This window comes from Carica papaya, chromosome 7, assembly GCF_054855325.1.
Source record: "Carica papaya isolate Zhongbai chromosome 7, ASM5485532v1, whole genome shotgun sequence".
Classification (NCBI taxonomy): domain Eukaryota; kingdom Viridiplantae; phylum Streptophyta; class Magnoliopsida; order Brassicales; family Caricaceae; genus Carica; species Carica papaya.
The window spans coordinates 26,053,396-26,110,023 of NC_142315.1; the positions used below are offsets into that span (position 1 = coordinate 26,053,396).

The 56,628-nt window shown below is 36.2% G+C and overlaps 3 protein-coding genes across 5 annotated transcripts; 1 reads left to right on the forward strand and 2 right to left on the reverse strand.

The window, feature by feature from the left end:
• Nucleotides 1-25,988: 25,988 nt before the first annotated feature.
• On the reverse strand, nucleotides 25,989-29,704 carry LOC110811116 (Pentatricopeptide repeat (PPR-like) superfamily protein). 2 transcript variants are annotated; one of them, XR_002539082.2, is made up of 3 exons: nucleotides 28,759-29,704; nucleotides 26,177-27,945; nucleotides 25,989-26,100 (listed from the first exon to the last, which is right to left on the reverse strand). XR_002539082.2 is itself a non-coding variant. In XM_022037499.2 (2 exons), exons 1-2 carry the CDS (start codon nucleotides 29,655-29,657, stop codon nucleotides 26,994-26,996), a joined length of 1,851 nt encoding a protein of 616 aa, XP_021893191.2. In that variant the 5' UTR covers nucleotides 29,658-29,704; the 3' UTR covers nucleotides 25,989-26,993. The 2 variants fall into 2 exon arrangements, 1 of the variants encoding a protein (XP_021893191.2); XM_022037499.2 differs by having other exon boundaries at nucleotides 25,989-27,945.
• A 1,526-nt stretch (nucleotides 29,705-31,230) lies between these two features.
• Nucleotides 31,231-37,109, forward strand: LOC110811111 (nitrate regulatory gene2 protein-like). Its single transcript, XM_022037494.2, has 5 exons — nucleotides 31,231-31,384; nucleotides 32,747-34,044; nucleotides 34,502-34,713; nucleotides 35,490-35,713; nucleotides 35,936-37,109. The coding sequence occupies exons 2-5, from the start codon at nucleotides 32,862-32,864 to the stop codon at nucleotides 36,651-36,653; spliced, it is 2,337 nt and encodes a 778-aa protein (XP_021893186.1). The 5' UTR covers nucleotides 31,231-31,384; nucleotides 32,747-32,861; the 3' UTR covers nucleotides 36,654-37,109.
• Nucleotides 37,110-38,202: 1,093 nt separating this feature from the next.
• On the reverse strand, nucleotides 38,203-42,631 carry LOC110811110 (metaxin-like protein). Of its 2 annotated transcripts, none has more exons than XM_022037493.2 (6): nucleotides 42,335-42,631; nucleotides 41,035-41,369; nucleotides 40,591-40,667; nucleotides 40,386-40,446; nucleotides 39,270-39,417; nucleotides 38,203-38,526 (listed from the first exon to the last, which is right to left on the reverse strand). In XM_022037493.2, the coding sequence occupies exons 1-6, from the start codon at nucleotides 42,489-42,491 to the stop codon at nucleotides 38,342-38,344; spliced, it is 963 nt and encodes a 320-aa protein (XP_021893185.1). In that variant the 5' UTR covers nucleotides 42,492-42,631; the 3' UTR covers nucleotides 38,203-38,341. The 2 variants fall into 2 exon arrangements, with proteins under 2 accessions (XP_021893185.1, XP_021893184.1); XM_022037492.2 differs by having other exon boundaries at nucleotides 39,255-39,417.
• Between the last annotated feature and the right edge of the window lie 13,997 nt (nucleotides 42,632-56,628).

The window sequence follows — 56,628 nt, forward strand, 5'->3', positions numbered from 1 at the left end:
AGATTGTTTGAACTTACGACCTAACAAACACTTTCATGGACTAAGAGAGACCACATAGCTGTCCAACATGTCTCATGAGGAGGCCTTCGACAGAAGCTAATAGATAATAAGCATATTTAGTTGATAATTTAACATCATTAGAGCAATTCTATTAATAATGTTATAAATTTAATAACGTACAAAAATTTTGTAATACCCGAGTCTGAATTTTCGCCCGGAATAAATTTCAGTATTTTAAAAATAAATAAAAAATTAATTATAAATTAATTATTTTTCAATTTTATTAAATTACTGGAAAAAAAATAGGTATTGATGTAATTGAAAGCAATTTTAGAGAAAAATGAGTGAAAATTTGAATTCGGATGGTGTCTTTGAAAGAAAAATTAAAAATATGAAGGTCAAAGTGCATATAAAAAAAGTTTGGTCACGTAGGACTGCCCAGTCAGCAGCCCCGATGAACCGGAGCATGTCGCGTGGCAAGGCACGTTGACGTTGGTGCCACGCGAGTGATCTGCGTGCCCCGCAATCAGACAACCCAAGATCGATCCCATGCACGTAAACGACTCAAATTCGTTCCCTCCTTAGGCATGATCGGACGGACGAGATCAATCACGATGAACGGTCCAGATCGACGCGGGATGGATATAAATACTTTGTGTCGCATGGGAGCTCAAATCCTAGTCATCAGCCCCCGCTGGAGAAGAAAAATCAGACACCGGAGAAGGAGGCCGACCGTTTATCGTCACTGCACCGGAACCATCGCCGACCGTCAAAAAAGGTGAAAAAAATTTTTACCCGCTCAGAATTTGATTCCGAGCATCCCTATGGCCAAATCAGAGAAAGAGAGATGGTGGGTGAGCTAAAAACTGCGGGTAAAGCCTGATGGAGCCGCCGCAGCCAAAACCCAAAAATCTCTCTTATGAGTCCCTTCCTGTTTTCCGTTTCACACAATTTTTTGATTATTGTGTTTACCGTTATTTTCTATACAGGTTAGCTGAAAAGAGAACCCCAACCGCGAAGAAGGACCGGCGGAGCCGCCGCGCTCAATGACCCCCTGCCGGTAGGTTCAGTGTTTTTGGTGATTTTTGACCAATTGAGATCCCCTAACATATTTTTCTGTATGATTACATGTAAAACTGATCAAAATTGGCCAAAACCGGCCAAAACATGTAAGGCCAAGGCGAACTGCTGCTGTGGACAACGGAGCCCGGCGCCGCCGTCATGCCGGAACCCCAAAATCGGCCGGAAAGAGTTTTGGGCACTTATTTTGGATTCTTGGGTATTTTTAGGTATGTAACGAGTGTTTTGGATTTTGTATAAAAAATTCAGAAAACTCGGTACCCATTAGGAGCTGTAGTAGACAACACGACGTCTCGAAGCACTAATCTGAGTAAGGATCTCTCACGTTATTTTTCGTTTTAATAAATTGAAGCATAACGATGTATAATTTTGTGAAAAGTTAGAAAATCCTAAAAATAATTACATGTCACTAGTAGAGTCGAAACTGGTTAGTTCATAATTGCTATGATTTCCTGTTTGTTTTCTGTACTGTCCTACTTACTTATTATCCTATTGTGCATGTTCTTAACTTAAAATTTCAATGGTTTTATCGATTTATCTAGTTTATTTTGTTATCTGGTTACTCGATCCCTTGTTATGATAAGTTACATCGTCTGCATAAATGTAGTTTAATTAATCTGTAAATATAATATGGGATATTGGTATGCGTTGTTAGTTGTTTTGTTTGATGAGAATTTTTATGTGAAAGACTTACTGGGTACCTAGGGAGAGGATGGATGGGTTCGGTACATAGGGAACTCTACTATAAATATCACCTCAGTCAGACAGGATTGGGAAGTCCTATACCAGAACATTTTGAGAGATATAGTTCACCCTCATACCAGACGGGATATTGAGGCGATGGAATGTTTGACACTCATTACTAGACGGGGTATGAGGACGACCAATTAATTGTTAAAATTGAATATCGAGTTCACGAGTAGGAGGACATCCCTATGAACCCTCAAGGGTACCAGTAAACAAGTAAAAAAGAAAAATTTTCATCACTTGTTCTCCTATGTGTGAAAATGAAAAGTGGTATGGATATGAGTTTTCATAGATTGCTTTTAGAAAACTCATAACGGTATGTATCAAATAAACGTCTTTTTATTAAATGTATTTAATTAAAGCAAAGATTTCATTAGTTATTTTTTTGATTTTTACCAATATTCAGTTTTTTATATTTGTAATTAGTGTGATATTTTTACTGGGGTTGTGCATCTCACCCTTTCATTAAACATTCCAGATTAAAAAAATCAAGATCTAGATCCCGATCAATAAGAGGGTTGTGAGTAGTTCATCACCCGAACTCTCTTCAAGTATTAGTGAATGTTATCATATGATGCTTATTTATTCGTTTTTTTTCTTTAATTACTGTTATCTTTTAGAATGGACATTCTCATAAATTTATTGAACGTTATATATTATTGTGTGAATAATATAAACTTTAATTCTATTATTCGTTTCCGTATTTAAATTATAAATTTATTTCATTTAAGATTTCGGGTCTTTACAAATTTATCATTATATATCAATTTAAATTAAGAAATATCTTTACATATAAAATTAGGATACCATATATAGTGAAATGAGGAAAAACAAAAAATTTGGTAAAACAAAACTCATTTAAATTTGTTCTAAATTCTAGTGGCATCTATCAAATGACTTAATTTAAACCAAATCATTAGGAACAAACTAATTTGTATATCCTCGTTATTTTTGCTAAATGTGGTGTATATATATATATATATGTGATCACATATATGTATTTTCAAAGTTTTAAAGGCTGTGAAACAAAGATGAATACCTCTTCCTCTTTCTCTTTTGAGCTTAGCATATGTAACTCATTTCTAGCTAGGCCAAGTTGGAAGGCAATTTCTTATGACTGCTGATGCATGACTCATTAGTGTTCTTTAAAGAGCAGACCATTCTTCCAATTATCATTACCCTGAAGATCATCATCAATCATAATATATACATACATGTATGTAATCTATACATACATGTGTGTGTATATATAATTAATAATGCGGATTTCAAATCAATGCAGAAGTTTGTAGTGCTTCTTCCACTTTCCTTATTAAAGTTCTACCGCACCCGCCATATCTTAATTTATCTCTTTACATTAAGATCCGCACATTGCATGGATTCGATGACCATTTTGAAAATTATTTTTATTTTCTAAAATAATCTTATTTTTTACAAAAAAATAAATAAAAATTATTGGTCCATGTGCAACCCTCTTTATTATTTTAATTACTTGGATTATATATAATTAATTATATTTAAAATTAACCATTATAATAGTGGGTATATTTAAAATTAACCTAATCCGTTCTTACTTAATTGCATCTAATTAAAGATAGTGGGTATAAGATATATATTTATTACGTATTGTTTTCACGGCGGCGGTACCTTGAAGTTCTTTCCAATTGATAAAAAGATAATATACTTTATAGTTGAATATTAGAAGATAAATTTAATTTATTAAATTAAGAAATTAATTGAGAGAACTTTGATCATGCTTATTATACATTACCTATGAGGTACGTACATAGGTAGACATTATGTATTAAAAGAGGAGAGATTGAATGGTGTGTGTGTGTGTGTGTGTGTGTGTGTGTGTGTGTGTGTGTGTGTGTGTGTGTGTGTGTGTGTGTGTGTGTGTGTACGTGTAAACTTGCTTGTATAATTAAATACCAAATAAGATATTGGGGAACTTCATATAGACACCATTAAAATATACATTCATGGAAGTTGTATTTGTTCCACCACCTCGTGCATGCACGCGAAAGCGACAAAGATTCGCTTTAGTTCCCATAAGTTTGGAACTATACTTAATTTTACTTATTATATACATAAATTATTTAATTAACTTACATGTTCAAGAGGAGTGAGTATAAATTTTTAAATTAAATTAATCTTATTTAATCTTTAAGACAACATTCAGAAAGGGTTTTTTTTTTTCTCAATTTTATTTTTAATTTTGACATAAATAATTTATACTCAATCAAATAAAAAAAATATATAATTTTAATAGACGGTAATTTATTTAGATATATTCTGATAATTAAAAAATATATATAATAAGTAACAGAGGATTTATATTTTTATCCAAAAAAAATGAAGTTTAAGAAGATAAAATTGAGTAGTGAGTGTTATCATGGTCGGATTAGATTAACTTTATTCCTCATTCTGCTAATTATTTTAGATATGAAAATTTTGAGCATTTTAAAACTATCAAAATTAAACTTTCTTGAGGAATCAAAACCTAACTTTAATATCAACGTAATTAATTAATTAATTAATTAATTAAGCAATTAAAGGAACTCCTTTTGGCTGTATATTATATTTTATTATATTGTATATATATATCTATACATATATATATTTTTTTATTATGGATGCTGATCATGTTGTTGACGATATACTTATATATATCTAATTTTTTAGTGGTAAAAAAGTTATATCAGAATTTTTAATTTATTATAAGTATTTTAATTAAAAGAATCTAATTATTGTAAAATATTACTTTTGTTTAGAGACATCATTAAACCTTTTGCATTAATATATAATGATTTATTATAATAATATAATATTTAAACCCGAAATTTGGTTCGAAATTAATTTTAAAATTTTTTTAAAAAAATTGTATAAAAATATAATTTTTAAATTTTTATTTAATATAAAATAAAAAAAAAATAGGGTGACTATAAAATTGAAAATAATTTTGAGAAAAATATGTGAAAATTTAGGTTCAGATGGTGTTTTTGAAAGAAAAATCAAAAATTGAGAGTCAAAACAGAATTAAAAAAAAATTACGCCACGTAAGACTGCTCAGTTAAAAGTCTCGACGAACCGAAATGCACTGCGTGGCAAGGTACGCTGACTCGGTGCCATACGGAAGGCCATGCTGGCAATCTATATGTGTAACACCCCGTTTTTTTTTATTTTTCTTAACGGTATACGATAAAGCACTCATACAACACAATACCGAAATCCATATTATTCCAACCATGCACAAGAGAAACTTGTCCACCTTCCTTGTTCCAAATCAATTGTACATACATCTCCACCTCTACAACACATAGTAATACAATATCAAACATTCCTAGATATTCAATATCCAGACTAAACCATCCTTTCAAACTACTTTAAATCACAAACAAAACTTGTGCCCTATGGCACTACCGACGGGGCTCCGTTACCAGCCACTCGGATCTCAATTCCGTTCTTACTCCACCTGTGAATGATGAGAAGTGAGTTCACATAACTCAATACGATAAAAATCAAGTTGTAAGTGCAATATGCAGTGACAAGAATTTCCAGAAATGTCTATATGCATTTATCCTACCCAACCCCAAACAACTCATAACCCCCTCCCTACACTAATCATCAAGGTCCTATTCCAAGGAAATAGCACGGCCAAACAACCACACCCACCCAACAATCATCCATTAACTCCCGTCACCAACATCGGCGACTCATACACTCTTCTCCCATCTCCCGACCTCACGAGGCCACACACACACACACACAACCACCTTCATTCCACGTCACCAATATCGGCGACTCATAACCATATCTCCACCTCTCGACCTAATAGGCCACGCACACACACAAACACCATTATTCCGCGTCACCAACATCGGCGACTCATACCCACTCCTCCACCTCTCGACCTAAAGAGGCCACACACACACACGAATACCATCATCTCGCGTCACCAACATCGGCGACTTATACTCACTCCTCCAACTCTCGACTTAAAGAGGCCACACACACACACAAATACCATCATCTCGCGTCACCAACATCGGCGACTTATACTCACTCCTCCAACTCTCGACCTCGTTGGGCCACGCACACACACAAACATTTCCACCTCCCGTCACCACCATCTGTGACTCATACACCTCCTACCCCTCTCAACCTTGCTAGGCCACACCCACACACATATCCCCTCCCTGCTCCACCAACATCGGCGACTCAAACCGCCCCCACCAACGGCCTCCAAATCTCCCATCCCAAACCGCATGCTCCCATCTCCCCTTATACCATGCTAGTCCCAAGCGCTCTAACTTGCTAACTCCTACTGACCACATTACTCCTCTTCTCTCATCCAATCCCCCTCAAATCCTGTTTCCTAGTCCCCTCTGCCGTACCTTCCAGCCCCCTTCCCTCTCCTACTGCCCCCTACCCGCTACCTCCCCCATCCTCCTGCCTCCTCCCGTTTCCTATACACTTTTGCCTACCTAGGGCGATTAACCTCTCAGCTTGCACCGTCTCACGCCACACACACGCCCTCACCACTGTGCATTTCGGGGAAATACATCGCCGCCTATTAGCGGCTCCCTCCACATCCCCACCCACGCACACACCACGCACACACCTCTTCTGTCCTCTCGAGTTTTTATCCCACCCGCGCCCCCTAGATTGTCCTCTCACATCCTCCTCACTCTGTTCTACCCGCACCACCCCCATCCTTCCCCACGGCTCCCCACACGCCTCCAACACCGCCACACCTTCAATTCCTCCCCCGGTCACCTCCGTGAGCGCGCGGGACAACCCCACGCTTACGGCCTACCTTCACTGCTCCACTCCGTCGCGCCATTGCCGACGCCGCAACCTGCAACAAAATTCTCTACACACACACACCACACCAAACAGCTCAAATTTTCACCGTACCTCCCGTTTCCATCTTTCTTCTTCCTGCTGGTCGCGTCGTCCGTCCACGGCCTCCTTCCCTCTCCCTTCTCGCTCCCCTCCGCCCCGACTCTCTCCTCTCTCCTTCTGGAACTTTCCTCTTCTTCTTCGTCTCCGCTGCCCTCCTTCCCTCCTTTTCTCTTTTTTCTCTTTTTCCTTTTCTTTCCTTTCTTCTTTTCTCTTTTTTCTTCTCCCTTTCCCGACCTCCCTTTATACTCTGCCAGCCTACCCCAAAACGACGTCGTTTTCCTTCATCCCAAAACGACATCGTTTTTTTTTTCTTTCAAAACGACGTCGTTTTTCCCCTCTCTAAAACGACGTCGTTTCCTACCTGATAGAAATTTATTTAATTATTATATTTTTATTTTTATTATTATTATTATTTTTATTTTTTTTTCTTTCTAGTCTTTCTACTTTCTAGTCCTTACAATATGCCTGGGATCAGACGGCTCAGATGCATTCCCACGCGCGTGGACAATTCGGATCCATTCTCTCCTTATGCATGATCGGACGGTCGTGATTAAATACAATGAACGGTCCAGATTCGTTCTCTCTTTAGACGTAATCGTATGGTTGAGATCAAATTGCGATTAACGGTTCAGATTTATTTCTTCTTTAAATGCGATCGGATGGTCGAAATCAAACGCGATGAACAGTTCAGATTTAAGGAGAGCATGTATAAATATCTCGCATTACATCGAACCCAAACCATAGTTGTCAGCCTCCCGTCGAAGAAGAACAACCAGTCGCCGGAGAAGGGAGCCAACCGCCGTCTGCCACTGCACACCTTCGATAGCCAAAAAAGGTAAAAATTCTTCTATCCGCTCGAAATTTGATTTCTGACACCCCCATGACAGGATCAGAGCTAAATGAATGGCGGATGAGTAACAAACTGCGGGCAAAGCCCGGCGGTGCCGCCACGAAAAAAATTTAAAACTACCTCCGATGAGCCCCTTCCCGTTTTCTATTTTGTGTGATTTTTCCACCATTGTGTTCACCGTTTTGTTTTTTACAGATTGACCGAAGAAAAACATTCAGCTGCGAAGGTGAGCCGGCAGAGCCGCCGCACTAAAAAATGCTGCCTTTTATTTTTTGATTTTTTCGGCCAACTGAGACCCCTAACATGTTTTCTCGCAATGATGGATATAAAACCGGTCGAAACTTGCCAAAACTGGCCAAAAAGGTCAGACCGAGGCAAACCGCCGCCACGGACGGTGGTGTCATCGCCGAAGCACGATGGTGCCGCTGTGCTGGAATTTTGAAATTGACTAGAAAGGTTTTTGACACCGATTTTAGATTTTAGATTTTTTAGAGTATTTTTATGTACGTAAAGCGTGTTTTAATCTCTATAGAAAAATTCACGAAATCTAGGGACTACCAATAGGTGCAGCTGAAAGTTTGGTGTTTCGAACACCGATTTGGGTAAGAATCTTTCACCTTATTCCCTATTATGGAATTGAAGTTTAATTATGAATAATACTGTATTTTGTGTAATTCAAAAAATTTTGAAAATTAATTACAGGTTACTAATGGAAGCAGAACCGGTTATTTATTATTGTTGTCCTATTTAACTGATTGTTTAATTTTACAGCTTTAAATGCATGATAATATACTGGAATTAGTAAAATAATTCAGTTGTATTTTCTTGATGCATGTATTGTTTGTCTTGCATTAGTAGCCTTACTGGATATCTTGAGAGATGGTGGACGGACTGAGTACATAGAAAATCCTACCGTGAACGTCGCCTCATACCAGACGAGATATCGAGGATTGGTATTTTTTGTGCTCATAACGGACGGGATATATGGATGACCCATTTCACCCTCATACTAGAAGGGGTATTGAGATAGGGTATTTTTGGTGCTTATACCGGACGGGGTATGAGATGACCGGTTAGTCGTCAAGGTTAGATGTTGGTTCACGCATAGTGAAACATCCCTATGAACCCCCATGGATACCAGTAGGCAAACAAAAAGGAAAAGTTATTATTTTTACTTACTTGAATATGAGATTATGATAATATTGAATTATTGTCTCTATAGCCCGGTTTTGGAAATTTCACAACGGTAAGTATGCAATAAATGGTTTTACTTATGATAAATAAATTTACTTAAATTAAGAATTTCACTTGTTGTTTTTATGATTTTTACCAACATTCATTTCTGTATCGGTGAGTAATGTGATATTCTTACTGAACTAGTGTAGCTCACCCTTTCATTAAATATTTTAGATCAAGAGTACTAAGATCCAGATCTCGATCAACAAGGGGGTTCTGAATAGTTTACTATTTGGACTCCTTCAAAAGCTAGAGAAAGTTGTCATAGGATACTCAGTTGTTTACTTTTCATTTATTTATTTAATTTTCGTTTAATTTTTTAGAAGGAATATTCTCGTAGCCCTATTGGGTATTTTAAACTATTGTCTAAGAAATCTAAACCTTAACTCTATTATTCCACTTACATATTCAATTTATGATTTTATTTCATTTTAAGTTCTGAGCCTTTACAATTGGTATTAGAGTTGCGTTCCTCGGAATCATTCCTTACAAAAAAACCTTATGAAACACCAAAAATAATGAATTATCACTCAACAATTCCTTGTGAAATGCAGTTACAAATAGATGAGAAGAGGAAAATTCCTACTAAACTGAGCTGCTCAGAAGGGTTCACTTCGAAAGGATGTTGACCGACTATTTTAAATGTTGGAGAGACTCATCGCTGCCTAACAGACCAGGGAGGAAAGGAGGGAGGTACCTTAGCCTCCCCCACTGCAACAGTTTAAGCCACCCCTGCAGCAGGAGGATTTTGAGCCACCCCAGTACGACCATGCTCCTCCACAGTACCATCCGACACCAACACAATATGGTTTGGTGCCCTAACCACGTCACTCAGCACCATCACAATATAGCTTGGTGCACCAACTACATCACTTGATACCACCACAATACAATTTGGTGCCTCCACCGTATCATCTAATACCACCACAAGGCCCTTCGGTCCATCCCCAAGATAATCCAATTCCTCTTCTACAGGACCTAGTTCCTCCTATGATGGACCCAGGCTACATTGAGAGATATAAAAAACTAAATCCATTTACTTTTTCATGGGCATCCTCATTTGAAGAGACCGAATACTGGTTAGCTAAGACAGAGAAGGCCTTCACGACTCTTGGGGAGATTTTCGAATAGAGAGTCATACTTGTCACTTACATACTAGTGGGAGAAGCAGGCCATTGGTGACAACTCAAGCAGGCCACCTTGCCCGTTCTAGTCACTTAGGAACAGTTCTTGATGGCCTTCAATGCAGAGTACCTCTTAGAGCATCTCCGATATCTGAAGGAAATAGAGTTTGCACACCTACTCCAAGGTGATATGACTGTATCAGAATATGTCTGAAAGTTCCTAGAGTTGAGCTGGTATTTCCCTGAGAGCGTGATAGATGAAGGCAAAAAGGCAAGAAAGTTCGAGTAAGGCCTCCGTCCTGAGATTAGATAGCAGCTGTATGTGTTCAGCTCAATACTTACTCGGTTGTTCTGGCCAAGGCACAGCTAGTGGAGATGAATCTTTGTATTTTTTCTCCAGTAGTAGGGAATCTCAGGCCCTCGATTTCACACCGCAGACCAGCACTCACTACACCTGTTCAGCAAAACAAGAGACCTAGGCCAATGACTCAGGTTCCTCCTCAGATTCTGACAATAGGACGCGGTAGGACTTGTCAGCACCATGGCAAGGATCATGGGGACCGACCCTGCTATCTCCTCAACAATACTTGTTGTATATGTGGGAGTGTCTAGCATTACGCGAGAGAGTGCCCGAGGAATCAGAATCAGGTCAGACCTCCTATTTAGAGCAGGGCTTACAACCTCACTCAATAAGATGCAAAAGCTAACCCAGATGTGACATAGGGTGCGTACACTATCTGTAATCATCTTACACATATTTTAATTGATACAGGTGCTTCATATTCATTTGTTTAACATGTTTTTATACCAAACTTGAATGTATTACCTGAAATACTTGATTCTGTATTGTTTGTATCTACTCTTGGGAGTATGACACTACTGAGGGAGGTTATATACAGAACTTGTATCATATATATATAGCAGATAAAAAATTGAGTGTGGACCTTATAGAGATTGACACGAGACACTTTGATATAATCCTAGGAATAAACTAGCTAGCAGCGCATCATACTATCGTAGATTATTTTTACAATAAACTTGTATTCAACCCTCCTAATGAAGAGTCATTTACAAATTAATAAAATTCTTTAAACATTATTCCCTCATGGTAATTTTCTTATTACTAAATGCTTTAACTCGACTATTTTCTCTAACTAAGTAAATCAAAGAAAGAAATTTATATTTAAGAGATTCCAGTAGTCCGAGACTTTCCGCATGTGTTCCTGGATAAACTACCCTGACTGTCAGTAGACAAAGAAGTTGAATTCACCATAGATTTTCAGCCAAGCACCCAGTCTATTTCGATTGCCCCTTATCGCATGCGTCATGTGGAGATGGAGGAGGAGGGAAAACATATCAATGAATTGCAGAATAGTGGATTCATCCTATATAGTGTGTCCACTTGGGGTGCTGAAGTCACATTTGTAAGGAATGGGGATAGGACATTAAGATTATGTATTGACTACAGATGACTTAACAAAGTCAAGATCAAAAATAAGTATTCCCTTCCCAAGGATCAATGACCTTTTTGATAAGTTTCAGGGTGTCCAAGTCTTCTCCAAAATAGACCTTTATTCAGGTTATTATCAGGTAAAGATCAAGGCAGAAGATATTCCCAAAACAACTTTTCGAACCAAGTACGACCACTATGAGTTCTTGGTCATGCCATTTGGACTAACCAACGCACCAGTCATTTTTATGGATTTGATGAATAGGATTTTCAGATAATTTCTAGATTAGTTCGTCATCGTATTTATCGATAATATCATATTCTATTCAAAAAGTAGAGAGGAACATGTTCACCATCTGACTCAAGTTTTGTAGGTTCTTAGAGAAAAGAAGTTGTATGCAAAGTTGAGTAAGTGTGGGTTCTGCCTCGAGCAAACTACCTTCCTATGGCACATAATATCAAGGGATGGAGTGTCAGTGAATCTCGAAAAAATTGAGAAAGTACTCAGTTGAGAGAAATTGAACTCGGTCAAGGAGATTCGTAGCTTTTTGGGGATGACAGGTTATTACCACAGGTTTGTGGAATGATTTTCTAATCTAACTGCTCCTTTGACTCAGCTCACAAAGAAGAACGTCAAGTTTGAGTGGAACAAGAACTGTGAAATGAGGTTTTCAGAACTAAAGAAGTGGTTGACTACTGCACTTGTGTTGGCCTTGCCGAGTGAGACAGGTGGATATATAATTTATAGTGATGCCTCCTACCTAGAGTTGGGTTGTGTTCTAATGTAGCATGAAAAGGTCCCTATGGATCCAGACAGTCAAAAAGTCATAAGAAAAACTACCCCACTCAGGACTTAAAACATGTCGCAATTATCTACGCCTTGAAGACTTGGCATCATTATTTGTATGGGGAGACTTTTCATATCTATACTAACTATAATAGTTTAAAACATATATTCACTAAAAATGATCTCAACATGCGTCAGAGACGATGGATAGAACCCCTCAAGGACTACGATTGTAATATCTTGTATCACCCAGATAAGGACAACGTGGTACCCAACGCACTCAGCTAAAAAAGTGCAAGTATATTAGTTCACCTAAATGGTTTCAGAATACAGGGTAATAGGGGTCGCACAACAGGTACGACTTCAAAACTTGAAGAGAGTTACATGTTTGGCCGACTTGACTGTTTAACCTGAGTTGATCCATAAAATATAAGAAGTACAATCCACCGATTCCACCATAGTAGCCTTCAGGAAAGATGCAGAACAGGGAGGAAATTCAGAATTTCGAGTCTCTGCTGATGGGTTGCTCAGATTTCAAGACAGGATGTTTGTTCCATGTGACAGTGAGTTGAAAAGGGACATCATGACAGAGGCTCATAGCACAAAGTTTGTCATGCATCCCAGAAGTATTAAGATGTATCAAAGTATGCAACTCCAATTTTGGTAGAACAGGATGAAAAGAGATGTGCCCGACTTTGTTTCCAAGTACCTGGTGTGTTAGCAAGTCAAGGCAGAGCATCAACACTCAGGCGAGCTACTTCAGCCATTACCAATTTCATAGTGAAAATGGGAACACATCACAATGAATTTCGTGACATGATTGCCTAAGGCACACTCAGAACATGATGTCATTTGGGTAATTATTGACCGGCTCACACCAAGTCTTCCCTCTTTTTGGCCATCAAGATGATGGGCCCCTTGGACAAGGTAGTAAGAATGTATATCCAGGAGATAACAAGGTTACATGGATTGCTAGTGACAATAGTATCTGACAGGGACCTCAGGTTCACTTCTCGGTTCTGGTCTAGTTTTCAATAAGTCATGGGAACGAAACTGTCCTTTAGTACCACATTCCACCCTCAGACCAATGAACAATCAGAAAGGACGATCCACACACTGGAGGATATGCTCTGAGCTTGTGTTCTTGATTTTGGGGGCCATTAGGATGATCATTTACCCTTAATAGAGTTTGCCTACAATAACAGCTACCAAGCAAGCATCGGCATGGCTCGGTACGAGGTATTATATGACCGCCCATGCAGATCACCAATCTGTTGGAAAGAGATGGGCGATAAAAAATTGTTCAGTCCAGATCTTGTACAGGAGACTACAGTCAAAATAATTAAGATTATGAAGAACATCCAGATGGTTCAGAGCAGGTAGAAGAGTTATGCAGACACTCGAATGAGGGATTTGAAAATTGAGAACGGTGATAGAGTGTTCCTTAAGGTCACTCCTTTCAATAGAATCAGTAGGTTTGGCAAGAGTGAAAAACTAAATCTTCAGTTTATTGGGCCATTTGAAATCTTAGGCAGAATTGTCACCGCCGCCTACAGACTGGCAATACCTCCAGAACTATTCAGGGTCCATAATATGTTTCATATATTCATGCTACGCTAGTACTACCTGGATCCCTCTCACATCTTGACCCACGAGCCCTTTTCACTCCAGGAGGATCTATCCTATGAGGGTCCATAATGTGTCACCGCTGCCTATAGACTGGCACTACCTCCAGAACTACTCAGGGTCCATAATGTGTTTCATGTATTCATGGTACGCAAATACAACCTGGACCCCTCTTACATCTTAACCCACGAGTCTTTTTCATTCTAGGAGGATCTATCCTATAAGGAAGTACCGATGGCTATTGTGGACCGAAAGAGCAGAGTATTCCACAACTGAAAAATTCTCTTCGTTAAGGTCCTCTGGCAGAATCACGTACAGAGATATGCCACATGTGAGCTAGAATCAGACTTCAGAGTTTAGCATTCCCAACTATTTGATTGAGTTAGAGGAAAACAAATTTGAGGAATTAAATTTCTTTTAAAGAAGGGAGGGTTGTAATACTCGGACCCAGAATTTGGCCCAGGATTAATTTTAAAGTTTAAAAAAATGTACAAAAATATATTTTTAAATTTATAAATTTTTATTTAATGTAAAATTAGGAATAAAATGGGTTGAGTATGAAATTAAAAATAATTTTGGGAAAAAGAAGTAAAAATTTAAGTTCGGATGGTGTTTTTGAAAGAATAATAGAAAATTATAGGTCAAAACGTAATTAAAAAAATTACACCACATAAAACTGCCCAGTCAGCAGCCCCGACGAATCAGAGCGTGCTGAGTAGTAAGGCATGCTGACTCGGTGCCATGCGAGAGGCCATGCTGGCAATCCATGTGCCCACGATCGAACAGCCCGAATGCATTCCCGCATGTGTGGACGGTCTGGATTCGTTCCCTCCTCAGAGATGATCGAACGGTCGTGATTAAACGCGATGAACGGTCCATATTCGTTTCTTCTTTAAACGTGATCGCACGGTCAGATCAAATTGCGATAAACGATGCAGCTTCATTTTTTCTTTAAATGTGATTCGATGGTCGAGATCAAATATGATGAACGGCTTAGATTTAAGGGAGACGAGTATAAATATCTCGCATCACACTGAATCCAAACTCTAATTGTCAGTCTCCCGCAAAAGAAGAAGAACCAGTCACTGGAGAATGTAGCTGATCGCCGCCTGACGTCGCGCTGGAGCCACCTCCGATCGCTAAAAAATGTAAAAATTCTTCTATCCGCTCAGAATTTGATTCTGAACACCCCCATGATCAAATCGGAGAAAAAAGAACGGCAAATGAGTAGAAAATTATAGGCAAAGCCCGCAGCGCTGCCGTGGGTAAAACCCAAAACTGCCTCCGATGAGCTCATTCTCGTTTCTCGTAATTTTTTCATCATTGTGTTCATCGTTCTGTTCTCTATAGGTTGACCAAAGAGAAACACCCAATGGCGAAGGTGAGCCGGCAGAGCCGCCGCACTGGAAAATTTTGCTGCTTGTAACTTTTTATTTTTTGACTTTTTTTAGCCAACCAAGGCCCCCTAATGTGTTTATTCGTAGGGATAAATATAAAATTGGTCGAAACCGGACAAAACTTGCCAAAAAGGGCCAGACCAAGGCAAACCACCGCCACAGGCAGCAGTGCCGCCGTGCTGGAATTCTAAAATAGGTCGAAAAAGGTTTTTAACACCAATTTTAGGTATGTGTAGGCACAGCTGAAAGTTCAATGTTTCGAATACCGACTTGGATAAGAATCATTAATCTTATTCCCTGTTATCGAATTGAAGTTTAATTATTAATAATACGGTATTTTACATAATTTAAAAAATTTTAAAAATTAATTACAGGTTACTAATAGAATCAGAACCAGTTATTTATTATTGTTATCCTGTTTAATTGATTGTTTGATTTTACAGCTTTAAATGCATAATAATATACTGAAATTGGTAAAATGATTCATTTGTATTTTCTTGATGCATGTATTCTTTTTCTTGCATTGATTTACGGTTAAATTATGAAACTGAAAATTAAATGTAAACAGAAATTAATTGGTTAAGTGAATGAATGAATGATAACCTTACTAGATATCCTGAGAAATGGTGGACGGACCGAGTACATAGAGAACCCTACCCTGAACATCGCTTCATACAAGACGAGGTATCGAGAATTGATATTTTTGGCGCTCATACCAGACGGGATATGGGAACTACTCATTTTACCCTCATACTAGATGGGGTATTGAGTGATAGTATTTTTGGCGTTAATACTGGACGGAGTATGGAGACGGCCGATTAGTTGACAAGGTTGGATGTTGGTTCATGTGTAGTGAGACATCTCTATGGATCCCCACGGATACTAGTAGGCAAATAAAAAGAGAAAGTTGTTATTCTTGCTTACTTGAATATGAGATTATGATGTTGTTGAACTATTGTCTCTATAGGTCGGTTTTAGAAATCTCACAACGATAAGTATACAATAAATGATTTTACTTATGATAAATGAATTTACTTAAATTAAGAGTTCCATTGGTTATTTTTATGATTTTTACCAACCTTCAGTTTTTGTATCGGTGAGTAGTGTGATATTCATACTGGGCTAGTGTAGCTCACCCCTTCATTAACTATTTCAGACCAAGATGATCAAGATCTAGATCCCGATCAACAAGGGAGTTGTGAATAGTTTACTAACCCGAACTCCTTCAAAAACCAGTGAATGTCATTCTAGGATGCTCAGTTGTTTACTTTTCATTTATTTCTTTGATTTTTGTTTGTTCTTTTAGAATGAACATTCTCGTAATCTCGTAATCCTATTGGGTATTTTAAACTATTGTATAAGGAATGTAAACCATAATTCTATTATTTCACTTCCGCATTTAATTTATGATTTTATTTTCTTTTAAATTCTGGATCTCTACAAATAAAATTTAACTTGATCATTAAATTCTCATAAGTAGACGAACATGTTAAAACTTAAAAATCTATTGAATTAAATATTAAAAATTAAGTATTATTATTTTATATTACTCTTATAAAATAATAAATTCATTATTTTTAATGATATTTGAAGTAACCACCCTCTTATTAGTTATGATATTTGTAAACTATACATACATGCATTTCATGATAATATAATCATATATATACATATTAGAGAAAGATGTGGGGCCAAGCAATAAGGTAAAATATAATTAGAAAATGGCAGATTTTTGTTTTCTGTATAAAAGATGGAAGATTTGGTACCGGATATATTATTAATGATTACAATCGATATTTGTGGCCAGCACCAACCAATACTGCCGAGTGTTAATTTGACTCTAATTTCGGGGTTTCTTCCTTCAATCCAAACAATTATATATGTGTATATGTATGTATGTATATATATATATATATATATATATATATTATATGTATATCCTATAAAGAATTAAATGTGGTTATCATCAAATTACATTTCGTTTCAAAGTTTCCATTGCTATCCATGTTCATAGTGCTACTAATTGGCCGAAATGTCAAAAGTCATCAGTCATCTGCATGCATTATTTTAATTATGTCCTACACGTATCTGTTGGTGATAATTGGGTCGTTTTATTTCTAAATTAAATAATTATTTTCAAGTTACAATTTCTTATAATATTTTTATCTTTTTTTTATAAAAAAAAAAAAGTGTACTCGTTTTTTAAGCAGAAGAAATTATTTTTTATTTATTGTGTTTTATTTCACGATTATGTGATTAGAATTTTTTTCGAATTTAAGAAATTATTCCTCCACTAATTTACTAATTTAAAAATAATAAATCTCTTTGTAATTATGGCCAATTTCAATAAACTTCCACTAATTTACTATTTATACTATGGCTGAGTCACGATCATACCAAATGTCAAAACCCACCTTCAAACATATATATATATATATATATATATATGTCAATTCTGTCTATACGTACATTTACAATATATACATATATATATATATATATATGATTGATCCGATGCGAACCCACATAATTTGTTCATTGAGCATGCCTAGTAGCTACTACCTCGCAAGAATTGGAAATGGTATTGGCCACTTGTGATATAAAAGCAATTAACTTAAATGAATGGTGTTTTTATTAGTATAAAGCAATCTAGGACTAAAATCAATTCATTTAATGTTAAGTGAATATCTCAAGAAATCATTTAATATTAGACATATATATATATATATACACATATAGGAGAATAAATTGAAGATCATGGCATTCTAAATTTTAACTTAAATAAACACAATATTCAATTTTTATGTATATATTTACAAAAAATTATTTATCCTCGTTGAAAATAAAAGGAAAAAGAATGGAACAAATGAACTTTATAAGAAGTTGTGGTAAAAATTGGTGCTATTTGTCAACTCTCACCAAACCCTACAAGTTTTAGTGGACTTATGTCACCAATCCACACCAAATAATCATTTTTATGGAAACCAAAATATATAATATGGTACTTTTCAATTTTGTGTACTATAAAAAATATTATAGATATTTTGGTTTTTTAATATTTAGTTTTATTTTTTAAAATAAATTATTAAATTAGTTCAAAAAATTTAATATTTATTATAACACCCGCAATTAATTTTAAAATTTTAGAATTAATATATAAAATATAAATTTTTAATTTATGAATTTTTATTTAATGTAAAAATCAGGACAAATAGGTGGACGATGAAATTGAAAATAATTTTACGAAAAAATTATGAAAATTTAGGTTTTAGGGATATTTTTGAAAGAAAAATCGGAAACTGTAAGTCAAAACGCAATTTAGAAAAAATGTGTCACATAGAACTGCCCAGTCAGCAGCCCCGACAAATCAAAGCGCGCCGCGTGGCAAGGAACGTTGATGCAGTGCTACGCGGGAGGCCATGTTGGCAACCTGCATGCCCGTGATCAGACGGTTCGGATTTGTTCCCCCACGCATGGACGGTCCAGATTTATTCTCTTATCAGGCGCGATCGTGTTGTCTAGATCAAATCGCGATGAACGGTTCAGATTTATTTTCTATTTAAATGCGATCAAACGGTCGAAATCAAACGCGATGGACACTCTAAATTAAAGGAAGACGGATATAAATATCTCACTTCACACCGAACCGTAACCCTAGCCGCCAGCCCCCCGCCGGAGAAGAAGAACCAATCGTCGGGAAAGAGAGCTAACCGCCGCCCGCCGCCGTGCCGAAGCCACCTCCAACCATTAAAAAAAGTAAAAAAATTTCATTAGCTCGAAATTCGATTTTGAACACCCGTGGCCAAATTGAAGCAAAAGGACCAGTGGATGAGCCAAAAACCGCAGGTAAAGCTGGGTGGCGCTGCTGCGAAAAAAATAAAAAACTGCCTCCAATAAGCCCCTTCCTGATTCTCATTTCGTGCAATTTTTTTACCATTGTACTCACCATTCTGTTTCTCACAGGTTGACCGAGGAAAAATGCTCAATTGCGAAGGTGAGCAGGCGGAGCCGCCACAATGAAAAATCCCACTGCCAGTAAACTTCTATTTTTTGACTTTTTTCAGTTAACCGAACCCCTTTAACGTGTTTTCTCACAGAGATGAGTACAAAACCGGTTGAAACTGGCTGAAAATTGCCAGTTCGAGGCAAACCGCCACCATGTGTGGTGATGTCGTCGCTGGAGCATGACGGTGCCGCCGTACCGGAATTCTGAAATTGGCCGAAAAATGATTTTGACACTGGTTTTGGGTTTTTTGGGGGTATTTCTAGGTACTTGGAGCGTGTTTTAATCTCCAAAAGAAAATTTAGAGAACCTAAGGACCACCAGTAGATGCAGCTGAAAGTTTAGCGTTCAGACACCGATTCGCGTAAGAATCAATCGCCCTATTCCTTGTTATGGAATTGAAGTTTAATTATAAATAATGTGATATTTTGTACAATTTAAAAAATATTGGTAATTAATCACATGTTACTAATGGAGTCAAAATCGGTTATTATTCATTGTTTATCCTGTTTGATTGATTTTACAATTTCAAATGCATAATAATGCACTGAAGTTGGTATGATGATTTAGTTATGCTTTCTTGATGCATGTACTGCTTGTTTTCTGTGATTTACAGTTAAATTGTGAAATTAGAAATTAAATGTAAACAGAAAATTATTTGATTAAGTGATTGAATGAATTGTAGCCTTAATAGATATCTTGAGATATGGTAGACGGACCGGGTGCATAGGAAATCCTACCATGAACGTTGTCTTATACCGGACGGGGTATCGAGGATTGGTATTTTAGCGCTCATATTGGACGGGGTATGGGGATGACCTATTTCACCCTCATACCGGACGGGGTATTGAGAGATGGTATTTTTGACGCTTATATCGGACGGGGTATGGGGACAGCTGGTTAGTTGACAATGTTGAATAAGAGTTCACACGTAATGGAGACATCTCATGGATCTTCACGGATACAGCAGGCAGATAAAAAAAAAGTTATTATTCTTACTTAATTGAATATGAGATTATGATATTGTCGTGTTATTGCCTCTATAGATCAGTTTTGAAAATTTCGTTACAGTAAGTGTACAATAAATGATTTTATTTATGATAAATGAATTTGTTTAAATTAAGAGCTCTATTAGTTGTTTTCATGATTTTTACCAACTTCATTTCTGTATTGATGAGTAGTGTGACATTCTTACTGGATAGTGTAGCTCCCTCTTTCATTAACTTTTCTAGATCAAGATGACAAATATCTAGATCCCGATTCGTAAGAAGGTTGCAAATAGAATATTCAGTTGTTTACTTTACATTTATTTCTTTAATTTTTTATTATTCTTTTAGAATGGTCATTCACGTATCCCTATTGGATATTTTGAATTATTGTGTAAGGAATGTAAACTCTAACGCTATTATTTCACTTACGAATTCAATTTATAATTTATTTCCCTTTCTAGTTCTGGGTCGTTTCATTTATAGTAATTTAATTTTTAATATTTTTATTACAATTTATTTTTTGATATTTTTTATTTATTTCAAATATTTAGTTTTTTTTTTAATTTTCTAATAAAAAATTAAATGGTTAAATTATATTTGAGTGCTTTAAAAATGTATTAAAACAACAATTTTAATAAATTATTATATATATTGGATTGAATAAGTCAAATTGTATACAAGATAAACCTTTTTTTAATCTTATTGTATAACATACAATGTTAATTGGCTTGTGATGATAACGCAATAGGGTAATTAATTCTTCTAAGGTCTTCCATAATTAATAACGATAAACTATAATTGTAATGCCCAAATTTAATTTAATATAAATTAAATTAATTTATAATTGTAATTTTTTAATTTTTTAATTTTTTAATTTTAATTTAGTGTAAAAATTAAAAAATTATATGGAGGATGAAATTGAAAACGATTTTGGGAAAAAAATGGTGAAAATTTGAGTTCTGTAGGCATTTTTGAAAGAAAAATCAAAAAACGATGGTCAAAATATAATTTAGAAAATTTGTGCCACGTAGGACGCTTAGTCAGCAGCCCCGATGAACCAGAACACGCCGTGTGGCAACGGACGTTGATGCGGTGCCATGCAGGAGACAACGCAGGCGATCCGTTTGCCTACGATCGAACGGTCTAGATCCGTTCTCGCACGCACGGACAACCCAGATCTGTTCCCTATTTAAAGCGATCGGACGGTTCAAATTAGATTGTGATGAGCAATCCAGATTTACTTCCTATTTAATCGCTATCGGACAGTCCAGATCAAATGCGATGGATGGCCTATATCAAAAGGGGACGAGTATAAATAACTCCCTTCTACCAAACCCTAACCCTAGCCGCCAGACCACCCTTGCTGGAGAAGAAGATCCAGTCGCCAAGAAGAAGGCCATCGCCACCCACTGCCGTGCCGGAGCTCTTTCCGACCATCAAAAGAGGTAAAAAAAAATTTCTTTACTCAAAATTCAATTTTAAACACCTTCATGGCCAAATCAGAGCAAAAAGACCAGCGGATTTATCAGAAACTGCGAGCAAAACTGGGCGGTGCCACCGCAGAAAATTTCACAAAACGCCTCAGATGAGGTCCTTTTCGATTCCCGTTCAGCGTAATTTTTCTACCATTATGATCACCATTTCCTTCTCTACAGATTAATCAGAGAAAAATACCCAACTGCAACGTGAGCCAGAGGAGCTGCCGTACTGGAGAGGCCCGTCGCCGGTGAGTTTCAATTTTTTTGTATTTTTTCGACCAACTAAGGCCCCTTAACATGTTTTCTCACAGGGATTAATGCAAAATCGACCGAAAATGGCTAAAAACAGTCGACCTGAAGCGAACCGCTGCCAGGCCAAAATTCTAGAATTGGCCAAAAAATGGGTCCTGAGACTAATTTTGGGTTTTTGTGATATTTATAGGTACTTATAGTGCGTTTTAATTCCCGAAAAAAAAATTCAAGAAATCTGGGGACTGATAGTAGACGCAGTCAACAGGTTATCTTTTCGGGCGTCACATTGTGTAAAAATTTCTTACCCTATTCCCTATTATGGAATTGAAGTCTAAATAAATAGTAATACGGTATTTTATGTAATTTAAAAAATATTCATAATTAATCACGGGTTACTAATAGAGGCAGAACCAGAAGTTATCTATTGTTGATTCTGTTGAATTATTTTACAGTTAATTGCATGATAGTATTTCATTAATCGATTTTATAGTTTTGAATGTATGAATTATAACGGCCCCAGAAATTTAAAATGAAATGTATATTAAAAATATCAAATGCGAAAGCGAAGTCAAAATTCGATTAACATCTCTTACACTAAAACCAAAAACGTGCTCACAAAATATAAAAGATCAAACTACCTAAAGGAGAAACTTGAAAGTAAAAGCTAGGAATATGACTATGGAGTCTTTAGGCGTCCTCTTCGTCGTCCTCCTGCGGAACCGGCTCGGGAACGATGTCTTCCTGATCTGAAATGATTAAATAAGGAATGAGCTACACTAGCCCAGTAAAGACATCACGATATCTCACCGTCACGGAGGTAAAGGTGGGTAGAAAACACAAAAAGACCAATGGAGCATAATTTACAACAAATTCTTTTATCAATAATAAATCTTTCACCATCTACCTACCTCGGTGAAATTCATAAAACAGTATACGAAAGCAATAACATTATCATCATCATGAAATCATATGCGAACTGTATAACATAATACTTATCACGCCTTTTGTAATTCAATCATTACACGACATATTTTCCTCATTTACCAGCCCACTAGTATCTATAGGGATCCATAGGGGTCCCGCTACCCGTTAACCCTTAACACTTGAAATCAGATTCCAGGGCCGTCCCCATACCCCGTCCGGTATGGGCGCCAAAACACATAAGATCTCCATACCCCGTCCGGTATGGGAGACCACAATCCCGGTAGGGTTCCCTACGGACCCGGTCCGTCCACCATCTCTCAGGATATCTAGTCAGGCTGACCACATTATACAATTACCCATTTACATAATTTTCCATTCTTTTTTTCCTCAATCAGCATCATTAATCTACATACAAACAAGCAAAACAGTAATTTATGCCAAACAGACAACATACAGCATCAATATCCTAGTCATTCAATCCATAATCAATAAAACAGTACAATATGCACACGAAACTATAAAATGAAAACATCAAACCTCATACTGCATTTAAAACTGTAAAACATGCCAAATAACAGTTAACCGACAAACACACTAGACTCGGGCTCCATTAGCGACCTTAAGCAATTTCACACATTCGTTGATTCATGAAATACCGTTTTATCATTTATTGAACTTTAAAACCGTGATAGGAAATAGGGTGAGGGGTCCTTACTCGTTTCGGGGTCCGAACACGGCTTCATAGTGCGCCTACAGGCTGTCCCTAATTTTCCCTGAATTTTTTCCCGGGGAACTGAAACGCACTACTGGTACCTGCACGTGTTCCAAAAAATCTCAAATTAGGCCCAGGGCCCCTTTTTGGCCAATATCGCAATTCCGGCACGGCGGCTCCGCCGTGCTCCGGCGACGGCGATTCGCCTAGGTTTGGCCGTTTTCGGCCGAATTCGGCCACACTTACATCGATCCTTGCGATAAAACAACCCTAGGGCCCTCGGGGGGCCAAAAAATTACCGAAAACTGAAGCTTACCGGCGGCGGTGCTCTCGGGTGCGGCGGCTCTCCGGTGAAGTTCGTGTTTTGGTGATTCGGCTCCGATCAACCTGTAGAGAGAAGAATGGTGATCACGGTGATATAAAAATTGCATTAAACGGAGGTCGGGAAGGGCCTCATCGGAGGCAAAAACCGAGAAGGGGCGCGGCGGCGCCGCTGGGTTTCGACCGTGTTTTCCGACCGTTTGGCCGGGATTTTGGCTCCGATTTAGCCACAGGGGAAATCAGCGTGGAAAAACAAATCGGGAGTATGAAATTTACCTCGATCGGCGGTCGGAAATCTCCCCGGTGCGGCGGCGGGTGGCGGCGGCCGGCGTCTCCGGCGTCTGGTTCGTCTTCTCCGGCGAGGGCAGGCGGCTAGGGTTTTTATGGTCTGGTGTGGGGGTTCTATTTATACCCTTTTGCCTTTTGATCTCAGCCGTCCATTTTGTTTTAATCTGGGTCGTCCGTTTTTTGATTAAATCTGGGCCGTCCGTGCGATTTCATCTGAGCCGTCCATACGCACGCTTGATCTGGGCCGTCTGATCGCGCGTACGCGGATCGCCAATGTGGTCCGTCCCCGGTCGACATGGTTTTACCACGTGGCAGGTCCTGGTTGGCCGGGACTGCTGACTGGGTCTGCTGACGTGGCCCCCCCCCCCCCCTTTTTTTTTTTTCCTTCTTCAATTTCCCCGGACGCTACATGAATCGTTTGATTTATATGATTACCATTGAATTAGAAAATGAAGACTAAAAAAAAACGAAAAATTGTGTGATTAAGTGAATGGATGAAACGGCAATCTTATTAGATATCCTGGGAGATGGTGGACAGATTGGGTATAATAAGGAACCCTACCGTGAACGTTGTCTCATACCGGATAAGGTATCGAGACTTGGTAATTTGATGCTCATATCGGATAGGGTCTGGGGACGACTCGTTTTACGCTCATACCGGATGGAATATTGAGGTTTAGTAATTTGACGCTTATATTTGATGGGATATGGGGACGCCCATTAATTGATAATGTTAAAGGAAAAAGTTCACGCATAGATGGGACATCCCTATGAACCCTAATGGATACCAGCAAACTGATGGAAATAGACAGTTGTTATTTGATTTATTGAATATAGATTTATAATGTGTACATGTTACCGATTGCATATGAAATCATGATAAGTGTTATATTATTGTCTTTATATGTTATATTTTTTATAAATCGCGCTACGATAAGTGAACAGTAAATGATTTTATTATTAATAAATGTATTTGTTTAATTAAGTGCTCCATTAATTATTTTGATTTTCTACCAAACTTCATTTCTATGTCGGTAAGTAGCATGATATTTTTACTAGACTAATGTAGTTTATTTTTTATTTAACCATTTCAAATCAAGAGAATCAAGATCCAGAATCCGACTCACAAAAGAGTTGCGAGTAGAATGCTAGTTTTATTTATTTTTCACTTATTTACTTATTTTTTTGTATTTCTTTCAAAAGAGTAATTCTCGTAACACTATTCAATACTTTAAGTTAGTGTATAAAAAATGTAAACCTTAACTATTCATTTTGCTTCCGCACTTAATTTATAATTTATTTCCTTTAAATATTTCAGGGTCGTTATAGTAGTCATAGTTGTAATCTTAATGTTAATTAATTATAATTAAATTATACAGACATGATCATGTATATACCAAAATGAAATATTATTAGTTTATTATAATTTTTTAGTTGTGAATTTCTTATAGTAAAGTAAATGATTTATTTTTAATTACAATTTATCATCACATTCTCAGTAATAATGATTTCAACCTAACAAACTGACGCGGAAGGACGTGTGAATTTAAGAGAATACAATTTGGAAGATTTGAATATTGAATTGAAGTTCATGACAGTCTCCTCCATTAGCTTTCCATTTTCTCCCACATGCCTACTCATGTCATCTTAAACCTAAATTAATTATTCAAAAAAAGTTTAATGTAAATTTTCAAGATGAATTAGTCACTGAAACTTTGAAAATTAATGCATGATCATCTATATTTTTTGAAATATGAAATATATATATATTTGTATTAAAAAATTATTAAAAATTCACTTTAAAACAAATCAGATATGGGCTATATGAATTGGAGTTTGTAGTATTACAATATTATAGTTTATCTCTTACTAATTTTAAAAGAAAATGTCATGGAGATCCAGCCAAGAGAGCTCAAAATTTCGAGGCCCTGCAAGTATGGGCTATATGAATGATTTGTCTGGCAAACAAGATAGTCATATGTCCAAATGAGAGTAAAAGGTTACCTGAGAAGAGGGTAGGTTAGCATTGTGATTTTTGCCTCAGCGTGAGATTTTAGGCCTGAAATGTTGCTGTTGGCTAAAACCCAATTCCCATATTGTCCACTTCAAACAGCTGCTAATCTCCATAGCTAATTTCAGTGTCTTGCTCTTGACAACCATAAACCAAAAGCCATTGAAGTTTAAAGGGCTTTCTCCAACTTGTCAAGCAACTATGTAATCCCCGTCATATATAGATATCCATGCGAACATCATTGTTTAACTTGGGACAATCCACATGACATGCCATGAGAATGCATTGTTATCAGAATGACCAGGAAACCAAATAAGTTGTACATCCCATCCAGGCCTAACCAATGCAAATGAGTCCTTCTGTTTCCAGATCAACCGAAGTGGTAGAGTGCTTCATTCTTTTCACAGAGGTCATAGGTTCAAACTCATGGAATATTCGTAGGTGTTATTGGCAATTGTGGAAAGGAGCCTTTCTGTTTGCATTTCAATGAGATTGTAGCCATGAACTTTCTTTAATAGCAGTAGCTGTAACCCGAACTAGATATTCCTCAACCAATTGAAAACCGCAATGGTCATGACCAAAGAGAATTGCTAGGCTACACTGGTACCAAAATATTAGATTTCAAAATGTAACATCCTCCTTAACTCTTATCATTTTTATCCTCAAAAGAGAGACCGGTTGTCTTTTGGTACCTCAGTTTGTACTTCTGCATGATCCCTTTGCAGGTTCCAAAAAATTTCCATGAAAAGTTTCATGTTCCAGTTCCTCATAAGATTGATGAATGGTGAGTAAGAAGTCAACTTTTCATCATTATATACGGTCAACCTTTGGAATGTAACCTTCCCTCTTCATTTCTTCAATAAGCAAATTAAACAGTTGGCAAATATTCATTGAGTTATGTTGTAGGCCATCACCTGCATGAAATTCATGAAGTTGATCTCCAATCTCAATCCAGCTACAGCCCGGAGTCTTTGTTACACCTCTCTGTCTCATCAATATCCTCATCCTTGCTGAATCATCCCACCTTCTCAAGTTAGCATATATCTTTGACGAGATAATATAGTTTCCAGAATTTGAAGGTTCAATCTCTAGAAGTAGTTGCATCACCCGCTCACTAATATCTATATTCTTGCGCTTCTGACAGGCACCAAGCAATGCCCCCAATATGACTTCATCCGGTTTTTGAGACATCGTCTCTACAATATCCCAAGCTTCCTGAAGATGTCCTGCTCGTGCCAAAAGATCAACCATGCAAGAATAATGTTCAACTTTTGGGATTAACCCAAATGATAAACTCATCTGATAAAATAATTCACGACCTTCATCCACAAGTCCAGCATGCACACATGCAGAAAGTACTCCAACAAATGTGATATCATTTGGGCAAGCAGTCCCACCATCCTCTGACATGCGCTTAAATAGTGATAAGGCCTCTCGGGCTTGACCATGAAAAGCAAGGGCACAGATCATGGCATTCCAGGAAACCTCATTTTTCACAGGCATGTCTTCAAAAACTCTTAATGCATCGTTTAAACTCCCACATTTTGCATACATATCAACTAAAGCAGTAGCAATAAAGATATCATGTTGCAAACCTCTTTCTGATGCATAGACCTCAATCCATTTTCCCATGTCAAGGGCCCCAACTGAAGAACATGAGGATAATGCTCCAACCAATGTGATTTTATCTGGGCTTATTCCTGCCTCTTTCATGCCACGAAACAGCACCAGTGCTTCATCTGACATTCCATTTTGTGCATATCTGTGGCAGATTAGAAGAATGGCAAATACTTTTGAATAACCGGAATGGATATTAGCAAATGAACACAACAGATAGAAAAATCAAACATGATTCGCAGAGTGAATCACTTTGACCCGAAGGTGCACTAAGTTACGACTACATGAAATTTTATTGACAGTTGAACCAAATGTCCCATCATTTTATGGTATGATTTTCTATTGACAGTTAAAACCAAATGTCCCATGATTTTATGGCAGTACACTTTTTTGCCCTCAAACTGGAACCCAGAATGCATCAGTATAGAAAGGACGGAAAGAGAAGGAAATGAAAAAAGCAACGTTTTTAGGTGTTTTTCAGTCTTACTTTTGTATTTTTCTACTTGTAATTAACGTTTGGACCATTAGATGCAGGAAAAGCTCATCTTCACTACTTGCATTTTGTATTTCTTTAATTCAATCGCTATCCTTTAATGTGATAGAAGGGACTACCTTTTTGCTCCCAAGAAAAACCAAATGTTCTTTAACAGTCAGTTCCCAGACAGATTATGGCAAAATTCAAATCCAGCTGGTTTAACTAGTCAAACTTAAACCAGAAGGTGGGGAACATTGCAAATTAGCTCGTTTACAATATCTCAAGACAAGAGAGTCAACAGATAATTATAGTACCCAGTGTTCTCACAACGATAATGCTAACAATAATGTTTCACCATCATCTATTATCAGTAAAACTTCTTTGGCTAATAAGCTATATATTGACCAATCCAGCTCAATAAGAAAGCCATTAATTAAACGGCAGATAGCAAAGCAACCACAAAGAGAGAAAAGAATTTCTCACCCCGTGATCATGGCATTCCAGGGGACCACATCCTTCTTCCTCATTCCATCAAATATCCTCCTTGCTGACATCAAATCCCCACACTTTCCGTACATATCAATCAACGCAGACCCCACAAACGAATTCATTGCTATCTTCTTCTCCACAACATAATCCTCCAACCACCTCCCAAAACTCAAATCCCCCAAGTCCCCACATGCCCCCAGAACACTAACTAGCGTCATCTCATCAGGCTCAAAACCCTGCTCCTTCATCCTCCCAAATAAACCCACCGCGTCTCTGGCATAACCCATCTGGGAATAACCAGAAATCATTGAATTCCAAGAAACCAAATCTCTTTCAGCAATTTCATCGAACACTTTACGCGCACAGCGCAGCTCATGACACCTAGCATACATAGTAATCAAAGAGTGATTAACATGAGCATCCCTTTCCAACCCAAGTTTAAAAATCGATGAATGGCCGGATTTTCCATGATTCAGCGCCGGAAGATTCGCGCACGCGATGAACACAAAAGGGTAAGTGAAATTATTTGCCTTTAAGCCCTGAAACTTCATTTCATAGTAGAGTTCGAGAGTGGCGGAGAACTTTCGCCATGTGGTGGCTAATCCGCGGATCATGACATTGAAAGCGTAGTCGTCTGGTTCCTGCATCTGCGAGAAAAGGCGGGAGGCATAAGCGTAGTCGTTGAGGTCAATGGCTTTCGAAAGAAGAAAGTTTTCTTTTTTGATGGAGTTTACGAGCATTCGTGTGTGAATTTGTTGTACAAACTTGGTTGATCCACATTTCTTCAAGATTTTTAGCAGTTTCTCGACCAGAAGTTGTTGCAGAGACGGATGAAGTTTTGAAAGAGTGAAAGGGCGCGAAACGACATGGACGGACGCTGTGGTCTCAAGCATGGCATGTGTCAATTGATTTGAAGGTTGATTCAAACGAATACCTACATTTTTTATTTATTTTAATTTAATCCTAAATTTATAACAATTATTTTAAAACAATTTTAACGTAAATAGTAAAACTTTTTTTATATACTTTTTAGTAAAATAAAAAATAATAATATTTTTATTTACATATATAAACTCAAGAAATTTTGTCAATAAAATCATAAACTAAAGAGATGAAAAAACTTTCAAAATTCATATATTTTTTTATGAAAAAATAAATAAATAAAATTTTCAATTTATTATAATTATTTTAATTTAAATAAATTTACTCATTTAAATTTAATTATCATAGTTTTATTAATAAATTAATAAGTTAATACTGAATTAAATATCATAAATTAATTATTATTAGTTTGTTTATTAATTAATTAATTTTATATTTTTAATAAAATTTAAATTCATAATTTTTAATTTAAATAAAAAAATTTAAACCGCTAATTTAAGATTTTATTCCTCTAAATCCATGTAATTAAATGAAATTATTTTTTCTTCTCCTTTTTTCAAAAAAAAAAAAACAGTTGGAAGATAAAGGACGGTTCCAAATATTTGAAAGTAGCAAGAGAGAAGAGGCGAAGGGCATTTTTGTTATTACGATGAAATAAAGGGGCATTTGGAAGGGAAACCATTAACGAGGCATCCTAATCTTTAAATGGGACCGGCTTCCCTCTTTTACTTTGCAGCCGACTTTTTTTTTTTTGCTTTTTTAAAACGCTTTACATTTTTTTTTTTAATATCTAATTTTACTTTTTACAAATTTATGGAATTACCTTAATGCCCTTTATTTTTCAAGAAATTACTAAATGCCAGCTCACAGGTGTGCATTGAGTGCAACGCATGCTTCAACACGTGTTGGCCCCACATTGCTGCGACGCAATCAGATTAGAAAAGATCTGACGGTTGTCAATTAACTTTTAATATTCTTTATCATAAACTCGTTTGATTTTGTGGGGTCCACACACTTCGCAGTACTAACTTTCAATCAAGTGATGTTTCTCTAATTCAAATTCTTTTTTCAGTGTTAATTTTATTCCAAGGAAATTTAATTTATTTAAAATTTTTAAATAAAAATAAAAATTAAAGTGATAGTTATTATGTACATTATCATATTAATTTATTTTCATATTTTAAAATTTAACAGCTTTACTTCAAATTTTATTATAATCCCATTTAGAAAATTTTTATGAATAAAATTTTGCTTTAATTCTTAAATTTCTTAGCACAAAATATATATATGTATATATAGAAAACTGCAATAGAAAAAAGAAAAATTATTTAATAACCATTACACTAACACCTGTTTATTATAATTTGTCGTTAATTAATTATTACTAATCAACATTAAAGAGACGTGTAAATGATGGTCCATCCAATCAACAACAGTAATTTGAGAGATGATGAGTGGCATTTTCGAAATAAAAACGAAGAATAGTGGGATTTACAGAGACCCGTCATATTCCTTGTTTCTTCCATCTTATTCTTGCTTTAGTTAGTTCTCCAACCAGACACTTATATTTTTGTTTTTTTTATGTTTTTTTTTTTTTTCATCTTCTTCTTTCTTCCACCAAGTTTTGACCGTTGCTTTTCTCAACGTCTCTTTCTCTCTCTCTCTCTCTCTCTCTCTCTCTCTCTCTCTCTCTCTGATCAAGTAGCTCACTTCCATTCCCGCCTGCAATTCTTCACAGGTATGAAATGATTCATGATTATCACACTTTTTTTTATCATCAATCTAAACAACATTATTGTACATCGTTAAACAAGAAAACTAATAATCTCCACACTGTTCATATATTTATGTACATATGTAGTTAAATATGGGTTAAGTTTTTCAGGTTTGTTTTCCAGATTTCTGTATCCATTTTCAACTTTTCTGAAATGGGATTTCATATTTTTGCTTGTATGACTCCTCCAAGTTTTTCTTTTCATGGACGGAACCCGGTGGTGTTTTTCGTTTTTCACTCGGTTTTTTTTATACTGTGAGCTTTTTGCTTTTCTTGTGTATAATGTGGGTAACTTTTCGGTGTTGTTCCTACTAAGTTTCTTCCATAGAACGGCACTATGTCCCGCGTTTGAATCCTCTGTACTTATCTTCTTTATGTTGCTGTCCTTGATTCTGGAAGTGAGAATTTTGTCTCTGTTAATAGTTAATCTGTTCTATGAAGGTGGATAATTCATCTTCTTTCCATTTTCAAAGAGAAGCCCTAGTCTTTAGTCAATTTTTCTTCCTCTCCTGATTTAAGCTTTGAGAACTATGACTATTCTCAAAAAAAAAAAAAGACTGGTTTTTTTAGATCTTTGGAGAAGAAAAGCACTTAAAGAAAGAGTCATCCTTGAGGAATTTTCTTTGTTTCTCAAATTAGATTGCTACTCTAAATTTCACAATAAAGTTTTAATCTTTCTAACAGATCTTAATATACATAGATCATCATCTTAACCCGAGTATACAAGCAATTCTGGAAGGATTCATGAGAATCCCATTGTAGAACAGTTCTGGCAAATTTGTTTTACCTCTTTGAGTTAGAATATTTTTTTTTCTTTGTGCATACTTAGTTATTTTGACTTTTATCCCCATTAAAACTTGTGACTTTGTTAGTTATGATATGTTTGGAGTAAATCAAGAATGATAAAGTTGAGTTAGTAGGTAATTTCAGAACTTGGAATTTCATTAATTTAATGGGCTTTTCATCCCTCCTATTTGAATTAAGTGTAAACTTCCCAATAAATTTCAAAAGATTCAGTTTGTTAGCTTTGTTCCAAACACAGCCGTAACAAAGCTTTGAAGAAGCTGGATTCTTATGTTCTTTAAGGATATGGCAGAAAGGCTCCGAAAAAAAAAAAGAATCCCCATTTGCTTTGTTCTTATTATTTAAGTTTGTAATCTACTCAACCATCTATAGCTTGAAAGTAAAGAAAAGCACAACAGAAGAACTTGAACATAGATATGAAAGGAATTTTTTAACTGTTTTGAGCTTGATCTATGAGGAATTTTAATTTCCTTACACATTTTCCTTTATGCTTCTTGTTCTTTGTGTGTTTTTTTTTGGCAGCCTTGTTAAAATCCTTATGAGTCAAGTGCTTTACACAAGAGTGTACTCGTGGAACTTGCATTTTGATTTAAGCTTGAAAAATTCGTAAGGGAAATCGAAAAGAAACTGTAAAGAAATGGGATGTTCTACTTCAAAATTGGATGATGAGGAGGCCGTTCAGCTTTGCAAAGATAGAAAAGGTTTCATAAAACAGGCATTGGAGCAAAGAGCTAAGTTTGCATCCGGGCATATTGCTTATATTCAATCATTGAAAAGAGTTTCTGCAGCTCTTCGTGATTATATCGAAGGTGATGAGCAGCCTCATGATTTCTTGTTAGATTCATTCATATCACCACCCTTTACACCTGTAAAGAAAGCAAGTCCTGGTTTTATCTCAATTGCACCTAAGCCCTCACCACCACAAATCCAGTCTGAACCGAAAGCAGCCATGAAAATTCATTACCTAAGATCAGGTGGAAATAACCCAGGTATTCTTTTTGAGGAGAGGCCTCAATCACCCGAAACAGTGAGAATTGAAACCTATTCTTCACTTAACCATTTTGGCATGGATGGTTTTTTTGCAATGCAATCCTCACCAATGAACACTTCAATTTTCTCTTACTCCCCTAATAACAGACATAGTATCCCCCCTTCTCCTCCTCAAACTTCACAGTGGGATTTCTTTTGGAACCCATTTTCGTCCCTGGACTACTATGGATACCATACTCGAGATAGTCTCGATCAGGCTGTTATGGATGATGACATCCAAGGCCTAAGGCAGGTTCGAGAGGAAGAAGGAATTCCCGATTTAGAAGAAGATGAAACTGAAGAGGACAAAGAAGAAGATGAAGAAGAAGAAGAAGAAGAAGAAGAAGAAAAAGAAGAAGAATTACCAAGTAACATAAATAAAAGTGAAGAAAGGTCTAAAACTGATACTAAGTGCTGTCAAGAAGAAGTTATTGTTGAAGATGTTGATGAAGATGAGGAGGAAGATAATGGAACTGATAGTGGAAGTGAACTGGAGCATGATGCTCAAGGTTTGCAATCCCAAGGTAGAGCGAGCATTGAATTGTCACGAGCACAAACTGCACCCAGACAACTTGAAGTCAGAAATCAAGAAATGACAGTTGGGGATCAAGATGCCAAGGAAGAAACACTAGGCTTCACCGTGTATGTCAACCGGAGGCCAACAAGCATGGCAGAAGTTATTAAGGATCTTGAAACTCAGTTCGTGATCATTTGCAATGCTGCCAATGAAGTCTCATCACTATTAGAGGCTAGCAGAGCTCAGCTTTCATCAACCTCTAGTGAGCTTACAGGTATTGAAGATACCAAGCCATTAATCTCTTTCTGTTTCCTGTTCTTTATTTGAGTTCCCGCTTCAAATATTTTTTGACAAAGAACTAAATTATGACAGCCCCAAAAAAGATTGTAAGGTCGAATTTGGTTAATAAATGTTCGATTCAAGTTTGATGTTTTGTGATTCCTCGATTGACAAGTATGAATACAAATTTATTATTGTAAAAAACTGAAGATATGTATAAAGGTGGTTAAATTATATAATCAAATATATAATAATGACTGAATTCTATATATGAAATAACTAGCATCTGGAAGTAAAACAAGAATAGAATAAACTCGAAACACATTCGATATGTGTGCTAATCAAGACAACTTCTTTTTGGGCACATTATATAATCATCCTTTAATCTAGTATTCACGATGACCAATGTTTAAAGTCAGAGGATAATTACTCATGACAATTTTCTTTCGCAGCCATGAAAATGTTGAATCCGGTTGCTTTGATCCGTTCAGCTTCATCTCGATCATCCTCGTCAAGGTTTCTAATAAATTCTTCCAATTCCAAAGAAGGTGGTTATGAAAGCAGTAGTGACATCTCGGAGGAGACTTGCATGTTATCTGGTAGCCATCAATCAACACTTGACAGGCTATATGCTTGGGAGAAGAAACTATATCAGGAAGTCAGGGTATATTTCTGAATTCACATGACTGGAATTTGTGCATATTTTACAAATGAAAAACAAGGGTTTTATCTTCAATAAATGAAATGTCTTTTGCAATTCTTTTTTTTTTTTTTTTGATCTCACAAGATGAAAAAATACTAGTAAATAAGGATTTTTCATGAGGCAAAGTGGTATGAGATATTTTAGAATTTTTAGCTACTTTTAGAAATTTGGGTGATGGGTTCAGTGAGGGAAAAGTTGTGGGATTGGAAGGGCATTAGTGATCGCAGGAAACAAATGGAGATTATTCCGCTTGCTATTTTTTTGAGTGATGTGGAAGGAAATGAATAGAAGGGTTTTTGATAGGTTTAAAGATGTTGATGGTTTTTATATTCTTAAAAACAATTAGTTTTAAACTCTCGGTTTTTTATTGAGTCATCATCATCTGTATTTTTAGGAGGATTTAGACAACCTTTGTAATACACTTTTAATTAACTTGTAAATTTTGTACACGGGTGACATCCTCTTGGTGCCTATATTAACATACATTTCAAACTTTTTATTTAAAAAAATAAAATAAAATAAAATACATCCTCCTATGGGCTAGGTCACGTTTATTGAATTATATAGATTTTTCATTTTTTTTTTTTTTTTTTACTTTGATTTACTTACTTTGTTTATCATGGTAGGAATGATGACAACATGATATGTCAAAGTAACTCTTGTGGAGTTTATCATGGTAGGAATGATGCTCTTGGATAATGTAGAGAAACTGATTCAATTTTATTACTTAAAACCAGTCAGGAGAAAAAGTTCATATTGCATATGAGAAGAAACACAAGCAACTACGAAGCCAAGATGTCAAAGGAGAGGATCCAACTTCTATGGACAAGACAAGGATGGCAATTAGAGATCTGCATACCCAGATAAAGGTGTCCATGCACACAGTCGAAGCTATTTCGAAGAGGATTGAAACTTTAAGGGATGAAGAATTGCAGCCTCAACTTCTAGAACTCATACAAGGGTATGAACGCTAAATTCAGATTATCGGCGGAAAAATAATAATTTAATCACGATTTCCTGCATTCTTGGCACCTAGTAGGTATCTGAATATCTCTATTATCTTCTCATTATCATCAAAATCTTCAAAGTCGAAACTAGTACAGCCTGCAGATGAACAATTGGATTGAGGTAAAGGATGGACATTTCCATGCAGAAACTAATTCTTCTAATCCATAATCTGCAGGTTAGCTAGGATGTGGAAAGTAATGGCAGAGTGTCATCAAACACAGAAGCGGACCTTGGATGAAGCAAAGCTTTTACTAGCAGGCACACCTTCAAAGTTGGATATTAAAAGGAAATACTCAATGCCAATTACCGAACCTCATCATTTAGCACGGTCAGCAGCCAATCTTGAAAAAGAGCTTAGGAACTGGCGAGCCTGCTTTGAATCATGGGTCAGTTCTCAGCAATCCTATGTGCAAGCACTTACTGGATGGCTCCTTCGTTGTGTGAGATCCGATTCTGATGCATCAAAACCTCCATTTTCTCCACATAGATCTAGTGGAACACTTCCAATATTTGGACTTTTTATTCAGTGGTCAAGGTTCCTTGATAATGTCCATGAAAAACCAGTGCTGGATGGACTAGATTTCTTTGCAGCTGGAATGGGATCTCTGTGTTTACAACAGCTGAAGGATGAGACTCAGCGGGTCCCAATAGGGTCTAAAAGGTATGGGGATGAAGTAAGTGGAAATCTGGAACTGGTTGAGGTTGGAGAGGTTGGAGATGTTATGACTGTAGAGAAAATGGCTGAAGTTGCTGTAAGAGTACTATGTGCTGGAATGTCTGTTGCAACAAGCTCACTAAGCGAGTTTGCCTTAGCTTCTGCCGATGGATACGCAGAGCTTGTTAAGAAGTGGGAGAATGCTAAGTGGCCACATAACTCTTGTGGGAACAGATGAAAAAATATTACATGTTCCGGGAGCATGATTGACATAGTTTACCTTTCAATTCCATTGGATCGTCTCAGCATTTTGGCAAAACATGTCGGGTTTCTTGTCAGAAAACCACCAATGATTTTCCAGAAAAAGAACTGAGGTGAGTCAATAAAATTTTTAAGGTGACTGTGATCCGGATTGTGTGATAATTTCTCTGAGACGAAGACCGAAGACATCATAACCTAGGCTTTCTTTCTTGGTTGGGTTGGAAGGTATAATTATATGGATAATAGAGGTGCCACTGTAATCACAAGTACATCTTACCATGACAAGATAGTTTAGAGGTATAATTATATCCAGGTCATGCTTATATTGTAGTTTGCTTCACTGGTGTTAGCAAGATGGCCAAGCTGGATACAGAGAGACTTTCAAATTGTAAAAAATACAGGAATTAGGGAATGTAGTAATTGCTGAGTTGCATATTGGTTTTTCCATCATGTTCTAAATAAATGTATTTATTTATTAGTGAAAAAATGGAAATGAAATATGACAGGAACAAGAATATAATCATCAAATATTCTATTTTACAAAATACACTTGAAACCTGGACTGAGAACCAAAATACACAATCAACCATTCTAAGTTTTGCATAAAGCTTTTTACTGGTATATAATAATACATTACCATTAACTGGTACAGAATGCTTACCATATAGGTGAATTTGACGGAAGTGCTCAAATTACTTATTTATTATATAACTTATAATGTTTTTAATAAATAAATCTAACATCATCATCGTTATTATTGCTTTATGCCTTATGATGTATTTAATAGGAATATATAACCCAGGGATTGAACCCTAACTGGTGAACCTGGAGGAAGTAGAGATGAGGTTAGTGACTTACTTAGCCAAGGAAAAGTGGGCATGGCCGCATGGGACCCTCGCTTATGATGAATCTGCTGACAAAACCTAAAAGAAACCCGCTAAAGGAGAAGAACCCTGGGCCCCTGACATTAAAGGCTTTATATGGCTTTGTAGGACACTGACCCTTTTTCTACTATTTCTTGCTTACTAAGCATATTCGCCCAGGACTACATTCATGTTTCTGCTGAACTCATCCTCTGCCCCAAAAAGAAAAGAGAGGATATGATTCCCACTCAATACTTCTATTAAAAAGTTGGACAAGGAATTTTCCATAGCAAAAGTTCCTGTTCCCATTCCCATTCCCATTCCCATTCCAATTCCATTCACATAACACATTTCACCACTACCACCATCATCTGCACCTGCCATTAATGACTCTCATTCCCAGGTGCTGCGATGACACTGCTGCACTGGTAACTAGCACTTGCTGCGACATTCCCAGATACAAACAAGCAACTTCTGCATAACAGGGTGAATGAAAATATCTATTCTTCATTTTCATTCCTTGAACCAAATGAAAGGCAATATTTATTATCAATTAGAATCTACCCAGCAAAAATAAATAAATAAATAAAGATATTGATAATCCAACACACGTCTTTTTTTTCCAAGCAACCAAAAAGATTACCTCCTCTATTGCACAACTCATGTTACATAGTTCCAATGGATATTTATTTTCCAAAATTTGTGTCAAAGTTACAAAATTTTGAAGGAGAAGTATTCTTATACGTGAAGCTAGTCTTTGTTGATCACCACAAGAAAAGTGCCGAGTGATCTGATTGCTCTTTCAGTCATAAGCTATGTCATCATCATCATTCTCAAACTCTGCTTCACCAAAATCATTTCCACCCATGACAGACAGAAAAAGTAGAACTGCGAGCAGTTGTGCTGCCAAAAAGTATTTGGCCCTTCTTTTGAAGGTCTTTTCCTCCTCTGTTTTTTCCCTTTTAGGCTTGCTCTTAGGCTTTGAACCTAACAAAGAGAAAATGAAAACAAAAAATGTGTTCACAATAAGCTTGTGCCTGAAGAACCAAGTCACTTTAAGTCATTCAATACTGGACTTTACATGGAAAACAGCGGATGCAAGAGACGTACACATAAAATAGAGAATAGCAAAGAGAGGCCCAAAATCCACCAATTCACAAAAGTGCTTATCCCAATACATTGTGCAGACCACTTTATCTGAGCATGTTTTGGGGAACAACTATAGAGCCCCCTTCCCTGAGGACTCTCCCGATCCTTCACATTTCACCTCACCCATAGCATATGGCCCATTAACTTTATATCTTACTCAAGATGCCCAAAAAGCAAAGTCATCAAGGAAAAGGAAAGATTGTGCCATGGTTCCAGCTATAACTATACCTCAGAGAAAATTAGCTTTTATTGCCAATAAAAGATTTAGAAAAAGGAGTCCAGGACTCCTAAAATCTCTCAATTATGTTGTACTCCGACATTAAGGAGCAAAAAAGATAAGACCAAGAATTTTGTCCAAATAGTGTATCATTCTTTGGGAAAACCAATTAATGCTGGTAGAACGCGAATTAAGCTCAACTATGAAAGTTATTCAACTGATATCTCAATTTCTCATCATCTTCAAAAGTTTTTTTAAAAAAAATCTGTTTCAATTGACAAATCAAATAAAATGTGAAGTACAATGACCAACAAGGATAACAAGAATTTCAATGTTTTAAGCATCTTACTCCAATTTGAGGCACCTTTTCTTGAAGATGGTGAAGGTACTGAGTGAGCCTGTGGGACAGAAGATGATGATGAACCAGCTTCTAGGAAATCCATCTTTAGTCTTTCAGAATATCTTACAAGATTACTGTGTTCCAAAAGCTTGCCCCGTAAAACTGATGTTTCCTAATAATTCGTGATTGGATATAAAGGGTTAAACTATAGCAAAAATAACTTGAAATATAGCCATTATGAGATAAAAGCTAGATAATCTAAATTCAGTTATAATCATAAACATGAAATATCAGGTTCTTTTAGATATTACTTTATTATCCCAATTAAATCATTAAAAACAATGCAAGTTCAGATACCAGTTTTACCCAGTGCAGCTTTTATGAGGTAAATCATTATATCTGTAAGGATCTAAAAGCACAATAAATAGAGAAACAATGAGCAAAATTGTCCGGCAAGACTAGCTGATGCACGATCCGGTCATTCAGAAAACTACATCTTAGCAAAAGAAGAAACTACCAGGGATCAGCTAAAGGAATTGACTTCTACCTAATAAACATCTGGAGCTGGATAACATGTCATCCATCAATTTCGGCACATCTGATCCCTAACTTCATGATAAACCATTGAAAAAATCCTGGTCTATTACAGTTCCAACTTTGGTTTCTTAAATCACATTTCATATGGATGATACATGGGGTATTGTAAAAGGTCTAAGCAAACAAGACTTGAACTGAGAACAACATCTGCTCCTATTTGCTAAAAGAGATTACCAAAACCGATCCCTCTCTTTGCTGACTCAGAAATCTGAAGCTAATAAGTGAAAGAACAGGACATGAAACTTACAGGACACCTTTAAACTTACACTCACCACTACATGGAAACAGCTATCAAGTATCATTTCCAATTAACAGAATATAGGTTTTTTACTTCAGCAACTAGCAGTAAGTAAGTTTTATGCTCTTAGACCCCTCATGAAACTTCAATGGTGGCAGATAATTATCTATCTGCTCAGGGATTGACTTTGAGTTTGTTCAATAATTACTGATATGATCCAATTGGATATGTCAATCACTATTAATGATGACAAGTTCAAACAGAGTAACAGGTAAGATATTGTTTATATTTCTACGATAACTCACTGGTAATGCTTGCAGAATGAAGAGAACATGTGAGAGAAAAGACGCATCCAAACTTGATGGCCTGCAATGAAGTAACAATGTGCATATGCACCAGAGGGAGAAAAATTCAAATTTTACTGTCTTTACTGAAGAATTAATCCAATTTCTTTCTTAAAGTTCTTCTAATAAGTACCAAACATGTATAGGAAGATTTTCAGAAGATTACCTGTCCTCAAAAAGGAAATTTTGCTCGCCTAACCTAGTTGAGAGGGCTCCATATGCAACTTTTGCTCTGTGATATATCTGTCCATAAATTAAAAGAAAAAATATCAGATGAAAAAAAACAAGAATGTCAAGATGTCAACTGAAGGAAACAAAGAAATACTACGATTCCTCTACTATGTGCTCTCTGAAAGCAATAAGTTACCCTCAGTTTGAGCTGAACTTATGCAGCTTTTAATATTTACAGTTGCAAATGGTGCTTTGTGCAATATAATGACTTATACTATTTGTTTGAGTTTTACTTAAACAGGAATCAGTGGACAAGCCCAAAAAAACTTAGTTAATTTTATAATCTTGAAAAGAAGAAAAGAAAGAAACAGTTTTAACAATGTATCAAAGAGGCAAGAGAAGATAGAACATAATAAAGAGACCAACATAAAAGCAGGACCTGTTCTTCCCTTTGCTCCGCATTCTCTTTAGTTATCCCAAGTCGCTGCTTTAATATATATGTTTGCTTTAAAAAAAGAATTTTGCCAATTGGCCATGAAAGATCAGAATAATATATTTTGCGAGCCGAAGTTCCATCACACCCAATCCAGAGTTCGTACATGAGTGCCTCATCAAGCCAGGAAGTAACCACTGCTTTCATCGATATCCATTCTGGGAGTGACTGGAGTTCAGTATCCAAATCGAGAATTCCATCTTGCTTCATGCGATCAATTACTCCACCATTCTCATTATTGTAAGCCACATAAGTACCAGCTTCAATATAAGGAATTTGATCTGACACCCAAATCATTAACCGAAAAAAAAAAGTCATAAGTGTTATGTCTGCTTGCTTGAAATTACACTGCTCAATGGCCTGAGTAAATGCAAGCAGATACACATCAATAAAGCAACTAAATCAAATAAAATAACTAACAACCAAGCAATTGAGGAGTAATTCTGAGACATCTTTTACTTTAGTCATTTCCCGATATAATTTTTGTGAGCCAAAAAAAAAAAGAAAGAAAAGTATTGTCTTTAAAAGAACTAAGTCAATAGGATAAACTCTTTACCTGTCAAATCCTATTTTAAACTGAAACAAAAACCATCAGTGGTGATGCAGAATTTTTCATGCAACCAAATAGCAAAGCATTATTTTAATATCATTCTATAGAATGATGGAAGAATGAAAACAATATAAGAACAACATATGATATTCTTTGATCATTATGAGAAAATAAAAAATCTTGGTAAAAATAACGAATCCTTATTTAACAATGAAGCAAATAGAACCCGATACAAAAGTTTAAACAGGAATACTGCAACTATAAAATACATGGAAAAGGAAGCAGATCGTCAACATAACAGCCAATTTAGCAAGTGAAAGCAAAATGCAAAAATCCAAAATTCCAAGTGCGAGCATAAACCAACTTAAAAGTCAACCAATTTGCCCATCAAGGACTAAGATGGATACAACTTCCAGACGGTCTTATAACCTAGTACTCCAGCTACAATCCATCACCTACTTCTATTCTTGGATCATTTTTATGGGACTATCAATGAGATCCTTTAATTTCCAAGCATGTCAACTATTCTGATTTTATATTCGTAATCTTCTTGTTATATCCCCTCCATATAAAAATCTCCATAACACATATTGTCTTCCATCCATGGACCGAAGTAATAAATTCACTTCTACTCTAATCTCTTGTTACAGTGAGAACTGAAATTTCAACGAACACATCGAACTGAAGCAGGAATACCTGAATCAGGGTAGATGGAATTGAAAGCCAATTGAAAAGGAAACCGAGCGAACTTTAGGTAGATGTAAGCGGGTAGGCAAGTTGGACAAGCCGTCGGGAGTCCGAAATGCGGCTTTCTTGCCACCAGCGTGAACTCTTCTCCTTGCACTGCTTCCATTTTCGCTACCCGTAAGGTTTGAACTGTGTTTTTCTGTACACGAAGGAAAAAACAGAGAGAATTTCTTTTCCTGTAACGGTGAACCTCAAATCGTCAACATTTGAATCAGGAGAAAGAGCAGTGTTGTTAATGGCCTTTGATGGAGAAAGTGGGAGAGAATGCAGGATGGATTCGAAGGTTTTTGCTGGGGTTTGAAGATTGGGGTTTTTGTTGAATCAGAGAGAATCGCTTTTGGGTCGGGAAGTTGCGTCATTTACCCTTTCGGTTCGGGCTAATCTAATTGGTCAATTGCGTCTATCAATTGGGCCCGAGAAAATATGGATAGATTAATTTTTTAAAAAGAGAATTAAATAATAATATATAAATTTTGGCACTTTGAAAAATCTCTAATTAAAAATTTTCTGGATTTTAAATTATTTAAAACCGCAATTAATTTAATATGATATAAATAAATCATTTTTAAAATAATAAAATAAATTAAATTAAATTAATCATAAGAAAGCTATCCAAGTCTAGTAATCAGTATTTGTAATTGATTTTATTATGATTTCTTGCTAATTTAATTGTTATTATTAATTTTTATTTTTATTTTTTAGATTATGATCAAGTTTAGACTTACGATGCATTTGACAACAGTTCTAATTTTTGTTAAAAATTTAAAAGTGTTGTTAAAATTATTTTAAGTGTATATGTTTTTAATCCAAAATTGTTAGCTGCTTAATAAAAATAATTGTAAAAAGTATTACAATCTTAAAAAATAAAAGTTGAGTCTTTGGTTAAAATAATTATTAATATTTATATTTTTAATAAATATAAAAAAATAAAACAAATAAATGTTGTATATTTGACTGTAGATATTAAAATAATATAAATTATATTAAATTTATTATTTATATAGTAATATTAATATATCTATATACACAATATTAAATATTGTAATATATCAATATATATTTGTGCATAAAATAATGTATATTATATATTTAAAAATTAATTAAAAATAAAATTTTATTTTAAATTATTGTTTGCATAATAATACTAAATTTAAAAATTATTTAAATTTTAATTTTAATAACATTAAAATTTATAATGATGGCAACAACTACCTACAATAAGCAATAGTAGTTGGTGGGCAATGAAAGACTAGGAAAGTCCACTGGCGGTTGACAGACAATAGTGAATAGCAAAAGGTAATTGGCATATAAAATTGATCAGTAAATGACAGTAAATAAGAAGTGAAAAGCAATCAGTAAGGGTGAAGGGTAATCAGAAGCGATTGAGACATGTTGGGAGAGGGTGGGCAAAGGGTGGTGGAAAGTGGTCGAAAACGAAGGAAGATTGGTGGAGGGTGGTGGAGGGTGGTGGAGGACAATCAATGAACGATAAAAAGTAGTTGGTGGCCGTGAGTGATAGGCAAAACAATGAAGGGTGGGCATCAATGAACAGGTGGTAAGCGACGACTGACCAGCGATAAAGAATGACTAATTAACAAAAGTTGGCGGCCAATTGGCACTAGATAATAGTGGATGGCAACCAATTGGTGATGGAGGGCAATGGTTAATATTTGGATGGCAGCTGAGGGCACAAATAGTTAGAGACAAAGGATGGCTAGTAAATGATGGGTGATAATCGGTAGACAATAATGATAATAGTTGAATAAAGTAAACAAAATGATATATAATTTATTTTAGTTAATTAAAGCTAATTTTGAAATAAAAATATTGATAACCAAAGTTTTTTTCTCAAAAGAGATTATTTTTACCTTTTATATTCAAACTTTCAAAAGCATATTTTGATTTTAGCTTTAAAAAAAACACTTTCACTTATAGGCGTTGAGTACTTCGCAAACGCAAAAGTTATAGTTAAACAAACACTTAACATCACTTTATGTTAGATTAAGGCCAAATGAATCTAATGATGGTGTAATTAGCCTTATATGATCCGCCATGATGGGTTAAGTTAAGCTTACATATATAATCTTGTCAATTTAACTAACAAGCATATTTAGTTTGGTGGGCTTATTTTAAGTTATTCACAAAATAAGACAGATATAATGTGAAATTTGTAAGTATTATGACTATCACCAAATAACATTTATTATGTAACACCCTAAATTAATTTCCTTGTAATTTAGAGTTTAATTATAAATATAAATTCTTAATTTTTTTCAATTTTTTATTTTAATTTAGAGTTAAAATGAAGTAAAATTGATACAGAATTAAATTAAAAATAATTTTGGGGAAAATGAGTAAAAATTTGGGTTCTTACGGTATTTTTGAAAAAAAAAATCGAAAAACAAAAGTCAAAATGCAATTTAGGAAAATTCTGTCACGTGGGACACCCGATCAGCAACTTCGATCAATCAGAACGCGTCGTGTGACAGCGGACGCTGACGCGGTGCCATGTGGGAGGCCACGCGGGCGATCCGTGTGCCTGCGACCGAACGGCCCAGATTCGTTCCCGCGCGCACGGACGGTCCAGATGCGTTCTCTCTCCAAACACGATCGGACAGCCAAATTTGAAGGCGATCGGACGGTCAAGATCAAACGCAATGGATGATCCAGATTAAAAGCAGACGAATATAAATAACTCTTATTCGTACCAAACCCTAACACTAGTCCCCATAACCCCTCGCTGGAGAAGAAGACCCGGCCGCTGGGAAGGACACCTCTGCCACCCGCCACTGCAACGGAGCTTTTTCCAACCGCCAAAAAATGTAAAAAAATTTCTTTTTGCTCAAAATTCAATTTTAAGCACACTCATGGCTAAATCAGAGTAAAAAGACAAGCTAATTAGCTGAAAAACGCCGGTAAAGTTCAGCGGCACCGCCGTGAAAAATTTCACAAAACACCTCTGATGAGGGCCTTTCCGATTCTCGTTATGTGTAATTTTTTCAACCGTTGTGATCAGCGTGTCCTTCTCTACAGGTCGACAGGAGCAAAATACCTAACTGCAACGTGAGCCGGAGGAGCCACCGCACTGAAGAGCCCCGCCGCCGATGAGTTTCAGTTTTTTGTGTTTTTCCAACCAATCGAGACTCTTTAATGTATTTTCTCGCAGGAATCAATGCAGAATCGGCCGAAAACAGCCGATCCGAGGTGGACTGCCGCCGTGCCAGAATTATGAAATTGGTCAAGTGGGCTCTGGAACTTATTTTAGATTTGTTTGGGGCTTTTGTAGGTACTATTAGCGCATTTTAATTTTTAAAGAAAAATTTAGAGAACCCCAGAATCACTCGTAGGCGCAGTCGAACAGCTTGACTTTTCGGACATCAAATCGAGTAAGGATCCTCACCCTATTCCCTATCATAGAATTGATATCTAAATAAATAATAATATGATATTTTCTGTGAATTTAGGAAATGTGCATAATTAATTACGGATTGTTAATAGAGGCAGAACTGAAAATTATCTACTGTTGCTTGTTGATTGTTTTTACAGTTTATATGCATGATGGTATCTTATTAATTGATTTTATGTCTTTGAATGCATGTATGGTTTCTCCTATGTGTTTACTGCTGAATCAGGAAAAATGAAGGTTAAACGGTAAAAATTGTATGATGAAATAAATAGATAAAACGACAGCCTTACTGGATATCTTGGGAGATGGTGGACGGACCAGGTACATAGGGAATCCTATCGTGAACATTGTCTTATACCGGACAGAGTATGGAGACTTGATAATTTGGTGCTCATATCGAACGGGATATGAGGACGACCCGCTTCACCCTCATACCGGACGGAGTATAAGGTTTGGGTAAATTGGCGCTCATACCGGATGGGGTATGAGGACGACTCGTGATTAAAAATGTTAAATAAAAGAGTTCACGTGTAGCGGAGACATCCCTATGAATTCTCATAGATACCAGCAGGCAAGTAAAAAAAGCAATAGTTATTGTGGATTTATTGATGATAGACATAAATTTATAATGTGTACTATGATTGTTGATTATACATTAAATCATGATTTGTATAATATTATTGTCTCTATAGATTATTTTTATGAATCCCACTACGGTAAGTGAACGATAAATGGTTTTATTTTTAATAAATGTATTGGTTTAAATAGTGCTCCATTTGTGTTTTGATTTTATACTAATCTTTACTTCTGTGTCGGTGATATAGCGTGATATCCTTACTGGGTTAGTGTAGCTCATTACTTATTTAACCATTTTAGATCAAGATGACCAGGTTCTAGAGCCCGATCCGCAAGAGGATTGCGAGTAGATGCTAGAATTCTTTATTTTCCATTTATTTTCTTATTCTTGCGTTTCTTTCAAAATGGTGAATTCCATAACACTGTTTGGTATTTTAAGTTATTTGTGTAAGGAATGTAAACCCTGAATATTTACTACGCTTCCATACTTTAATTATCTTTTATTTCCTTTGGATATTTCCAGAGTCGTTATAGTTGGTATCAGAGTCGCATTCATCGGACTCATTCCTTATACAAAAGCCCTAGGAAAGACCAAAACAATAGATTATCACTCAACCATTCCTTATGAAATATAGATACAGATATATGAGAAGATGAAGACTCCCACTAAATCGAGCAGCCTGAGATGGTTTATTTAGAGAAGATGTTGACAGGATATTTGAGATGCTAGAGAAACTCATTGCTACCCAGCACGGTTGGGAGGAAAGGAGGGAGCTACGTGACCCTCTCCCACTACCACAAGTTGAGCCACCCTTGCAACGAGAGAATCCCGAGCCACCCCAGTACGACCCTACTCCTCTACAGTACCACCCGACACCACCACGTATGATCCGGTACGGGACCCAGCTCCTCCCATGATGGACCAGGCTACATAGAGAGGTATAAAAGATTAAACCCATATATTTTTGTAGGGGGATCCTCTTTTGAAGATGCCGAGTATTGGTTAGCAGTGACAGAGAAGGCCTTCAAGACCCTATAAGTGACTCTCGAGCAGAAAGTCAACATTGCCACCTACATGCTAGTGGGAGAAGCAGACCATTGGTGGAAACTCAAACAGACCACCCTACTTATTCCAGTTACTTGGGAACAGTTCCTGGTGACCTTTCATGCAGAGTACCTTATAGAGCATCTCCGACATCTGAAGGACATGGAGTTTATACAGTTGGTCCAAAAGAACATAACTGTGTCAGAATATGCTCGCAAGTTTCTAGAGTTGGGCCGATATTCCCCTGAGACATTATTGGATGAAGGCAGGAAGGCTAGAAGGTTCGAGTGCGGTCTCCACCCAGAGATCAGACAACAATTGTTTGTGCTGGAGTTCAAGACTTATTCGGCTGTTCTAGCGAAGACACAGCTAGTGGAAATGAGCTTCCGCACATTCTTTCAGGCAGCAAGGAACCTCAGACCCTCAGCTCCACCCCATAGACCAGTACCTACTATGCATGTTCAATAGAACAAGAGGCCCAGGCCGATGATTCAGGCTCCCCTTAGGCTCAAGTGGTAGGACGCGGTAAGATCTGTCAGTATTGTGGCAGGGATCATGGGGACCGATCGCGCTATCGCCTCAACAACAAGTGTCGCATATGTGGTAGTGCCCAACATTATGCAAGGGAGTGCCCAAGGAACCAGAATCAGGTCAGACTTCCTATCCAGGGCAGAGCTTACAATCTCACCCAGCAGGATGCAGAAGCCAACTCGAACGTAATACAGGGTATGTACACTATTTGTAACCATCTTGCTCATGTTTTGATTAATACCGGTGCATTGCATTCATTTATTTCACCTATTTTTGCATCAAAATTTAATGTATTACTTGATAAACTTGATTATGTATTGTTTGTGTCTACTGCTGGGAGTATGACACTATTGTGAGAAGTTGTATACAGAGCCTATATTATAGATATACCAGAAGAAAATTGAGTGTGAACCTAATATAATTAGATATGGGGGACTTTGATGTAATTCTAGAAATGAACTGGCTAGTGATGTATCACACCACCGTAGATTGTTTTAACACGAAGATTGTATTCAATTCTCTTAATGAGGAGCCATTTACAAATTAATAAAATTGTTTAGCATTTATTTCCTCATGGTAAATTTTCTTATTATCGAGTACTTTAACCCTGCTGTTTTCTCTAACTAGGCAAATTCAAGAAAAATATTTGTATTCAAGAGATTCCAGTAGTCCGAGACTTTTTAGATATGTTTCCAGATGAACTACCTGGACTGTTAGTGGACAAAAAAGTCAAATTCATCATAGACCTTCAGTCAGGCACCTAACCCATTTCGCTTGCTCCTTATTGCATGAGTCGTGTTGAGATGGAGGAATTCAGAAAATATATCACTAAATTGCAAGACAATAGGTCTATCCGACATAGTGTGTCCCCTTGGGGTGTCAGAGTCACATTTGCTAGAAAGGAAGATGAGACGTTGAGATTATGTATTGATTACAGTGGTCTAAATAGAGTCACAATCAAGAACAAGTATCCCCTCTCCAAGATTGGTGACATCTTCGATCAGTTGTAGAGTGCCCAGGTCTTCTTCAAAATAGACTCGCGTTCAGGTTACTATCAGGTAAAAATTAGGGTAGAAGACATCCCTAAGACAGCCTTTCGAACCAGGTACGGACACTATGAGTTCTTGGTCATGCTATTTGCACTAACCAATGTTACAGTCATATTCATGGACTTGATGAACATGATTTTCAGACAATTTCTGGATCAGTTTGTTATTTTATTCATCAATGATATCTTGATTTATTCAAAAAGCATAGAGGAACACGCCTACCATCTGACTCAAGTTTTGCAGGTTCTCAAAGGAAATAAAGTGTATGCAAAATTGAGTACGTTTGGGTTCTAGCTTGAACAGACTAATTTTCTAGGACACATCATATCAAATGATGGAGTGTTAGTGAACCCTAAAAAGGTTGAAGCAGTGCTCGGTTGGAAAAAATTGACATCAGTTAAGGAGATCCATAGTTTCTTAGGAATGACGGGTTATTACCGCATGTTTGTGGAAGGATTTTCTAGTATACCTGCTCCTCTGACTTAGCTCATGAAAAAGAATGTCAAGTTTGAGTGAAACGAGGACTGTGAAAGAAGTTTTTCAGAATTAAAGAAGCGACTGACTATTGTACCTGTGTTGGCCTTGCCGAACGGATCAGATGGATATACAGTTTACAGTGATGCTTCCTACCTAGGTTTGGGTTGTGTTTTGATGCAATATGGGAAAGTCATACTCTACAGGTTTAGACAGTTGAAGAATCATGAGAAAAGCTATCCCACCCATGACTTAGAGCATGCTACAATCATACACGCTTTGAAAACTTGACGCCAGTATTTGTATGGGGAGACTTTTCATATCTATACCGATCACAAGAGTTTGAAACACATATTCATTCAAAAGGATCTCAACATGTTTCAGAGAAGGTAGATAGAACTTTTCAATGACTATGATTGCGACATCTTACCCAAGTAAGGGTAACGTGGTAGCCAACGTGCTCAGCATAAAAAGTGTAGGTACATTAGCCCATTTGATGGTTTCAGAATGCATGCAGATAGGGGCCGCACAACAGGTGTGGCTTCAAGACCTGAAGAGAGTCACATGTTTGGGTCACATGACTATTCAGCCTGAGTTAATCCAGAGAATAAAGGAAGCTCAGTCCACCGATTCTACATTAGCAGCCCTCAAGAAAAATGCAGAACAGGGAGTTAACTCAGAATTTCGAGTCTCCGCCGATGGGTTGCTCAGATTTCAGGACAGAGTGTGTATTCTAGGTGACAGTGAATTAAAGAGGAACATTATGACAGAGGCCCATAGCTTAATCTTCATCATGCATCCCGAAAGCACTAAGATGTACCAAAGTATGCGACTCCGATTTTAGTAGAACGGGATGAAGAGAAAATTAGCTGACTTTGTTTCTAAGTGTTTGGTATGTCAGCAGGTCAAGGTAGAGCATCAAACGCCCAGGGTTACTTCAGCCATTACCAATCCCGAAGTAGAAGTGAGAACATATCACAATGGACTTTGTGACATGATTACCTAAGGCACGCTCAGGACATGATGTCATCTGAATAATTGTTGACCGGCTCACCAAGTCTTCCCACTTCTTAGCCATTAGGATGATTGATTCCTTGGATAAATTAGTAAGAATGTATATCCGGAAAATAGTCATATTACATGGAGTACCAGTGATAGGTTCGCTTCTCAGTTTTGGTATAGCTTTCAGCAAGTCATAGGAACGAAGCTGTCCTTTAGTACTGCATTCCACTCTTATACCGATGGACAGTCAGAAAGGACAATCTGTACACTTAATGATATACTTCGAGCTTGTGTCCTTGACTTCGGAGGCCATTGAGATTACCATCTACCCCTGATAGAGTTCACCTGCAACAACAGCTACCAAACGAGTATTGATATAGTTATGTATGAGGCGTTATATGGGCACCCATGCAGATCACCGATTTGTTGGGAAGAAGTAGGTGATAGAAAACTGTTCGACCCAGATCTGGTAGATGAGACTACATCCAAAATAGTTAAGATCAGGAAGAACATCCAGAAGGCTCATAGTAAGCAGAAAAGTTATGCGGACACCTGGAGGAGAAATTTGAAATTTGAGAAAGGCGATCGGGTGTTTCTTAAGGTCACTCATTTCAAGAAAATCAATAGGTTCAGTAAGAGGGGTAAACTGAACCCCAGATTTATTGGACTATTTGAAATCTTAGACAGTATTTATACTGCCACCTATAGACTAGCACTGCCTCCAGAACTTTTCAAGGTCCATAATGTGTTTCATGTGTCCATGCTACGCAAGTACAACCCGAACCCCTATCATGTTTTGTCCCACGAACCTCTTCCACTTCAGGAGGATTTGTCCTACAAGAAAGTACCGGTTGACATTGTGGATCGAAAGAGCATATTACTCCGCAACCGATAAATTTCTTTTGTAAGGTCATATGGCAGAACCACACACCGAGGGAGGCTACACGGGAGCTAGAATCAGACTTTAGAGTCCAATATCCTCAGTTATTTGATTGAGAGTGGAATAGACAAATTTGAGGGACCAAATTTCTTTTAAGGGGAGGAGAATTGTAACACTCTAAATTAAATTTTTTTTATAATTTAGGGTTTAATTATAAATGTAAATTTTTAATTTTTTTCAAATTTTTAATTTTAAGTTAGAGTAAAAATGAAGTAAAATTAAAAATAATTTTGGAGAAAATTGGTGAAAATTTAGGTTATGTGGATATTTTTAAAAGAAAAATCGAAAAATAAGGGTCAAAATGTAATTTAAAAAAGTTTTGCCACGTGGGATGCCCAGTCAGCAGCTCTGATCAATCAGGACGCGCCGCGTGGCAGCGAACATTGACGCGGTGCCACGTGGGAGGCCACACAGGCGATCCACATGACCGCGATTAAACAACCCAGATCCATTCATGCTCGCACGGACGGTCCAGATATGTTCCCTCCCCAAACGCGATCGAATGGCCAGTTTTAAATGCGATCGGACGATCCATATTAGATCGCTATAGACGGTCCATATTGGATCGCGATGAACAGTCCATATTTACTCCTTATTTAATCACGATCGGACTGTCAAGATCAAACGCGATGGATGGCCCAGATCAAAAGCGGATGGATATAAATAACCCTCATTCGCACCAAACTCTAATTCTAGCCGCCAGAATCCCTCGTCGGAGAAGAAGACCCAGTCGCCGGGAAAGACACCTCCACCACCTGCCGCCACACAGGAGCTTTTTCCGATCGCTAAAAAATGTAAAAATCTCTTCTTTTACTCAAAATTTAATTTTAAGCACACTCATGGCCAAATCAGAGAAAAAAGACCGGCCAATTGGCCAAAAAATGTCGACGGTGTTGCAGTGGGAAATTTCACAAAACGCCTCTGATGAGGCCCTTCCCAATTCCCATTTGTGTCCTTCTCTACAAGTTGATCAGAGCAAAACACCCGACCGCAACGTGAGCCGGAAGAGCCGCCGCACCGGAGAGCCTTGTTGCCGGTGAGTTTTGATTTTTTATATTTTTTGGCCAATCGAGACCCTTTAACATGTTTTCTTGCAGGAATCGATGCAGAATAGGCCGAATTTGGCCAAAAAGGGCAAAAAACAACCAACCCGAGGTGGACCACCGACGTGGGCGGCGGTGCCATTGCCGAAGCACAGTGGAGCCGCCGTGCCGGAATTTTGAAATTGGCCAAGTGGGCCATGTGACTGATTTTGGATTTGTTTGGGGCTTTTATAGATACTATTAGCGCATTTTAATTCCTGAAGAAAAATTCAGGGACCCGAGAATCACCTGTAGGTGCAGTCGAACAGCTTGACTTTTCGGGTACCAAATCGAGTAAGGATCCCTCACCCTATTCCCTATCATAGAATTGATGTCTAAATAAATAATAATACGATATTTATATGAATTTAGGAAATGTGCATAATTAATTACGGATTGCTAATGGAGCCAAAATAAAAAATTATCTATTATTGTTTATTGATTGTTTTTACAGTTTATATGCATGATGGTATCTTATTAATTGATTTTATGGCTTTGAATGCATGTATGGTTTATTCTATGTGTTTACTGCTGAATCAGAAAAAATGAAGGTTAAACGGTAAAAATTGTGTAATGAAATGAATAAATGAAACAACAACCTTACTGGATATCCCGAGAGATGGTGAACGGATCGAGTATATAGAGAACCCTACCGTGAACGTTGTCTTATACCAGACGGGGGTGTGGAGATTTGATAATTTGGTGCTCATATCGGACGAGGTATGGGAATGACCCGCTTCACCCTCATACCGAACAAGGTACTAAGGTTTCGGTAAATTGGCGCTCATAGCAGACTGGGTATGGGGACGGCTTGTGATTGAGAATGTTAAATGAAATGGTTCACATGTAGCGGGAACATTCCTATGAACCCCCCCATAGATACCAGCAGACTGGTAAAAAGGGCGATGGTTATTGTGGATTTATTGATGATGGACATAAATTTATAATATGTGTTATGATTGTTGATTATACATGAAATCATGATCTGTATCATATTATTGTCTGTATAGATTGTTTTTATAAATCTCACAACGGTAAGTGAACGGTAAACGATTTTATTTTTAATAAATGTATTGGTTTAAATTAAGTGTTCTATTAGTGTTTTAATTTTATACCAATCTTTACTTATGTGTCGGTGATATAATGTGATATCCTTACTGGGCTAATGTAGCTCATCCCTTATTTAACCATTTCAGATCAAAATTGTCAGGTTTCAGAGCCCGATCCACAGGAGGATTGCGAGTAGATGATAGATTTCTTTATTTTCTGTTTATTTTCTTATTCTTGTGTTTTTTTCAAAATGGTGAATTCCGTAATACTGTTTGGTACTTTAAGTTATTTGTGTAAGGAATGTAAACCCTGAACATTTATTATGCTTCCGCACTTTTATTATCTTTTATTTCATTTGGATATTTCCGGGGTTGTTACACATTATGTTGTTTATTTAATATATTCATGATATTTGAATTGTTTATAAACATGTTCTTGAATGTATTTTTTAATTTATTGATTCAATTTACTATAGTATATTATGGTCTGATACATGAATACATGTATATTTTATTACATATTGGAGATTTAACATACTATTTATGTGTGTGTGTGTGTGTGTGCACCAAAATATCATGATATCTTGTAATATTTAATTTTTTTTATTTAAATTCTTGTACTTTTTAGTCTACTTTAATTTTATATTATCAAAATTTTATTGAATGCATTATCGATTTTAACTCCAGTTTTATGGGATGTAAACTCTCGAACACTTACGTGTTTGATTTTTTTCATCTAAGCCTCTCTCTCTATATATTTTCTTTATTATGAAATTATATTTTTAAACATTTACGAAATCTACAAATTTTAACTACCACTTATGGACTATAAAATTTCATACACATGCTACCTACGTGTCAAAATTATGATACATAAGTGAGAACATGACACAAAACATGATTGTTACGTTAAACTAAAAAACTCAAAATTTACATAAGTGCCCTTGATTCTTGCCATCTTGTTCGTTCAAGGCCCACTATTCATTTCAAGTAATAATCTCATAAATTTGTAAAGCCCAATGTCATCACATCTCCTTATCATCTCCTTCTTCTTCATTTCCATCATCATCCCTGAAATTGAAAAGATGATAATGTGATTTCCTTATTATCTCTTTATCGGTCATAGTATCCAAAACAAATGAAGAAGTTCTTGGAATATTCCATGAGAAAATAAAGAAGTACAAAAAAGCAACGGGAAAAAGGGTTTATGGCTTATTTTTTTGAGAATAACAAGTAAAACTTCATGTTATTTTCTTTGTTTTGGTTTTTTCATATATTAAAGGACAACAGTTTTAATAGGCTCTTCTTCTTGCAATAGATTCAATAAGGCTTTGTGGTATTTTATTGAATATTTAAAGATAATAATTTTTAATAGAGCTTTTATTCTTGTAATATATTAAGTATGGTTTGTAAAACAAAATAGGGTTATTATACTTGAAAAATCATTGATTCTTCCTCCAACTAATCAACTATTCCTCTTGCAATTAAGGATTCAAGGAAATTTGAAAATTATTTCTCAAAGGAAGAATGAGCCTCAGAGTAATAAGATGACAATAGTGGGGACATAAATGAAAATTTGAGTTATGTGACAACCATGTTATCACTTAGTGTCCTAATTTTGATACATAAATAACCATGTAGTCAGATTTAGCAACTCATAAATGATAGATAAGATTAAAGATAAATTTAGTAAAAATTTAAAAAATATGTGATTAAAATATATTTAAAAAAGTATAATGGCTTATATGAAAAAGTAAAGTGATCACGGGTACTAGACTTAACAACCCAAAAATAACAATTAAGTGAATTCAATAAAAATTTTAAAACACAAAATTAAAATATACTAAAAAAGTTACAAAAACTTGGACAAAAAAATCAAATGGCACAAGGGCTCATAAGGTATTTTGGTGCATTTATAATCAATATAAAAATTATTATAATATATTTTAACTTGAAATAAATATTTAAGTAATTATATGACATGTATATACTGATACTAAAATGATCAACAATGTCATAACTTTCTAACAAAAATACATATGGTGTACTATTTTATAATAGTCGAAGGCATCATATATATAATAGTACAATAACATGATAATGGATTATATGTTACTAAATAATTACATAAATAACAAAATTTTATTATATCATACCTTATAATTATATAAAAAATTGATTAAAACTATTTTTAATATACCAAGTCCCAAAAAATATAATCAATGATTAAGGTTACATAACAAGAAAAGCTCTATTAGTATTATGCTACAAGCTACCTTATTTTAAATGTCAAAGTACTTCATTTTATTATTAGTTTTTGAAAAATATTCAAATTACACGTTAAACTTTTTTTTGTTTAAATAAATCCTTAATTTTTAAAAATGTTTAAATTTACATCATTTAATTATTATTATCCACTAATACTGTTAACAGTGGTTTGTGTTTTTATAACATGTTTAAGTAGATATCACGTGGATATTATACATCAACACCCTGATTATGAAATTTGAGCTAGTTTTCATAAATAGTTTTCTCAACTCCTAATTGTTGTGCACCTTAGTTGGCTCCAGGTCATAGATGTTGTAAAAAAGTAATTGGCCATGACAAAGATCATACTCAACTTCTTAGTTCCCAACAGTCCATAAAAGTAGGTACCATCTATTCCATGCTCAACCAATCTTATAGTAAAATATTTGTTTTGTTGCGCAGTCATTTAAATCATCCATGATCTACTACTTCCTAAAAAGGCTCATAACAAATGAGTCGAAAATGTTGGGGGTGCTTGAACGACATAGACACTTATGGATGCTCTCTTAATCCAAAGATTCACCTCATAAGTTTTGTGTACAATAACTTGTCTTGATTATTCATTTGAATCTTATTGACTTCACCAATTATGTAATCGAGATACAAATTGAGAATCAATAACTTATATTTCTTTTAAATTTTTATAGTGAATCCATGCTTTTTATTTGACAATGGTTGAAAAGAGAAGGTCTGAGACGATTGCCTTTGCGTCTCCATGAGTTTTGGTAGGGCCGTCACGCGATTAAAGGTGTTAATTATGGATTTGTTGTTGGATTGACTAG

Bases quoted from the DNA above. Each gene is read 5' to 3' on its own strand.
- LOC110811110 (XM_022037492.2), bottom strand. From the start codon at position 42,491: ATGGAAGCAGTGCAAGGAGAAGAGTTCACGCTGGTGGCAAGAAAGCCG. The intron at 41,370-42,334 runs GTATTCCTGCTT...TTTGGGTGTCAG, and splicing joins TTCCATCTACCCTGATTCAG to ATCAAATTCCTTATATTGAA. The intron at 38,527-39,254 runs GTAAGATGCTTA...TCTCTTTGTTAG, and splicing joins AAAAGGTGCCTCAAATTGGA to GTTCAAAGCCTAAGAGCAAG.
- LOC110811116 (XM_022037499.2), bottom strand. From the start codon at position 29,657: ATGCTTGAGACCACAGCGTCCGTCCATGTCGTTTCGCGCCCTTTCACT. The intron at 27,946-28,758 runs GTGAGAAATTCT...AATCTGCCACAG, and splicing joins TGGAATGCCATGATCACGGG to ATATGCACAAAATGGAATGT.
- LOC110811111 (XM_022037494.2), top strand. From the start codon at position 32,862: ATGGGATGTTCTACTTCAAAATTGGATGATGAGGAGGCCGTTCAGCTT. The intron at 34,714-35,489 runs GTATATTTCTGA...ACTTAAAACCAG, and splicing joins AACTATATCAGGAAGTCAGG to TCAGGAGAAAAAGTTCATAT. The intron at 35,714-35,935 runs GTATGAACGCTA...CATAATCTGCAG, and splicing joins CTTCTAGAACTCATACAAGG to GTTAGCTAGGATGTGGAAAG.